Genomic DNA, 72,089 nt, shown 5'->3' with positions numbered 1-72,089 from the left:
GGTATCTGATAAACATTTTGAATGCAGTTTACCTTAGTAGTCAGCAATGTAACGTAAATTGCATGCAAGTTCTTGCTAGTCTAAACCTCGCTTTAATCTCGAGTTATCAACTGCTTCCCGCCGTGTAACTTATACTTAGCTACATTTTTTTGTTCTTAATTGGAAAGCTGTACCATGATCCTTCTTCTGAAAATACCTCATATTTCCACATACGCTGCTTTTAAACTGCATTTTCGTATGCGTCTGAGTGTTTTACGATTGCTGTGACACGGGGTAATAGGCGCCAGTGGCTATATCTTACACCGCAGGCCAAAAGTATGGAAACAACGTTGGTTGCTTTAATATCTCATGTTTATTATAATTATTGTATATTGGTACGGTTAAAACATCCTAATATATTTTAAAAAGGATAAAAAATTGAAAAATTAAAAAAGTTTCCGTATTAACTGTCTTTTTATAAAATGTTTAACTAGCAATTATCGTAACCAGAATTTGAGTACTTTTGAAATGTTTTATTATATTTTGTTTAAGAATTACTATGAAAATTCATCGCATGAAAATCACAGTTTTTAGGATTCCGTACCTAAAGGGTAAAAACGGGACCCTATTACTAAGACTCCGCTGTCCGTCTGTCCGTCCGTCTGTCTGTCACCAGGCTGTATCTCATGAACCGTGATAGCTAGACAGTTGAAATTTTCACAGATGATGTATTTCTGTTGCCGCTATAACAACAAATACTAAAAACAGAATAATATAAATATTTAAATGGGGCTCCCATACAACAAACGTGATTGTTTTGCTGTTTTTTTCCGTAATGGTAACCCTTCGTGCGCGAGTCCGACTCGCACTTGGCCGGTTTTTTTAATGTCATAACTAGACCTATTAAGCTTGTTTCATACTTTTAGCCTGGAATTCTAATTCTCAAGATAAGATTCTCAAACATGTAGTCAAATATTAGTGCATAGATTAATGTAACATTCATTTTGTATAGGGCACTAATCTTATTACTGAGACGGCAGTTTGTCACAGCGCCCGGAAGCCCGGAATATAATCACATCACCTTACAATTATCTGCAGATGAAATGGTGATTTGATTAAAGTGATCTATTCGACTAAGCAACTCGGATAATTATGATATAACTTCACTTATGGTAAGTTCGTTTAATCATTAATTATCCTCTTTGCTTCGTCTTCTAGATTAGAAATAAACACAATTATTAGTGGTACATATTTTAGATATAGGAAGATGATATAGATATTATTCGTGACGAACCACACGAACCACATACGAACTAGTTACTTTTTCTTTGCGATTCTGCCTAAGTATTTGGATTCAAAATTAGAGTACGGTCGGAGTAGATATATTTATTTTGTTAAGGATTTCTTAATTTATTGATATATTTGATGGTAATCAATTGTCGTCACCCATGAACTGCAACACCAGAAAGGTTGCAAGTGTGGCCTGGCTTTAAGATAGGAGTACGCTTTTTTCTTGCAGGTTTGAAGGTCGTATCGGTCCGGAATACCGCGGGCGACAGCTCATTCTACAGTTTAGGTTATATAATGATTACATTAATACTAATACCTAGCATACTTTAGATTTAAGACTATTGCTGTGCCCTACCAGGGTCCATGTGAAACCCACTATGTATGTACCACCAAATGTAAACCATGGATGCAATAAATAAATTATGAATTAAATAAATTATGAATTATGAGGCAGAACTTTTCTGGAGAAATGCACGGTTGATTATTTTAAAATAGAAAATATACAGAATAATGAAGTGTTTAATGTAAAGAAAATGGGTGCTTAGATTATGTTAGCCTATTTGCACCCAGAGTATGCATGTTCAGAAATGATAAGATTTATAATTTGCTTCAAGCTGGGTAGTCCTGTAGATTTTTAGGGCGCGAGTCCAACTCAAACTTCGCCGGTTTTTGTTGAGGTTACAGTGGAACTAAGTTAATTTGTAAGATTACTAGGTACATAATTTAAAACATAGGAAGGTAATGAACCTTACATTCACTCTTGAGTTATTTAAATATTCCTAGTTATTCCCATATTCTGTTATAACTTCCAGCTCCAACCTTACTAATTCTAACCGTCGCCCCTGGCCCAATGTTAACTCGCTGACGTTTTCAATTTCGAATCATTTACGAGTTACGACCTATTTCACGTAGAGTTTAACGGTCCGTTAATTTCTAGAAATCGTCCATTTTAAAGCGTTATTTGTCGACGGTTTAATTTTAATTTTATGTTTGGCTCTCGGCTGTTACAGGAATTGGACAAAGAGCTAGTTAGATCGATGATATTAATACATTGCTCTTATCAATAAATTTGTCATCAATATGATTTTCGAAACAGTAATATAATGAGCTTGTATGTATGTATGTATGTATGTAAATACTTTATTGCACATAAGACAGGTTAAGATATACAATTAAACAGAAAGTATACAATGTACAAAGGCGAACTTATCCCTGTAGAAGCTTATGCTTGTAGCTGTTGCTTGTAGAAGTATTGCCAGGGCTCTTGAGTAATAGGTTGCAATTCTTTAATGAAATGTCACATTTTTATTGCCAAACTCGTGGTTTTTTTTGTTCTTGCATAAATAAAAATAAAACCGGGCAAATCATAAGTCACAAAAAATTTGAATTTTGTGTCCGCACATACAGTTTGGGAAAAAATAATGGGCCCTGCAGGGAAAGTGCCTTAAAACCTTAAGTTAGCTCATTTTACTTAAAGGACAGTGTACGTTCGAATAGGACCGTCTGCAGGTTAAGGCCCTAGTGTCCTACATTCCAGCCTACTCCTGAATCCTTGCCAAAGTCAGTAAAGAAGCAAACAGCCCCACTTGAGCTGCTCTCCATTAACTAATTCAAAAGCTTTCTGCGTCGTATAACCGTTAATCGGTTCTTCTAGTCTGTTGTGCGGCCTACTGCAAGCGGGGCACAACGTAAGTTTCGTTCGAGTCATAATTTGCGAAAAAAAACCCGAATTTTGCAATGTGACTACACTGCAAAATTCGGGCTTTGGCCCGCAGTACACGCCGCGCCCTCGACCAGTGAAGACGTGTCGTGTCTCCGTGAAGACGGTCCTCGTAAATTGGACCGAAACATGTCGAGCTATTCGACTTAATAATACGTGAGTGACCCGGTTTAAAATAATCTAATATGTTTGAGTCTCACGGGAGTTTTATAGTTAAAAGTGACTACACTGACTATAAATCTGGATCCACTATCCACCCCTTTTATCATGAAACATCTCCCGGTTGAATCGTCATATCAGTCTAGAGAAAAGTACACCGCTGCGCTGGATAGGTTACCCGAAGTACGATGGCTGAAATAAGTCTCAACTCGTTACTGTTTGTAAAAACCGGTCTACAAACCACAAGATGTAAGTTCTAAGTGCTCTGCTAACCAGAAAACGTGACATTCCAACCAACGCGCAACTTTAAGGTCACGTTCGGAATCAGACTTCAGATTACTGTTGCAGTATTGCAGCGTAAGTAGCGTGAATAGCGTGATACTACTGCCGTCTGCATCGCTGCCGCAAATATCAAAGATCCGGGCAGAAATATTTTGCAGCAACAATGTGACGCTACATTACTGCAGATTACTGCTGTGTCGTTTGAATCTGAACCAATGAAATATTACCAATCCTGCCAAGACATTAAAAAACTTAACAGCTTTTCATCGCTGACAGTGGCGCCCCGCGCATTGGGGCCATAAAATAAATCAAGCGAGTTTATGGCCCAACTATTCCGCTATTAAAATATGGCGAAACGCTTACCCCCTGTTTACGATTCTAGTGAAAAAAAGACATTTCTCACGCTTTGAAATATGATTTATACGAATTTATAGTGTTTTGGAAATGCCACGTTGAAATTATTACATCCCATCAAAACATCACAAGTAGGTAATATGTTTTTTGTCAAATAATTTTTTTGATATCAGCTTTTCTTTCAACAGGCAATTTTCTCATTGAGACAATTCTAAGAAACTCAAACACAATTAGGTTGCGTTGCTGTATCAGAGTTCCTATGGCCACCGTCTTTGTCCATCATCAGATCAGCTCAATGGTACCCAACAGTGGAACGTATATACTCGTAGGCCTATATTATATGACCTGATGATGATCTGATTGGCGTCTGATCATGACCCCGCATATGCAATCGCCCAAACCCAAGGGCTTGTGACCCGTAACTCCGTAAGGTTACCTCAAGGTATCGTTCGGATTCAGACTTTACCAGCATTACTGCCCGTCATTACTGCCGACTGCATTGCTGCCGCAAATGACGCAATTAGTGTTGCTGCCCAGATTTGATATTTTCAGCAGTAATACAGTCATTACTGCAGCAGTAATGCTGATATGTGTACTCTACATGCGAACAATAACTTAAGACGACTAGAGGTCACCAGTTACCACTCATTGACGCTCCGACACTGATGCGGCTGATGATGATGATGATGATGATATTATTATTTTATTCTTAGACTACGAATATTATGTTCAGTTCATTTATGTTGTATCTTGTACTTAAGTAACATACAATAATAATTAAGTTGTAGATATACATGGTTGAAGTCTTAATGGGGTTCAATTGAGTGATGCGACTTCTGGCGTAGTATTTTGCAAAATATAAACCATTTTGTAGTAAATTCTAAGTCTTTGTGAACGCTTTACAAAGCGGAAACTGCCAGTATTAGTCTACATTTGCATAAAATGTCCTTCCTATTTGACTCAAAAGCCTCAAATGGCGCCATTCAAGAAGCAATTCATATCCCCAGCCTAGAGTTTTACAAACAATTTAACTTTTATTCGCATTGGCATCGGCTCAAGCCGTTTAGCCTAATAATTCAGCGTAAACATGATAATGGTTTAGATCAACAGGCAAATAAAAAAGGAGATGGAGTGCATATAATAGGGGACCATTGGGGGGGATAGTTGAGACCTATTACTACTTAGGTATGCCTACCAGAGACCATTAGAAAAATCAGCATAAAACTGTGTCGCCAAACTGACTTAGCTTTTAAGATTACTATTGTTGTGCGTAATGTTAGTACCCTTAAAGTACATGATATTTGATTTAGCTGTACGAGTACCTACTTATTTCTTCTAAAATCTAAAAGGACCACGCTAAAATATCGATTATGGGTAGTACGGTCTAGTGAGAAATGGTATAATATTAGGAAAGTTGTATTAAAAGTAAACGTACTAAGCAGGTTTTACCAACTATATACCTAATATAAAACAAATCTGTAAAATCTGTGTGTGTAGGTTGCCAGAGCTCGAGGGAGAGGAGTGTGGTTCGGCAACGCGCATGTAACTCCTCTGGAGTAGCGGGCGTACATAGGCTGCGGAGACTGCTTAACATCAGGCCTCATGCTTGTTTGCCACCGACGTAGTATAAAAAATTTTTAATGGGGTTAAATTACTGTCAATTTCTTACTATACATAGATCCACTGCTTCTGTCCGGAAATTCAGAGATGGGAACAAAAGTGTCCTTAAACCAGGATATTGGGTAGAATCTTGATGTTTCTTAGAAACTCATTCTATTATATTATAAATTCATCTAAATTCGGACGCTCATAATTCAGAACCCTTGATAACAATATCTAACAATAATTAATAATTACGACCATTACAAGAACAACAGCACATTATTGTACGACAGACTTGTGCATACAAATCTTGACCCCAGTTGGTACCCTGTCGATATCACACTCGTGTAAGGTTATTAGGTTATCTGCATGATTGATTGATTTATCATTAGCACAGAATAAGTACCTAAAAAGGTGACATTCGGATGTCAATTGCAGCTGCAATTAATAAATAAATAATTGGGGACAACCTTACGTGGCGTACTACGTAGGCGAACAAGACGCGAACGCGAAACGAAGCGATGCGTCGTGGGGTGAATCAATCCTTTCATACCTATAGAAGTGTCCTACGTGGGCGATCTCGTTGCGAACGCCTGGGCCTGCCACGCCGCGCCGCTTCGCTTCGCGTTCGCGAGTTGTTCGCTTACGTAAGACGCAGCGTTAGAGGCACAGATTTAATATGTACGCTAGATGACGCAAATATCACGATTTGTATTGAAATCAAGCGTGCCGACTTTTTCATACAACATTTACGCATAATAAATTTTAAAGTTACCTGTGATAGGAAATATGTTTTTGCCTTTGGGTGCTCGCAATTTTTGGGTTGTTGCAGTTAATTATCACGCAACGAGGCATTTTTTAAGTTTTTACGGACGTCCGGCTGCAACAACTGACGCGCGTGGACTGTCAAGGGCGACAGTCAACCCCGAGGATTTCTCGGGGTTCGGACACGCGAAGTACATGCATTTTCCTTATCTATGGTATATTTATATCCGTGGTTAGAGGTTTCGTATGTCAAACTTTTACACGCTCTAATATCTTCGTATTACAATTTCTAGCAACGATAAACAGTACCAGACATAGACATAATTATGTCATGTTCATGTCAAATTTTAAGACATTTCAGAATGTCGTTTAAAAATGAGAGCGTAACTCCAATTGTATGGCGGCGGCTTTCGTGTGACTTAAATGTCCTTCGGTCAGAAACACCCGGTAGACATAATCTTATTAAACGTCTTATTTTATTATCAGTTTACAAATACGTACGACCACACATGACACATCATGACACACACCTACTTAGTACTGCAATGGCGATAACAAATAATTTATTATTAAATGCAATTATAATTGCTACTACAAGCGATGACCTATACAGCTGCGTTAAATATCTGAATAATCTAGATGCGTATAAAATTATAAACCTATAAAGAAATAAACAAGAACAAAGTCAAACAAAAATGAACCTTAACACGCTGTAAAAGAGTTTAAATTCAAGCGTCTCTTAGGGCTCATACGCTCTTCCGATTTCTGAATAGGATAGTATAGTACATGGAGTAATAATTTTAAGTAGCTCCTATATTACGTCGTAGCGCTTTTGTAAGTTATACTTCAAGTAGATTGTTTTAAAGTTGATTTTTGAATGCATTAAAAATACAAGTACGATTTTTAATTTTTATACTTTTGAAACTGCTAATAGTTGATGCGTAGTGAAAATAAAACATGTCAACACTTGTTCGATGATAAGGAACTCGTAAATATTGTTGTGACTGTTAAATGAGATAATAAAGTTAGTATCGATAATAAAGAAACGGCCAAGTGCGAGTCGGACTCGCCCACCTAGGGTTCCGTACTTTTTAGTATTTGTTGTTATAGCGGCAACATAAATACATAATCTGTGAAAATTTCAACTATCTAGCTATCAGTTCATGAGATACAGCCTAATGACAGACAGACGGACAGAGGAGTCTTAGTAATAGGGTCCCGTTTTTACCCTTCGGGTACGGAACCCTAAAATTATAGTGCGCAAAACAATTTTACGAGCGAAATTAGCGGTTGTTGTGTCTGAGGTCCCAGGTTCAATGCCCGCGGCATCTTCAGTTGCTGTCATTTCATGAAAACATGGCAATTAAAATACATAGTTATAATCACTAATTAGTTTACAAAAACAAAGGGCTTCTTATACCTAGTGACAGTTATTTTCCGCGGTGGAAATAATTCTGTTTTAGCACAGAATAAATAACAGTAGGTACTAGGTACAGAAGGTAGGTGCGACGCATTCTAGGGATTTACTGGCCACGAACCATCTCAAACGTCAGACTATGGCAGATGACTGAGCAGAAACCCATAGGACGTTAAATCCTTGAAAGGAAGTGGCGTTGGATCGGACACGTACTCCGTAGGCCGGACAGCCATCTGGCCAAGCAGGGTCTCCGCTGGAATTCGGCTGGCAGTAGACGGTTGGGGAGGCCGTGTACTACATGGAGGCGATCAGTTGAGAAAGAGGCTGGCTCAACTGGACTCAACTGGAAAGAGCTGGAAGTAGCCGGTCAAGATCGTGACAAATGGAGGATTCTTCTGCGAGCCCTATGTCCCTAATGAGGGATAACAGGAATACATCATCATCATCACTAGGTACAGAAGGTTCAGTCTCTAACGAAACGCATATATGACCACAGATATGACCGCAAGGTCCGTTCCGGCAACTAATTTGGCTAGACACCAAAATTGATGTGGGTCGCATGTACTTGTAGCGAAGCGACGAAATCGCGGAGTGAGCCATGCCTGGTATTAGTAAAAGACAGTAATACATCATCTGTGAAAATTTCAACTATCTAGCTATCACGGTTTATGAGATACAGACTGGTGACAAACAGACGGACAGACGGACAGCGGAGTCTTAGTAATAGGGTCCCGTTTTTACCCTTTGGGTACGGAACCCTAAAAAGGTGAAGTGTTATTTTCAGAGAAAATGTACTTTATTGAATTAAGGCGCTTAAAACGAAAAGTGTCATTTATGTGTTGAAACTTCGTTAATAATTACGTAAGTGCTTGACAAAATAAGGTGCCTTTTTTCTGAGAGTGACACATGTAAACTAGAGGTACGACGTTTTAGAAAGAAAAAAAAATGACAGTTTACTACTATCCAGAGGCCGTGAGTTCAAGTCTCATCCAAGGCAGTAATTTTTCCACTTTTAAATTTATTCTAAGCTTAATAGCATCGATCGCAGACGTTTCTGTTTGTAAAAATTTATTTAGTTTACTACTAAACGATATTCCACTATTCTAATCATTAATTAAGTTTTATAGTAATTAAAAGTGAAACAGATAAGGCGTGCGTGTTAGCCATTGGTCGTTGTTATGCAATAATGTGTAATTACTGGTAATAATAATAATGTAAAACGTTACAGGGTATTATTTAAATTTATTATTGTGCGACACAATTTTATATGGTGCACTTGGGTATTTCCGATAATGAATTTACATGATAAACGATTTTGTAATTTAAGGGTTGTTATCGTTATTTCACATATTAGAGAGCCGAAATAGTTCAAATTATTTCTTGCATGTATTCGGCAATAGTACTTTTCAATGTAAAACTGTATTTTAATGTTTTTATGGTTCCGTATCCAAAGGGTAAAAACGGGACCCTATTACTAAGACTCCGCTGTCTGGCTGTCTGTTCGTCTGTCTCATAAACCGTGATAGCTAGACAGTTGAAATTTTCACAGATGATGTATTTCTGTTGCCGCTATAACAACAAATACTAAAAACAGAATAAAATAAATATTTAAGTGGGACTCCCATACAAGAAACGTGATTTTTTTGCCGTTTTACACGTAATGGGACGGGAATCTTAGTGCTCGAGTCCGTCTCTCGCACTTGGCCGATTTATTTTTATTTTTATGCCCTCGTGTAAGAATAATATAATAAGAATAAAGGTTTCAAGAGGCACATTCGGGCAATATGAGCTTACTTATCCATATGTGCCTTAAACAGGTAATTGCAAGAAGGGCTTGTCCACTCGCGCCGGGAAAAAGTGCAAAATTTTGGAAGATCGGCAAACCGGTGATAATGCTTGGTTAAAATATCTGACTTACACGTGGATATAAAGACAAAACCAAGAAATGATTTGAAATGATTAGTTATCACCTTATATTATTAAACTATGTTCTTGCATTAAAATTATTGATTGATTGTATAATACAGTTCCTAATTTTACTTAACGATATTCATTGTACTCATGGCAGGCATTGCATCACTCAAATAAAAAAGTATTTAAATCATTTTACAAGAAATAAAAGGCCTCTGAATATTTCACTTCCTAACAACACCATCCATAAATGTCGGTCACACGTTGCATGACGCGGTCCTGTGCTCCTGTCAGTCGATAACCGAGCTGCTGCGTAGTACGATAAGCTTGACCTGTTTTAAAACGGAAATGATTTAGGTTAGATAGGGCATAAACTTTATACCTACTAGGGAATGCAAAACCGATTTTTATTTGTATGAAAATTCGGTGAATATTCGGTTATTAATCGATTTTTCCATGCAATTAAAGTTCGGATTTGCATTCCCTACTTTGTTTTATTATGATACTTACTGTGCTAATCAAAATAAACATTGTAAAACTGAAACAAATAATATTACGCGAAACTGCGTAGGGGGCGCCAGGGTGCCACTACCACAATCTGAGGGTCTATCGTGAAACAAGAAAATTTATTTATCTAACATCTCTGTCACTTGCATATTCGAGCGATGAGGAGGTCCTCTTTAAGCAAACCGCCTTGATGCATCAATGTCATATTTTATTATCTCTGAAAACTTGTCAAAAACCTGTTAAAGGTACAGTATGTATAAGTTACTCTATGGTTTACTAAAAAGGCTAGTCCTGCACTCTGGTGGCAAAACATTGCAGTAATATTCCCTATTATCTACTCGGTACTTTATCACAGAATAAGTAATAGTATTATCATACAGAACGGCCACGCACTGCCCCGCCCCGATCCGGATTACCTCGCCCCGCGACAGCAGATTGACGACCTTTTGCCGACCGCTCAGTAGTTTTGAAGCAACTTGCTCACACAATGACGCATGCTGCGTGTACAGACTTGCTGTTCACACATAGAAACGCAAGTGATTTTTGATGTATAGCGTGTCCGCCCTGTGACTTTATTCTGTATCGATCTCAAGCTAAATTGTAAACTGGAATAGACGTCATATACTAAATAAATAGTGACAAAACTCTCGACTGGTTGAGGCCGGATTCGAACCGGAGTCTTCGGCTTATGTGGCTAGCGCCCTGGGGGCCTAGCTAAGACAACAATCGTTGATAGAAATCGCCAATCGAAATTTAAATAACGTAAGGAAATAGTGACGTGCTTCTGTCAGCCCGATACATTTTTCTCTTTTGTTAGGCATTTGTCGATGTACAACTGTCTGCTGGCTAGGCCCAAGTGCCTGACACTCTTTGATAGAGAAAGATAGTCTTATTGCGATTCCTATAAGAGGAAAGAGAAAATAGTGCCATGCTTTGTCCTTATCAGCGACAGGGTGGCATCATAGGTAGGAGGCCATGACGAAATACCGAAATTTATAAGAGTGAAAGAGAAAAGTCCTATGCTGCCCAAGTTTTATATGAATATTCTTTCTCTTACCCCCGTTCGCTCGGTGGCGCGTCTATAACTAATTGTATATACTATGTCTATGGCTAGGCCCCCCAGTAGCTAATAATACTTCATTATGACGTCAGCGACGTCATTATGATGTAATAATGCCGTCATTATGACGTCGCTGACGTCATTTTGCTACCTGGGCCCTTGGACCCCGTCACCAATTTCTCGAGTACATGCAATCTTAGAAAGACTAGGCGTTTTTGACCAACTCTAAGGTACGTATTTGCATCCCCTATAGGGATTACGATATAGCGAGATGTTCTAGTCATCTGTACAACTTTTGGGAAACAATTTAATACAAACTGGAAATATGGAATGTCTGACGCACCCTAAACTAAGCTGTAAATGTAACTAGAAACACTGGACACTACGTTAGTTTATTTTATTAAATATATAAATTACGTTAGTTTATTTAATTAGACATTAATTTTCAAGCGCATAACCACTGAACAAAATGTCAAGTCGTCGTCGTCTTTGTGTTTGTTACCTATTTATAAACTTAAAACAACTTACCTTTTGTTATTAAAATTTATAAACTTTATAATTATATTTTTTGTTAAGTATATTGTAGATAGGTTTTTTCAGTGGTCATCGATGATTTTCCTTATTAAGTTTTTTTTTTTTATACTACGTCGGTGGCAAACAAGAATACGGCCCGCCTGATATTAAGCAGTCTCCATAGCCTATGTACGCCTGCAACTCCAGAGGAGTTACATGCGCGTTGCCACCCTAACACTCCTCTCCCTCGAGCTCTGGCAACCTTACTCACCGGCAGGAACACAACACTATTAGTAGGGTCTAGTGTTATTTGGCTGCGGTTTTATGTAAGGTGGAGGTACCTCCCCAGTTGGGCTCTGCTCTAGATCTGGAATGACACACGCTGTCCTGTGCCCTACCACACAAAGCGAGATGTCATTCACAGTGCCCATACCTCTCTTTTGGACGTAGTTTAAGGACATACCCGGGTCCTTTTAAAATATAATATTTCAACATGTCATTTTTGTAATGAATAGTAGGTACTATTATTAAGGAAAGTGTACCACTACTTACGTTATAAACACACATAAATAAACAAACAACTGGCAAAAAATGCAAGGATAAAAATTATTAATTATTATATTTCCGTCTCAGCTGTCACTCTGTATAGTCAACACCATAAAAACAACTATATCATTAAATCAGTTATTTCCAACAAGTGTCATTTTACATTAATAAAAAAATTATAATTTTATTTCCCACTTCAAATCACACGTAAAACCTAATTCGCTTCCTCGACTATTTTGGATCGGTTTATGCGGAATGTGCCAATCGTACATTTTTTCCCATACATCATAGGGCATATAAGGGCATATCTCCACAGACGGCGAGGCGGCCGTGACTGGTTTTTTATGGTATAATGTGTATGAGGAAATGCATGTGGGAACATAGCTTAAGCATGACTTTGAAGTGTATTAGGCATTTGTATTGCACGTTGGCATATTGTGCATCTATTATGGGAATTTTTTGAATAGTTTATATTCCTATGTTAGAGTTAATTTATTTTAACAGTACCTCCTGACGACCAGCGTCCTACACGTAGTACATAGGCCCCAAGCAAGTTGTGACTTTTTTTGTCAACGAAATGAAATGAAATGAAAATGTATTAATAACACATCTTTATAAGTCAGCACGACTTAACTTGACAAAGTTGAATTTAGACTAGCAAATTTCAAACCAACTTGCACCAACTTGAACAGAACAAAGTGAGGTGGTGTCATTATAATATACCACACTTGTCATTGCAAATGCTAAGTTATTAACTTGGTCCGAATTTACCTTATTATTTGATAATTATTATGTGTTTGCTTCATTCATTCAGTCAAGTCAGGGCTGATATTTATTAAATCATTTTTGTAATAGTTACTAGGTAGGTACTTACTTACATTCCTGCTTTTTAGGGTTTAAAAACGGGACCCTAAGACTCATCTGTCCGTCTGTCTGTCACCAGGCTGTATCTCATGAACCGTGATAGACAGTTGAAATTTTCACAGATGATGTATTTGCCGCTATAACAACAAATACTAAAAATACGGAACCCTCGGTGGGGGAGTCCGACTCGCACTTGTCCGGTTTTTTTTCCTAAAATGTATAGTACTCTATTGTTATTCTAGTTAAATTGTGTTTTGATTTTAAGGGTTCCGTACCTCAAAAGGATAAAACGGAACCCTTATAGGATCACTCGTGCGTCTGTCTGTCTATCTGTCCGTCTGTCACAGCCTATTTTCTCTGAAACTACTGGACCAATTAAGTTGAAATTTGGTACACATATGTATGTTTATGACCCAAAGACGGACATGTAACGTAAACAAATAATTTTAAACATGGGGCCACTTTTGGGGGGTAAATGAGAAAATTAAAAGAAATAGTTTTTCAAACTATATCGTGTTACATATCAAATGAAAGAGCTCATTGTGAGAATCTCAAGTATATTTTTTTATAATTTTAGGATAAACAGTTTAGAAGTTATTCAAGAAAATAGGCAAAAAATTACCATTCCCCCCCCTTTACCTCCGTAACTACTGGGTCTAAAATTTTGAAAAAAATACATAAAATAGATCTTTACCTATAAATTACAGGAAAATTGGGTTTAAACTGTCAAATGTGTGGAATCCTGTGATTTGTTTGTGTAAAAAACCAGTGATATCCGAATCAAACACGCGTAGTGACACCGTGAGTGTAGTGTGTTTGGACAGACCAACGAGTGTGAACGCGACCGGACCAACAAGTGTGAATGCGACCGTTGGTAACGTTGAAAGTGAACGCAGCCGACGCGCAAGAATGAGGGTAGACAGAGCGCTGTCTACACAACTTTGACACCCACCCGCTATCTTCAGTCACCCGTGAACATGATGCATGTAACTGCGTCGAAATATCGGGAGCTCACAAATAATACAAAAGGTAATCACGGTCTATATCCCGGTCAATATAAGTCTAGTGAAACTAACCGTGAATCATTCAAAACTCTTACAGGAAAACCTTTTAGAAATGTGCAGTCAAGCGTGAGTCGGACTTAATTACCTAGTTTTTGATCCAACCCCTACGGGTTTTTGAAAGACATTTCTTTCACGTTTCACATAGAAAATACATTGTTTAAATTACGGAACCCTTGGAACGCGAGTCCGACTTGCACTTGGCCTGTTTTTTTACAGTTTCTCTTTTAAATGAGCACGTTTATCATAAATACATAAGGGTGAAAATCGCTTGAGCGTCAATAATGACTAAGCAGGGGGTTTAGTCATGGTGTTTTTAAGCACCATAATTAATTTCGCATTACGAGACAAGTGTTGGGTTCTAGATATGTGATCTGCTTGTTGGCATGATGGCAAAAGGCAGTAAGTCGGGTTTTTTATTTTTTAAATTCGCATTTTTCTATAAACCATAGATGGCGTAGTAATGTATATCAGGTTGTATTAAAAATGCACAAATACAAATACGAGTAAGTAATATATATTCTTTTTCTGGGACAGCATTTGAATATTACATTTGATCTTATTTTGACATCACAAAAAGTGCACTTTGCTCGTAATTTTATATTGAAGCGTGTCAAGTGTGCTTTAAATATAATATCTAAATGAGATTAAATCGGTGTAAATGAAAAATAACAGCACATTAAAATTTATAAATGCAGAATAAAATTTTAATTACGCATAAAGAACAAAAAACTATGCAATTTTTGGGTAATTTTAAAGCTACATTTACAGGATTTTTTGTTTTTATTTGATTGCAAAATTTATTTCAAAAGCATCTATTTATCTTTGTATAGCATACTGCTATACAGCATATGCAGTTTAGTTTATGCTTTATGAATGGTGATATGGTATTATATTAGTTTTAATGGTCGGCTGCCCGCTAATACGTCCCGACGTTAACCCAAATTATAAACTCGTAACTTTCAAAACCATACTTATGTCACTCTACCCTAAAAGCGTAATATTAAAGAAATTATCGCGCTACACACCCGTGAAGTGATAACCATCGCGCTCTAACGACGGGTAGCTCGGAATTTATGATTTGAGGGTTACCTGCTTTTGCCTTTCGGTGTTAGTTTACGAGTCGGTCTTTGTTTTAAAAATGTAATTAGAAGTAATAAAGGATGATAAAATGAAGTCATCAAGCTTATTGGCGAATGGTTTTTCTAATCTAGACATATAAATCAAATTTAAACACTTGACTGCTTTACTAATATGGACAGCAATAATTTTTTTTTTTCATTATCGCCAAAAGCACTTGATTTTGAGTGGAAATGGAAATCTAGAAAAATGGGTTTTGGCATTTCGACATCATATTAAAACATACATAGTCAAACCAACTAAAGTCTGCAGAGATATGGTTATAGTTGTTATTTTAAACGTCAAACTTCTATTAAATTATGACGTATAAATAATTCTGGCACTGCGTGTGCTATCAATATCTGCAGACTTTTCTTGGTCTAACTCTATTTATATTGTATTTACTTAGCAGTTACGCTTTGGTGAAGGAACCAATCATAAGCAAACTTGCGTACGTACATTTGCGGACAAAATCAGATAAAGGTGATACCTATTTGAACAAGTTTGGGAACAAATCAAATTATTTTATTAAATATTTTGATTTGTATTTTTAAGTAGTCACACTAATAATATAAATTAAAAACTGTAATAGATGTCTTAAAGAAAAAGTGACGAAGCCTTCCAGTGGTGAAGGCCGGATTCGAACCGGCGACTTTAGCTAACGCCATGAACCCCTAGGCCACCTCGCATACCTATTTGTTTTTTATGTTGGCTGGTGTCCCTAGTGAGTACTTGAGTAGTGAGTGTGTGATGTGTGTCCCTAATAATTGAATAAATGATGATAATAAATAATTTTGCTTTTGACCTATTCTGTAATTTTAAAACAACTCAAGCGCTCATAAACATCAAGTAGAAGTGCAATAACTGTAAAATTTCAAATTTTACGTCTGACAAAGGTTGTAAACATAACTTGATAATTAAGTTAGTTGGAAGATGCAGTGACCTTTTACCTTCATAAAACTTTTAACTAGTTTGCTAGTCCTTTGGGACTGCTCATATAAACGGGTATATTCCTTGTAGAAATAGTGCACAAGTTTTCATAATAATTGTACGTAATTTGGTTCTACATTATAACCCAACTTGCAAACTTGGTACCTAAAGTTTTTTCTGGCTTTCTAACTTACATTCTAGTTTTTAAATATTAGTATTTTAAGAGTATTCCTTATTAAATATATTAATAACGGGTCACTCACATATTTTAAGTCGAAAAATGCTCGACATCTTTCACTCCGTACCGAGGAGTGTCATCAGGAGCACGAGCGTGCGTGCGAGGTGCGTTAGGATTAGGATCGTGTAGTATTCCTTATTATTTAATTAATATACAATCGAACTAAGACAAAGGTCGCAATCTAGAACAGTCCTGAAATTTAATATGCTACCAAGAGGTCATGCTTTCATACTTGTTTGATTCAGATTTGACGTTTGCTGGTCACGAGTCATACGATTATAATTCTTCAAAGAACGAGAACCCCGTAAATTTCCAAATTTCCAATACATTTCCTTTTGACTTAACCTGTATATGTCAGTATACAGCGTTTTTATTTAGTTCTATGACAATTTCTTCGAAGAACCATAACCTCGTAAATTTCCAATACAGCCATCTGACGCATCCTGTATATTGCAGTACACAGCGTGTTTAATTTCACAGTGGCTCGGCCATTTCTGTCCGCATCGACTATTAATTAACTTTGACCAATCGCCGGCGGCGACAGATATCGATCGCACACATGTGTAGATATATATGCTGCAGTTGGTCATCAAACTTGACAACTGCACTATTAGCTCTGTGAGATAGACCATGCGAACCCCCATGGCTTCGCAATTCTGAAAAAATTACAAATGTTCATAAAATCCATAATCCATAAAAACAAAAATCTTTAGAAACTATCGAGAAATGCAGAGAAAACAATACTGTTACAATATTTTGGTATGCTCAGACTATAGTTGCCTCGTTTTGACAGTTTTCTACAGACTTAATTAAAAGAGATATCAAAAATCTGAAAAAAGGGGACGGAAGAAGAACATGAAAGGAATCATATAACACTGTAACTTGAGTTGCAGCGTTTTACCATTTAATGGCAGAGGAAGACGACGTATTTACGAAATAATTTTTGACTGAAAGTTGAGACGGAGGCACGTGACGCTCCGCTTGTGTAGTAGGTACAATCACGCTCCGCGAATGTTATGCCATTTAGGGTCCTACTAGCTAAATTGGTTGTTCAATACTTGCGCTATGGAATGTCCAAATTAGGTAGAACCCTAATTGGCTCAACAATCATGGAGAGTGACTGTACACATTGCGGATTAAAGGATGACTCACGTTAGACCGGGCCGTGTCCGGGCCTGAGCTTCCGGCGCTTACTTTTCTATGACATGACAGGTGATCACGTGATACTTTCCATAGAAAACGAAGCGCCGGAAGCTCCGGCCCAGACACGGCCCGGTCTAACGTGAGTCATCCTTAAATAGGCCAGGAAATGAATGCTCGAAAAAAGTTATAAATTGAAATGCTTGGAACACAATTTTTGACTTCGTAGCTTTGTTTGGTGAGACCATAAATTAATTGGGCACTCGATGTGTACGAAAACGATGCCAAACAAGGCCTAGTAGCTTCATTGATGTAGATAACAAGATAAATTTTAGAGCCCCAAATAAATTTTCAATAGAGATATCTCGAAAACTATTCAAGATATCGAAAAATTTGACTGAATTAAACTTGTAGCAAATATAATCAGCTTTCATTTTGTATAAGTGGCCAAGTCGCTCAGAAGTAGGTGGCCTTTTGGTGATCCAATCTTGGATGTAGGCCTCTTCCCTCCTCTTCCACTCCCGTCGATCTTGTGCCTGATTCATCCAGTCCCGAACTCCGTGTCGTCGGATGTCGACCACCCTGCGCTGGGGTGGTCTACCGCTCCCTCAGGTGTCCGCTCTGGGTCTCCATTCAAGGACTCGTTTTGTCCAGCGGCTCTTGTCTATTCTCGCAATGTGCCCCGCCCATGTCCTCTTTCTCTCTATGACGGCCATGATGACATGCCATTTGTTACTATGCATGCATTGTTATTTATGCAAGACATTTATTTTGATGTTAGTCTTTTTTTCAACAGAATTCGATATTGGGTAAATGAATAGCTCATCAAACTTACCATCAAAACCTGCTATGATGCTACAAAATTAGGTACCTACGAGTATATAGGTAAATTGTACTAATTACTTTACAAACAACACTGACGCATCCATCCGATTACAGTTTTCTTGATTTAAGCGTGCTTGTAATGTAATTAAAAATGCTAAATGCTAATTAAATGCATGTCTTGATCAAAATTTGTTCATGAGGTTCCGCGAACAACGGGCCAAATCGAACGTACGCTGACATCAGAATGACGTCTAAACGATGTCATTCAGTTTCGTGCATTTCCCTCATACTTATCCGTACATGTATTGGCGTGGGCGAGACGCACCGTAAATGATCCTTAACGTTAAAATATCATTACGATGTAAGTTTACGTTCAAATAGGCCTGTGAGGTGGTTCCGCGAATAAGTCTTTGTTTTATTTGATTTGAATTAAATTTTAATTGTTTTGCTGGTGATGTAAATGTCAGTCAAGTTGGACTTGGTTACATGTGCAGTCAAATGCGATTATATCTTAACAGGCAAAGGCTTTAAAATGTCAAGTGTGAGTCGGCCTAAAAATAAGTATTGGTCAAAAAAAAACTTAGTCTTGAGAAAAAAACGAATCAAAATATTTAGATCAGTACGGTTTCACTCACTATCTTACTGAGGAAGGATTCCCAAAGAATCCGAAACATGTCGCCAAAAGCGACTAAAAATAATAGTGAGTGAAACCGTACTGATCTAAATATTTTGAAATATGTCTCACGATAGTTTAAATTCGAAAAAACGAATCCTTCCAAAAATGTATCTAATAATTTTTAAGAATACTTTATTTGTGTAATAAACCCTAAATACCCCAATTCATCTGACCCAAAAATGGCCTCAATTAATATAGTATTAAACATGAAATAGCAAATAATAAACAACAATGAATAAACATGTCAATAGAATGCTCGCAAATATGGTACATAAATTAACCTAATGCAGTTAATGGAATATTGGCAATGCAATATTTTATGTGACAATACAACTGCTTTAATTAATGTTAATATATACTAGCTTTTGCCCGCGATTTTACCTGCGTCGAAGTTGTTAAGCTTCAACCTGCTTAGGCATGCAAATTAGGTATAGAGATAGTTTAAGTCTTGAAAGACTTAATGAGAGTTTCCATCCCGAAAATCATCCTTTAAGAGGGTGAAAAGCGGGGTTGAAGTGAGAAAATTTTTGTACCGCCTGATAATTGATGTGAGCTCCAATTGAATGATGCCTTCATTTGGTCCTAAATGCGTGTAATTCGAGTTTGCTCAATTCCAGCAGGTGTGAATAAATTTTTGCTCTTTTTCAGTTATTTCCTTGTAGATCGAAAACGGTACGTCTCATGGAAAATTTATTTTAATCATAATAAAAATTGACAGTCAAACCAAGAAAAGTCAGCAGAGATTTTGACAGCACACGCAGTGCAGGTGTTATTTTAAACGTCAAACTTCTATGAAATTATGACGTATAAATAACACTGGCACTGCGTGTGCTATCAAAATCTCTGCAGACTTTTCTTGGTCTAACTCTATCCAAATGGATGCCAGAAGAGGGGCGCGGACCCGGCAGGCCCAGACGGAGATGGCGGGACGACCTAAGAGACACCTTTCTCAACAACTGGCCGGAGGAGGCACTATATCGGGAGTCGTGGAAGACAAGGGGAGAGGCCTTTGCCCAGCAGTGGGACACCATAATGGGCTAGTAAAAAAAAAAACAACTCTATCTGAGGATCCGAAAGGTACCTTATTATGAATTCATACCTAGTCAAAGTTTGTAAAAAATGGCCGCCACTTTGAATTTCCTATTTTTTGTTATTAACATGTTAAAAATCCGAAAACGCCTTTTTCTTTTTACGAGTATTCAATTGATGGCTGGTTCCTTGTACCTACATCGAGTGGTTTGGAAATGCAAATAAAAAAAAAATCTCCTAAGGCTCCCAAAATTTATGCACACGTCCTGGGATGGAGCAAACTCGGATTACATGCATTTAGGATCAAATGAAAGTATTAAAACGATTTCCAGCTTGCTGGAAATTATTTACCCAAAACGCTATTTTTGGATCTAATTTGATTGGCCTGTATGGTCTCAAAGACTATAAAATAAAGTAAGTACGAACGTAAAAAAAAATCTTTTCACCTCAGCAGCTCGAACAAGCCTACTTTCGTCACTCTTTTTTTTTTTATGTTTCTCTGTATTATTCTGTGTAATTCTAAATACATTTTAACCTTTAATATGTTCTCACTACGGAGGTGAAAAATTATGTGTGCAACACGAGAGCAAAGTTATTTTACATCTCGTGTTTTTGAGTACTCAAAATAAACACTCGCAAGAAAAACCAACTTTCCTCTCTTGTTGCACTATTCCTTTCAAATCTAATTAGTAATTATACCTAACGCCAAATGTTACTGTGTACGTAGCATTTTTCTATAGCAGCAGATAACTGCAAGATTTATAAAAAAAAAAAAAATTAAAGAAAAAAAATATGGTTGTCTGTAAAGTCGGTTTACTACGGACGATAATTTTGCGTGATAATGTCATAAGAAAACATTGATAAAAGGCCGTAACGTTACCATGGAGATTTGTCCACAACGTTACCATGGAGATATGTCCACAACGTGGCACTTTTTCGTGCATGCTACCGGTGTTCATCGATTTATAAATTATAAGACGCTATCACGTCAAAAAATAAAAAAAATACTGCTTCGGGCAACCCAAGAATTCTTTTCCCAAGCAGTGGATTGTTAAATTTTACCTTTAGTTCATAAAATATATTAATATTATTTTGTTTCAAAAGTGACACAGCAGAAGATCTGAGTCCAATGTTAAAACAAACCAAACAACTGTCAATTTTGTAAACTATTTAGTTCTCAACCCCGTCACTGGCGTAAATTGCCTTTATTTTCTTCACAAAGCTTTATGAAAACTCTTTCTACAATTTAATAAAGGTCTGGGAGGTACACGTAATTAAATTTCTTTTGTCACGGAAATTCTATTTCTTTACTTACAAGGGTTGATATTGTCATAGCTTACAGATAACTTGCTTCAAATTTCCTATAATTATTACAATTCCCAACTAAGTATAATAGTCAGTTGGACTCGGGTGCCCCTTACTAAATTTTAAATATTTTGAACTAGCTTTTGCCCGCGACTTCGTCTGTATGGTGTAATTTGGGAAGCTTATTTTTTATCCAATCTGCCTTTTATCGCTTGCACATACATTACAAACTTCCATATCTCTTTTCACACCCTTAAATGATGATTTCTGGGATAAAAACTACCCTATGTCCTTCCTTATAGGACCGAATATTGTATAGAAAATGTAAGACTTCTATTATTCCATCTATATACATCTTAAAATCAATTTTTTAACATGCAGATACTGAGAGCGATACTCCAAATTTTATATTAAAGGAAAAAATGGAAAAAGTTACACATCTACACATCTTCCAAAACTTCCTTTTTCCTTTTTCTTCTTTTGTGGTTATATACATCTTCTAAAACAAAGTCCCCGCCGCGTCTGTCTGTTTGTATGTTCGCGATAAACTCAAAAACTGCTGAACGGATTTTCATGCGGTTTTCACCTATCAATGGTGATTCTTGAGGAAGGTTTAGGTGAAGGTCGCTAGTATAAAATTAAAATAAGTACATTGTTATGAAGATAAGAGTTCAATCAGAAAATTAAGGTTTATTATAATAGCCCTTAATTTGCGGATCAGAATTGATACTAATTCAATTCAATTCAATTTAAAAACTAATAGATACTAATTCAATTCAATTCAATTTAAAAACTGTAGAAATATTTAATAAAATAATTTGATTTGTTCCCAAACTTGTTCAATTCAATTTATTTATTTCGCTTGAACATACATTGAATGTATATAAATATGTATATATATATATATATATATATATATATTTATGTATGTCATTGGGATGAATTGTTGTGTATTACCGATTAAAGATTTCTTACGGAGATTAATGCAGGATATTTTGATGTGAGTCGTGTGGATTAGGAGGAGGAGGAGGTTATATTTGTTAAGGTTAAGTGTTTTTAGGGTTCCGTACCCAAAGGGTAAAAACGGGACCCTATTACTAAAACTCCGCTGTCCGTCTGCCTGTCACCAGGCTGTATCTCATGAACCATGATGTATTTCTGTTGCCGCTAAAACAGCATATACTAATAATAGAATAAAATAAATATTTAAGTGGATCTCCTATACAACAAACGTGATTTTTTTGCCGTTTTTTTCGTAATGGTACGGAACCCTTCGTACGCGAGTCCTACACGCACTTGGCCGGTTTTTTATAGCCTCATCTCTAAGTGGCCCATTGTAAAAACTTTCAGTGCAACCTGTATATCTCGCCATAACACTTTAGGCCAAGCAATAAGAAGGTATAGAGGGAAATGCTAGGAACACAATTTTTAACTTCGTAGGTTTGTTTGGACTAGTTAGGAGATGAACATATCAAAAGTCCCCGGCCGTAACCCTGGTGCTGGGGGGAGAGGGGGGTTTGAAGGTTCCATTTTTCGGTTTTTCGATTATATCTCGGAAACTATGCGTCTGAGCGACTTGGCCACTTATACAAAATGAAAAGAGATTTAATTTGTTACAAGTTTTAATCAGTCAAGTTTTTCGATAACTTGTATAGTTTTTGAGATATCCGCTCTTGAAGGTTTATTTAGGGCTCTCATTTTTATCTTGATTATCTACATCAGTAAAGCTGCTAGGCCGGGTTTGGTAACGTTTTCGTATAAATCGGGGGTGCTGAATTCATTTATGGTATCACGAGATATAGTGTTATGGCCGGGGACTTTTGATATGTTCACCTCCTAAATAGTCCAAACAAAGCTACGAAGTCAAAAATTGTGTTCCAAGCATTTCCCTCTATACCTTTTTTTGGGCATTTATTTCCTGGCCTACTTATTTTGCTGAAGACGATTATTCGCTAAGTTATATGAATTCAATCCCGTTTACATTTTTCTTTACTCGACCAAGGTTTGTTAAGTATGGCTTTCTTTGAACATGATAATTAAATAAACTTGTATTTTATACAGGCGTATCATTTTATGAAAAATATTTTAGAAATTTTCTATAACAAACTTGATTTTTGCGAAAATCAGTTGGAAATCATCATCATCATGTTAGCCTATAGTTACATGGTGTTTTGGTGTTCTGGGTTAATCTTTACTATATTTGTGCCATTTTCAACCAAAAGGGTACTTATTGTCGCTTGTCAGTAAGGCGCTATTTCCATATAGCTTCAATAAGAAATCAACCTTATCGACAAGCGACAATGTGGTACCTTTTGATTGAAAACGTCACATTTTACGAAGCGATTAGGTATGATAATTAACAACTTTTTCTTTGAGACTAACACGAAATTCGCAAAAAAACCGTTTAATGTTTGTTTTAAGCTCTATCTGCAATATTAAGGTTTTGTTACACTAAACCGTCTGTCACCGTTAAAAGGTTTATTTCAAGTATTTTACGTAGTACAAAAAACTTTATTATAAGTATGGGAAGTTTCATAATTCACACTGTGTTAATTAAATTAAAAATTAAAATTAAAAATTAAATTAAATTATCGTTTATTCCGAGCTCATGGCTCATAAAATGTTAGTACTTACAATAAAACTTAAAAAACTATGTTAGTGACAGTAATAATTTCTTAACTAAATTTACAGTTACATACACTGTTACTGGGCTTGTGAAGCCCACAACAGTGCATCATGTACGGACAATCCATTCTATCCGCAATCATAGACAGGATGGTATTGGGGCTGGCGCGCACGCGCCGTACTAGCGATGCGGCTCGCAGGCGCATAATGCGTAAACTGTGGTCGGCAACTGGCTGATTGGTAAACATAAAAAGTACAATTTAGTACCTACAATTAATTCGCTCGACGTATATTTTGACTGGAATTCATTTGTGTTACCGCAAAGTGTTTTTTTTACTCATTATATCCTATCTTATCAAATCTCAGCACCAAATTAACAACTTTCCAGTCAATAAAGCCATCGTTTTGCATTTAACGCGTCGTAGTCCAGTCAACGAGGACTATTACATAAACTGAAAGACGTCCATTGCTGCATAACACAAAGGCTTTTCCCAATGTTTGATTTGTTAAGATAGGTATTTTTCTAAATCGTAAAAAATGTCATGTGACAGGAAATAATTCGTGGCTGGCTACGTCTAATGTACCAGTAGGGACACAATGTACTTAACAAACTTGTGGGTATTTAATAAGTAGGTATTCACATTTAGAAATTAGTATTAGTTGAATACGTTGTAAAATTTTAGTGCTAACCACCAATTATGTGTTAACTTGTTGCTATTGGTGGGAACCTATAATTGGCTTTTTGTTATTTACTTATATAACTATTGTATAATTGATAGCTGTTGGTTCTCCGAAAAATAAATAAATAAATAAATAAATAAGAATGCTGACAACGCATTCTAAATGCGAGCCGCGAGGCGCGGGCCTCGCTAGCAGCTGTCCCTCGCCTTGCGACCTGCCCGGTAGTTCCCAAACGTGTAAACGTACTTGTAGATTATTTCATCAGTTTTAGGGCATTTAGTGCCAGTTGCACCATCCGCACTTGACAGACTGATCAACGTCACCGGGCGCGCCGCGGCGCTTTACTATGAAACTTCTCATACAATAAAATTTAGCGAACTCTTTAACGATGACAAACAGTTGGTGCAACTGACCCTTACTAATATAATTGACCTTTAATGTTAACCTTGGGTTGATTTAACTATTGTTGAACTCTAATTATTATTAATTCATTTATTCATATAAAACAATTTTATTACACAGTTACATATATACTATAAATGCGCCAAACCGGAGTAACCAGTTTTTTGGCGCGCCGCACTCAACTCTTAAAATAAAATAAAATAAAATAAACACTTACCTAATACTTGCTAATTTATACCTAAGATGGACTAAACCTACCTTTATAACTAAGAACAGCTGTAAAAAGTAATGAAATAAATTCATATGTATTTGTATTCTATGCACGAAGTATAGGTTAGGTCGCGGGAATTCGGTGGTTGCGAGCGGCACAGGATCGGTCGGAGTGGCGAGCCTTGGGGGAGGCCTATGTCCAGCAGTGGACGTCTATCGGCTGACATGATGATGATGATGATGAGTATAGGTTAATCAATCAAAAAGGCCTATACCCCACAAACTAACATAATATGTAATTGTAACATGCTTTTTGTATTTTTGACCATTAAATTTTAGTATATAAACAATAATAAAATTTTAAATTCTAAAAAAATCATTTTCGTGACGCAGTTTTCTGTTGTTGTTATAATGACGTTGACGTCTTCGTTGCCTGGACTAAGTCACTGCTCGGTTCCACACGCGTTATCACTTGTAATGAACTCTGGTTTTAATTTTCTCCAGACACAAACGCGGTTGTAAAAACCTAATTGGTCATTAAATGGCAAATTAAATGTTATCGAGAATCATTTGAATGGGAATGTAACATTTTAGGTACATTGTTAGTGTAAAGCCACTGAAGCAAGTGTCTTAGCTGAACATAATGTAGATTAGACTAGTCGTTTTCTGTCTATAAAGCTAGACATTTTGAACTCAAACCCTATAGGGCATTTAGTGCCAGTTGCACCATCCGCACTTGACAGACTGATCAACGTCACCGGGCGCGCCGCGGCGCTTTACTATGAAACCAATACTTATTATATATTTTTAATGCAAACATACTTATCTACTCCTTTGGCTCAGTGATAGGAAGAGCTTTTGAGATGTGGTGCTGGCGTCTAATGGCAAAGATCAGTTGGACTGAAAATAAAACCAACGAAGAGGTTTTATGTATAGGTAGTAGGAAAGAAGAGGAGTTTGTTAAAAACTAGAGATATAGAAGAGGAAAGATGCTAACCTAATACGACACGACGAATTTATCAAAAACATCATAGAAGGGAAAGTTGAAGCAAAGATGAAGAAGGGAAGACCATGGAGAGCGTACATGCATCAAATAAAGAAAAAACTCAACGTCGTTTCGTATCAGGCTGTCAAAGAGAAGTCAGAGGACCGCCAAACATTGAAATTGCTCCACCGACAAGTTTTACTCTTAAATATATGATGATGATGATGGCTCAGTGATCCAAAATAAGACTTGAACCTTCGAGACAAGACATCGCCACGTCTTTTCTCTGTCCTGTGCTACTTCTCTCCAATTGTTATCTCGGAGTTCGCGCAAATCCGCCTATACCATGTCGCTCCAGCGATATCTGGGGCGTCCGACAGGACGTCCTTCTGTACTCCTTGTGTAAATTTCATTCGATAGCGTGACGTGACCTACGCGTTTGCGTTAAGTGTAATTTTGTTTGGGACTTTGAGTTTCCAAAACGTCCGAACGCTGTTCAAAATCCTATACAAAAATAGACATAACGCAAATGCGAATGCACGTCACCCTATCGAATGAAATTTGCACTAGGGTTCCTGTTAAGCGTGCCTGCTCTTTTTACATTCCAGAATAAACAATGCAATCAATGCTTTGTTTTAAACCGCTTGAAAATATTAAGAAATTGGCTTTAAGAGAGGCTTGGTACCGGTTCAAACCCCGGTTGGTACCAATGAGTTTTTCGGAACGAAATATCATTTGATATTTACCAGTTGCTTTTCGGTCAAGGAAAACATTGTGAGGAAACCGGACTAATCCCAATAAGACCTAGTTTCCTCTCTGGTTTGGAAGGACAAATGGCTGTCGCTTTCGTAAAAACTAGTGCCTACGCAATTCTTGGGATTAGTTGTCAAATCGGACCCCAGGCTTCCATGAGCCGTGGAAAAAATGCCGGGATAAGATAACGCGATGAAGAAGAAGAAGATCTATCATTACTTTTTTTTGCTAGGAGAACTCTGATACTGTAAGACTGATCAAACGGGCCTCCACAACCAGTTATTTACGTGTAGATTTTTATAGCCACCTTCAAAATCCAGTGACCCTTGTACCCTTGTTGTGTTGTAATCGCGCCCTCTATCGGTGAAACTTCGCCCGTTATGCACTCTGAATGCGCGGCCACGCGTGCAGATTTTTGGGAATCTTCGAATTGTTAGGCTGTGTGCATGTTTGTACATGTACTTAAATAACATTTTGCAATATGATCTTAAAACTGGTACTTAAATAAAGAAAATGTCTCTGAAAGAAAGGCGAAAATGCAAAATATAAAACAGTTTAGTTAAAACTGATAATTATTTTAAATTTCGCAAGAGAAACACCTCAGAAGGTAGCTCATTACACAACTTGCACTTAGTCTAATTCTACTGGTCAAAGTTCTTATAAATATTGTGTTGTTTTCCCTACTAATGTTAATTTCTTTTTAATCATCATCATCATCAGCCTTCAGTCGCCTACTGCTGAGCATCTCTCTTCGTGAACGCCACTTATCCCGGTCCTGGGCTAGTCTCATCCAAAAGTGTCCCGCGATTTTTCGAACGTCATCCACCCAACGAGCCAACGGACGCCAAGTGCTTCTTTCATCCGAAAGCGGCCACCAATCCTTCAACATTTTGGTAAACCTGCCATCACTCTGCCTGGCAACTTGTTCTTTTTAATTTAATGTATTGGTATTTTACAACGAATTATTATAACTTAAACTTAACATAAACATATTCAAAGTAAACACACCTTAACTCTCACGAACAATGCAGGCGATGCAATAAAAAGTGAAAAAGGCACATTTGAACAAAAAGGGATACCAACCGTGACCCGTCGGCCCATGTAAATTACACAGTCCACTCCACGCGTTCACTTCGGTGCGCGAGCGCAAGTCAATGTCATTTTCATGTAAAATGTGTAACAAAAATAGTGTGGTATCCGTTAAAGGTTTAAGGGCATATTTAGTATCATGTGTTGATTAGGTAAAACTAGAAAAAAATGTGTTATTGACAAAAATTGCATTAAATATACTAATAACGGGTCACTCACGTGTTTTAAGTCGAAAACGCTCGACATGTTTCACTCCGTACCGTGGAGCGTCATCAGGAGCTGGCGTCGACGGTGACGGTTATTAATATATTTAATATGTCTGTGTCTCACGGAAGTTTTGTTATTAAAAATTGCATTGTTTTTTTTTTCGCGTCTAAATTTTTTTTCTTCTAATATAACCTGATCAGAACACGATACTGTACATGCCCTTAAAAGGATCTCCACTATTCTTTTTACACTTTGTATGAGACCAAATAGTACCGATTCATTCAAGATATTTTAACTACCTACGTTATTAACTGGCAAACTACTTTAAAGTAACCTACATCCCGATTCACATTTAACAATTGTTATGGTTTTAAACTAGTTTTGATACGACGATCGTAGTAATTCGTGGATTTTACGCACGATTTTTACTATTGCATGCACCATTCAGCGCGTGAGGGTTTCAGGTCGTATCAAAACCTTCTAGTGATTTGTCAAAACCACGCTTAGTTAAAAAAAACTGACATTGGCATTGCGAACCACGTGGTGAGGAATAATCGCTATAGGCGTACACTTTTTACATAATTTAGATATCATTTTGATGACAAAACGTAAGTTTGAATTGACCTCCAGAGTCCTCAACTCGCGCTTAAAAAACAGACGATTGTAACAAAAATCCACATAATTGACGACACCGCAGATCTCTGATAACATGCATCAAATCGCTCTCCAAAACAATAAAGGTCTATCTTCTATAACCTCTTTGGCGCTTACACCCATCTTCCATACAGATTGAAATTTTGAGAATCAAAGTTGATGAGGGGTTTGTGTAATTTTAGTTGTAAAGTGCAATTTAGATTTATTGACCTGTGATGGGCTTTGCACTAATTCGGGGGAATCATTTTGGGTCTTAAACAATTTCTGTTTTTTTTTTTTCAGAAATTTATTCGATTTTATGCCTTTAGATTTAGTATTGTTCATTTTGGTCTTGAAATACGTTCCCAGTAAATAACTAAATACCCACAACATTCATAATTATGTGAACATAATAATAATAATACCCCGATAGTCGGGACTGTCGAGAGTGAGCCTGGCGAGCCTGACTACATAAGCCAACCATGGATTCGAATCCCGGTAAAGGCTTTTTGTTCGTGAAAATTTTTCTTCCTAGTTTTCTATGATTATTTTTACTTTTTGAAATTAAGTAGTGTAAGATTACCTGTCTCATTTACTTAGTTAAATATTTATTTAATTTGTATTCAAATGCAACATGCATGCTTTTACTTCCGAATATTAATATATTTTTTTCGAACTTTTCTGGATTTGTATCGGCTACGGAGAGCTGGGCGGCCCGCAGTCTGCGTCGGTCCGCCAACGCGTGCTCCTGTTGAAGCTTCTCGTTATAGAGCACGTCATGTTTTGGCACATGTCGGGCAATCTGACTTAAAAAGTGAGTAAACCGTTTTGATATTAAATATATTAATAACGGGTCACTCACGTGTTTTAAGTCGAAAACGCTCGACATGTTTCACTCCGTACCGAGGAGCGTCATCAGGAGCTTGCGTCGACGGTGACGGACCGGCGCAGATTGCGGGCCGCAGCCCTCCGCGGGAGGCTATCGAAATTGGTCGTCATCCGAATTTTAACCGTGATTGTGGTTGGTCAGTGCCTCCGAGCTGGAAAACTGTTTTGGGTACTACGTCGGTGGACAGTGTGGACGAACCATTAGCGAATGACGTAGTGAGTGTTGTGTGCAACCCATCATTTGACAATAATGCCGTAAACGAGGGTAGTTTCTCGCCCCCCCTGCCGCCACCGGCGCCCGCGCCGAGTCATCGGGCGCGGAGGGCTGCGGCCCGCAATCTGCGCCGGTCCGTCACCGTCGACGCAAGCTCCTGATGATGCTCCTCGGTACGGAGTGAAACATGTCGAGCGTTTTCGACTTAAAACACGTGAGTGACCCGTTATTAATATACCTATATTTAATATGTCTATGTTCTTCTCACGGAAGTTTTGTTATTAAAACCGTGTTGATTTATATTTAATATAAATAAATAAATATTATAAGACATTATTTACACAAATTGACCAAGTCCCACGGTAAGCTCAATAAAGCTTGTATTGTGGGTACTTAGACAATGATGTATATAATATATTGAGAATGAGAGAGAATGAGAATGAGAAATTTATTGATAAAATTATGAATAATTTTACACGTCACACAGCATACACATCATACACATTAATATTTAAATACATAGAAAACACCCATGACTCAGGAACAAATATTCATCACTGAATGCCCTTACCAGGATTTGAACCCAGGACCAGTCACAGGCAGGGTCACTACCCACTAGGCCAGACAGGTCGTCCATTATAGCTTGGGCAAAGTTCAAAGTTCAAAGCGGGTGTCAGTGATCCGTATTCCGCACCGTCAACCTTGGCGACGATGAGGGAAGCCTGTGGTTTTGCATGCGTCTGCGCATGTTAGGCGTGTACAAAATATGGACGCGGCATTTGTACTTACATGTGGACAAGGGCATAGTACCGATTAAATAATAACCCAGACGACGGTTTTAGTGGTGTTAACCAATTAATCATAAGGATTTTTCAAAGCTTAGTACTAGGTAGTCGAATCTCAACCGACTTATAATGTTTAGATTTTTGGAAAGAGGTTGAAACCATGTAAAACTACTTACAGTTCTGGGGGCCTAGTCAAGATGACAAATGAACCGCTGAACTTCAAACTCGTATAAATCCAACTGTCAGATTTACCGATGTTGGTATTAAGAAAAGGTAATAGGGCAGATATTTCCTAAGAGGGTCGAATGGATTTATCCGAGTTTGAAGTTAATTTTAATTTATAATTTCTTTATTAAGATAACTAGGATCCATTGGGGTTAGGTAAGCGACACAAAAGTTGACAGAAAATGCCACTCACACTTAAAGACAGTACAAATATAAAACAACTTAGGTAAGAAATACACTTCCTAACCTAAAAAGAAAATCAACCTTCCAAAACATTTCAGGGCAAAAATACCTACCACATCCAATATCTTACTCGAAGTTATGAAGTGTTGTCAATATCATCAAGCATCAATAGTTTGGCCGGCTGCCAATACATTTGCGATTTTATTAGCATTTTGTATGCGAGACAGAGCTAAACGTGCAAAACAAACTAATGGCCTTATGCATTTTTATTAGACGACCATGGGTTTATATACAGACCTAATAGGAAATGGTTGGCATCTAAATGGTTAATGTTAACTAGGAAATCAAAATATTTTTTTTATTTTTAGTGTTCCGTACCTCAAAAGGAAAAAACGGAACCCTTATAGGATCACTCGTGCGTCTGTCTGTCTGTCCGTCTGTGACAGTCTATTTTCTCCGAAACTACTGGACCAATTAAGTTGAAATTTGGTATACATATGTAAGTTTGCGAAATTGTGACCCAAAGATGGACAAATGAATGAATTTTAAATACGGGGGCCACTTTTGGGGGATAAATGAGAAAATTAAAAAATAAAGTTTTTCTAACTATATCGTGTTACATATCAAATGAAAGAGCTCATTGTGAGAATCTTAAATATATATTTTTATAATTTTAGTATAAACATTTTAGAAGTTATTCAAGAAAATAGACAAAAAATTACCATTCCCCCCTTTATCTCCGAAACTACTGGGTCAAAAATTTTGAAAAAAATACACAAAATAGATCTTTACGTATATTATATATCTTAGGATAACCTATTAGAAATGTGCATTAAGCGTGAGTCGGACTTAATAACTTAGTTTTTGATCCGGCCCCCACGCGTTTTTTAAAGACATTTCACATAAAAAATACATTGTTTAAATTGTCTAAAGAACGGAACCCTTCGCGCGCGAGCCGGACTCGCACTTGGCCGGTTTTTTGTGTTCATCTCTCTCACTATACCAATAACAAAGGGATTTGGATCGAAGATGCAAGCGTGTACTGCTCGCGCTGGTCAAAGGCGCATAGCCGCCTTTTCATGCAAACGTAGTCCTCATTTTCCTCTCTGTATATTAACGTTATTGAAAATATTTTGACACAATTTATTGTATATTAACATTATCAAACACACCTATGCCCCTCAGTTCGATTTTTTTTCGAATTTTTAATTGGTATAGTTATTAGGTTTTTTTTTTATTTGACACCTAATATGACCTAATATGCTGCGCTCCATAGCTCTCTGGCAAACCTCGAGTTTGGATTTCTGAACTTCCGTCTAAGACCAGGTCTGAGCATCGTAGGTGAGAACTGGAAAATATTTTTACTCTGTTATGTCTATTTTGGGTAAACTTGTTTATGTGCAAAAAGTGACATACATATTTTGATTTATTTTTTCATTGCCTGCAACGCTGCTTCTTCTTCTTATCGTGTGAAGGGATCATAACTAAATAATATTTTGCCAATATCATGCCACCTCTAACCCCCGGGGGGTAGCTCTTATGAGGTCTTCTGTAGTGCGTCATTCGTGTAATTGATGGAAAGCCGGTGGACCATCCGGCACAACAGTTGTTTAGGAAACACAAGATCCCCCTACCCTGTGTACACATACTGGCCGCGTGTATGTACGTTAGGCAAAACATACAGAACTATAAACGTTCTAGTAGTGAGCGACGTCCCCGGCTACTTGCCCCGAGGCGCCGACTCGCCAAATCACGACGGTCACTCAGCGTCATGGGACCAACTATTTACAATTCATTACCCTCAGATATACTTAACTTAAATAGTAACCAAGTATTTAAATCTAAACTTAAACTGCTGCTTATAGAAAAAGCATTCTACAGCATTGACGAATTTATAAATACTCGATGAGGTCGTTGACTTCTGCATGGTAATTAAAAAAAAAAAATTCATGTTAACTATATTTAAATCTAATAATGTATTTTAAGTTTAAAAATGTTATGAAATATGTAATTCATTATATTACATATATATTTTTTTTTTTTATAAATGTAAAATGTGACCTGTAAAATTTGCTTTTACCAATAAAGTTCTGTATTCTGTATTCTGTAGTGCACGTAAGTTGGACACAGGGAACACTGCATCATATGTTGCGTTGTTTGTAGGTCGCCACATTCGCATAGTACATCACTTTGTCCCGGGTTGATTCCCCATTTCAGAAGGTTGTCTTTGGATCGGCCCACTCCTGATCTTAATCTATTTAAATACTTCCAGGTCACCCATTTTTCTCTTGCGCCGGGGAGTAAGTGCTCTTTAGGTGTTGTTTATAAAGTCTTCACTGAGCTGCGATTTCCATGCTACAAGAGGGCCTCTTGCAACGCTGCTACGCTGTAGCGTCTCCTATGCAGAAGACGCTCGTTCAATCCCAGCCCTGAATCCTGGAGGCCTTGTTTAATTTTCTTTCGTAAATAACATCTATTTCAGTTTACACCTATGTCTTGCCGTCATTAAGCTCCGTTTTCCTTGGATAGCGGTGCCGTCATATTATATAGCGGCCGTCTCCATACAAAATAATACAGCTAAATATGGATGAGCAGCATGGTATAATAATATACTCCGCCTGGTACTCTCTTCCGAGACTACGTCATCGTGAACCTGTGAACAGTATGATGTATGTATGAGTAAGGAGGCTTGTGTCAGTCACGTAGATCGCGAGTCTCGGAAGAGAGTACCTTTAATATTATTATACCATGGATGAGCAGTATTTTGTATGTATTATAAAGGCATTGCTATCCTGGGCAAACCAGAGCTTTACCGATAAGTACATATCAATATCTTAACTTTATTGTAAAGAAAATGGAAGTAAAATTGCAACAACAATTTTCAAATCCATGGACAATTCGACGAGCACAGCCAGGCTAACTTATAACTCGGTGACTTGTGCTAGCTAACTTAGGTGCCCTAGAGAGCTCCTCTTTGAGAGGACTCACAGACCTCCCGGGGGGCTAGATATGAAACAAAGGATTCTGTGTCGAATAAAGAATGGTTTGAAAGTTTATTTATATCTACGATATTTGCTGTGATATTTCAGTTGGTCTAAGATGCGTTTCAATAAATGTAAGTAGTAGGTACCAATTGGTTAGTTTAAAGTGGTCTTGTAGTAATAATAATCTCCATTCAGGTAGCTCGCCTTTGGAATAGTTTCACTGTTAAAATTAGACAGTGCCCGAATTTTGCATTTAAGAAATCCTTGAGTACCTACTTTGCTGTAAATTCTTAGCGTTTCTTGCTTTTTAGGGTTCCGTACCCAAAGGGTAAAAACGGGACCCTATTACTAAGACTCCTCTGTCCGTCTGTCCGTCTGTCTGTCTGTCTGTCTGTCTGTCTGTCTGTCTGTCACCAGGCTGTATCTCAAGAACCGTGATAGCTAGACAGTTGAAATTTTCACAGATGATGTATTTCTGTTGCCGCTATACTCATACTCATACTCATACTCATTTATTAATAATATTGTTACATATTACAAGTCAAAAATTTAATTTAATTACATGAGATAGATTACATTATTTTAATTACATTTAATTACATGAAATAGATTACATTGTTTTAAGGTTTTGGGTTGTGTAGGTACAAATATGTCAATAACAACAAATACTAAAAAGTACGGAACACTTGGCCGGTTTTTACTTTACTTTTTGTATCTTATAAATCTTATTTACCTATATGTGTATGTAATGTATAATATAACCCTATGTACTATTTATATTACTTGTATATGTTTAGTTGTATAAAAATTACGACATGATGTTGCACCGCATATAAGTTATACCTTATAGCATTAAGTACGCCTTTTGTACGATTGGATTTTCTTTTGTTCAATAAAGAAATAAATAAATTATAAGTTATACATTATTGCAAACGCCGGTAAATAAGGCATTGCTGGCGTAGAAGCTACATAGCCTAAATGACAACATTGTATGTAATTTCATTTCCAGCTTGGAGACGTTTCGCAGCCTATTTTATCCGAGCGTAAAATGACTAATTATTTTTACGAATGCTGGAGAAGTTTATTATGTAGGTACTTAATTATTGAACCAATATTATTTGTTTTGTTTATCTGATCAGGCCCCGTAGACAACATGCCAATCGCTAACGCTCCGTAGCGAACGAAACGCAACTGTCTGTCACACTAATATGGAAGAGTGAGAGACACAAAGAGATTCGATGGCGAAGCGATAGCGATTGTCACCTCGGCTAGGCCACCTGGCCCCGTAGACAACATGCCAATCGCTAGCGCTACGTAGCGAACGATAAGCAACTGTCACTGTCACACTAATATGGAAGAGTGATAGAGAGACACAAAGCGATTCGATGGCGAAGCGATAGCGATTGTCACCTTGGCTACGCCGCCAGGTGGCCTAGCCGAGGTGACAATCGTTATTCGCCATCGAATCGCTTTGTGTCTCTATCACTCTTCTATATTAGTATGACAGAGAGTTGCGTTTCGTTCGCTACGGAGCGTTAGCGATTGGCATGTTGTCTACGCCGCCAGGTGGCCTAGCCGAGGTGACAATCGCTATCGCTTAGCCATCGAATTTCTTTGTGTCTCTCACTCTTCCATATTAGTGTGACATACAGTTGCGTTTCATTCGCTACGGAGCGTTAGCGATTGGCATGTTGTCTACGGGGCCAGGTGGCCTAGCCGAGGTGACAGTCGCTATCGCTTCGCCATCGAATCTCTTTGTGTCTCTCACTCTTCCATATTAGTGTGACAGTGACAGTGGCGTTTCGTTCGCTACGGAGCGTTAGCGATTGGCATGTTGTCTACGGGGACTGGTGTCTAACTAAATATACAGCTGCATAGAGCGAAAGTTGGGTATGGCAGAAGAGGCATCAGAGCCAAGTGAATGCAGTGGAAATGAGAGCGTTGAGAAGTGTGATTGTGGTGTGAGATTACAAGATAGAATTAGGAACAGTGTGATAAGGGAAAAGTGTGGACTGAACGAAGATGTAGTGACAAAAATTGAGAAAGGTATGTTGAGATGGTTTGGACACGTGGAAAGAATGAGTGAAAGAAGGCTAACAAAGAGAGTGTATAAGGAAAAGGTAGAAACGTGAGGTGGAAGGGGCAGACCTCGGCCGACTTTCTCTGATCAGATCGGGGAAATCCTGACAAGAGCACCCTAAACCGGCGAGCGTGTATGAGGAATGTTATGAAAGTGAAGGAAGCGAAAGAGGTATGTCAGGATAGTAGCAAGTGGAAATCCGTGGTCTCTGCCTACCCCTCCGGGAAATAGGCGTGATTATATGTATGTATGTATGTATGTGTATGTACAGCTACATAGCTGTAGGTATACATGAAATATGTGTGTACGAAAACCCATATTTTCGCGGCACATCGTCTAAGAGGACAATACGTAAGGAGTGCAGTTTACGAAGGGTCGGACGCCACCTGCGTCCGGTTTATGTTCCATCAATGCCGACGATGACACGACGGCGGACGGTAGAGGATAGCTAAAGTCGTCGTCAATAGAACTTGAAAACAATGTAAACAAACCGTTTTACCTTCATTACTTCGTAATCTCGCTCTTTAAAAGGACAACCATTATTATAAATTTTTAGTTAAATTTAATGTTATTTATTAATATTTCAGCGAAAATAACCTTCGTAAATATGTCAGGTTATGTGACAGACGCTAACAAAATCTGTCATATTCGTTTACAGTGTTTGCAAGTTCTATTGACGACGACTTTAGGTAGTAATATTTGGGCATTTTCATATAAGTGTACCATTTACTTTTTTTTCGAATATTCATCAACTTTTGGGTTATTTCTACTCAGAATCACGAGGACTATCTATATAAAAAGAATAAAAATGACAGTTTTGTAACGCATTTTCACATACATTTTGTGTGGACCGTTACAAAACTGACACCCAAAATTTGTATGAAAAACTGGGGACCCTTTTTTTTTGTCTCATTCAATAGTACTCGTGATTCAGAGTCCAAAAAACCCAAAAGTTGATGATTTTTTTGAAAAAGTAAATGGTACCATTTTTGCTGAAAATCCCCATTTAAGATATTTTGATCAAAAACCATCGGGAAAACCGGCGTCTTTTCTCAGTGATTTGGATTACATTTTTTGAAGTAAAATTTCTTTAGGCGCGACTAGAGATTAACTGAGATTTTTTTCTGACGAAAGTAACGCTCAGTAGTGACACACGCACAATAGGATACACGTCAAAATGCCAACATAGCGATAAATGTCATCGTCAAAGAAGTTTTACTTCAATCGCGCGTAAAGAAAAGATTACACGCACACACTTTTTTTAAGACATTTTTAAGAAATATAGGTACCTACTTAAATCGCGCACAGTGGAGAAAAGCAAGAAGCCAAGCGAAAAAAAGATAGGTAATGTTTTAATCTGCCTATTATATAGGGATAAAGAAATTAGGCTTTAGATTCTGTTTGTTTTATGACGTTCACAGAAAAATCGCATAACCTTAACTCATACTAAAAAGTTTGAAACTGAATCGACAGAAAAGTTATATTTAATAATCGAACCTGCTCACAAATTTTCACGAAAATCGGTTCAGAATTGCGAGAGATCATCCGGACATAGGTACGAAAGCATTTTTGCCCAAGCTGAATTGGAGACCTTCGCTAACGCTCGGTCAATAAAAGTGATGATTTTATCTTGACTTGGCTAGAGTCGGACCAAGATAAGTCTGCAGTGAATTTGATAGCACAGTGTGTAGAGGGGTTTCAGGGGTTATCTTAAACGTCAAATGTCTATGAAATTATGACGTTTAAAATAACACTTCAACGCTCTGGGCTATCAAACTCGCTGCAGACTTATCTTGGTCCGACTACTCTTAGTGCCTTACTATCCGCAAAAAACGAATATTTTTTTTCATATTTATCCCAATCCATATAGCGTAAACACCCCAATATTCGACACCTTGCTGTCAACTTTATTGCTATAATATTATGATTGAAAATGTCGATAATTGGAGCTGCGTCGAGCACTGGAACCTCTATACTATACCTATAAAAATCGTTACCTATGAAAAATAATGTTATATTTAATAAAGCTAGCAATCCTATTGCCCATATCTTTGTAGGCGGGCCGCAAGTGTTGCCGTCGTAAAAATTATAGCGCTTTGAATTTGAGCGACGCGGAAAATCGATAGCTGGCAACACCTCAAGTTATGGCTCTTCGTTATGGAGGGAGTATAGCGCCGCTATACTTACTTAACCTCGTATCGACGACACTCATTTGATGATAAAAACACCCGTATTCCGAATGAAAGAAAAGCGACATTTCCATCAAATGATTCTTGCAGATATAAGGTTGAGTAAATATAGCGACGATAGTTGTATTCGCTTGTAATTTTGAGTGCTTGCATGAGGTGCATTTAAATGTTTTTTTTTATTAAATTAAATAGCAAACTTGATTTATAGCTGCCATAATAGGTACTAATTAAAAACCGGACAAGTGCGAGTCGCGCGGACTCGCCCACTAAGGGTTCCGTACTTTTTAGTATTTGCTGTTATAGCGGCCACAGAAATACATCATCTGTGATAATTTCAACTGTCTAGCTATCACGGTTCATACAGCTTGGTGACAGACAGACAGACAGAGGGACAGACAGACGGACAGACATACGGACAGCGGAGTCTTAGTAGTAGCGGGACCCCTTTGGGTACGGAATCCTAAAACGAGTAGTGCAAGTGTTCATGTATTTGTTAACTATAATTACAGTCACCCAACAAACAAACAGGCAAACATATTTGTATATGCTCACTCAAAGGTGATCCACCCCTCAAGGACATCCATCTCGTTTACAAATATACTCAATGAATGTTCACAGAACATCATACTAACGTAAATAATAAATGTCATTTAAGCAGTCACCCAAAGAAAACATATTACAGGAGACGGATTCAAACTTTCAAAATCTTCTTTTGATTTAATAATCAATTAATTACTTCTAATTTATCTTACTTCTAACTTTTATCTTACTTTATTTATTTTCGCCCTCATTTCTAAATTTATTGACTTTCCTCTAGTCTATTGTACGCAGTGCTATATTTGTCTACCGTTCTTCATCAATTCTCATCTACTCAAAGGTTAACTGGAAGAAATCCCTTAAAGGGATAAGTTCGCCTTTGTACTGCCTATTTCTGTGCCATATTTGTGTTCTGTGTTTTGTACAATAAAGAGTTTATACATACATACATAAAATTGACATTAATTGTATTTACTGTATTATATTTTCGAGCTAGATCCACTGGAAGTAATGTACAATCAGCTACAGAGATAATGGACCCCCATGCATATAATTTGCAAGGGGGGTCAACTATCTCTGCAGCTGACTGTACGTACATTATTAGGTATTATTATAGGTTAGATAAGCGCTGGTGGCCTAGCGGTAAGAGCGTGCGACTTGCAATCCGGAGGTCGCGGGTTGAAAACCCCGGCTCGTACCAATGAGTTTTTCGGAACTTAATTTATGTTCGAAATATCATTTCATTTTTACCAGTCGCTTTTCGGTGAAGGAAAACATCGTGAGGGAACCGGACTAAACCCAATAAGGACCAGTTTACCCTCTGGGTTGGAAGGTCAGATGAGTCGCTTTCGTAAAAACTAGTGCCCTCGCGAATTCCTGGGATTAGTTGCAAAACGGACCTCAGACTTCCATGAGCCGTGGCAAAAATGCCGGGAAAACGCAAGGAAGATGATTATAGGTTAGGTAACCATAACCTTAAGTCAAGTTGAGATTTAAAAAATTCGATTGCATTTCCAGGAAGCAAATAAAACCTACGTCGTAACTACAAGATATTAATATCAAGATGGTTCAATTGAAAAACAACGCTGGCGAATAATCATACAAGAATTTTATAATCTCATTATACACGTGCATCCACTGATAAACAGCTGCCAGATAACGGGACTAAGAAATAAAAAATGGTAAGTATAGCAAACTAAAGACTGTTTGTATGTCCGTTGTTTTCACCGGACAATAGGGATGTTGACGTTTTTTTTAGAACTGTTTTCATTTTATAGATAGACGTAATTATTGCAACAAAAAATCATTAATTAAAAAAAAAACGATTTTAATTAGTTTATAATTAATTTTGGTGTTCCGTGCCTCCTGGAACCACCAGGGCTGTCTCGAACAGACGGCAAACGTCCCGACGGGCTGACGCTGGTTCCCTGGCAGAGAGGGCGGTGTCTTATATGGGATGCAACCTGTGTGAGTACATTATTTGCTGCATCCCATGTAGGACACACTGCTAAGTCGGCAGGCTCAGCGGCAGAGACAGAGACTGCCGCCAAAAGCAAGCGACTCAAATACTCTGCTTTGGAAGCCACCTATGACTCCGTGCCCGTCGCCGTCGAGACAGCCGGGCCCTGGGGGCGGGAGGCGCGTGAGCTCTTCCGAGAGCTTGGCAAGCGCCTCAGAGAGAAAGGGAGTGACCCCCGTTCTGAGTCATGGCTGGTCCAACAGGTCTCCATCGCCATACAGCGGGGTAACGCTGCTCATGGGCATGGCTCCGAATGGTTTTAGTTTCAAATTTTTTGTATTTCTTGTATTATAAAATAAGATTCCTTAAAATATGTAACTATTACGAGTATTTCACATTTCAATTAGTTTAGTGTTTAAATTTCACGCAAAAATTCTCCAAGCTGTCACGTGATCTGGATGACGTAACGATGTGATAAACAAACTGCTGTCAGTGCCAGAGGACCACCAGGTTTGACAACTTGTCTGTGCGTATTTCTCACACCGTGACGTATCGCGCTCCGATTTGCGTTTGTAGTCACGTGATGCTGGGCATTATTTTATAGTACATTATTGTCGAGGCTCGGAAGTAGCTACTTGCTGGCTGAGGATTCGTTTTAATCGGAAGACCTTGGGAGTCCGTTTAATTGAATCGCAAGTAGCCTTCTAGCCGAGTCATATATAGGGCTTTTCTCAAAAATGGCGCAATAAATGCAAATATAATAGAAATATTTTACAGAAGCAACGTTCTTATGTATATATTTTGACAGAAAAAAGTAAAAAGATTTGCTTTGCCGCCGTTTTTTTTTATTAAAAATGGAAGTGTATTTTTCTGCTGAAAATACGCCAACCTATTTGAGACACCTAAATAGTCGCGGTACCAACATTATAATAATAAGTACTGATCATCTGTTTGGCTGTTTAATGGACCTATGCCTTCATTTGATATGGTCACTTCAACTTTTAAAAAGTTTGCAACTCGACAAATCAGAATTTTTATGCAACATTGCAGTCCCGAAATCGAGACTGCAATGTTTATAACTTTTTAATTTTTGACTGACCATAAACTACGCACTTCGCGACCTACTTTTTAACCGGCAACGTCGACTTTGCCGTCCATTTTTGAGAAAAATACTTTTAATTATTTTTAATTTATTTATTACGCATATTCACACTTGAATATGATTTTCAGCATTCTAATATTCCCTGCTACTTATGGTAAAAACATAACATTTTATATATTCGCGATTCATATCAACATCCCTATTGTCCGTATTAGGATGGTGTTAGGAGACGAGGTCTTGTTTTCTTGGATGTAGCAGAGGGTAGCCACATACAAAACTGTTGTACGTCACGTAACACGGTCCGAAGTTTTCTGAGTTTTTTTGCCGCTTTTTGTGTAATTTTTAACAGTGTCCCCACTGTTCAATTACGCTGTACAGAAGTCAGTCACAGCGTTTATAAATACGAACAGCACTCTCACCTTCAGTTGTTGTCCAAAATTATAACGTCTCCGCGTGTGGGGCAAGTCCCGGGCTGGTAGCGGGCAGACGAGGTTATTTAAAATAAGTTTTTGCCAAAAAAATCAGTTTTGATGCAAACTTTTATAGTGCAACATAAAATAGTAAAAAACTGGTTAAAATAATAAACGTTTTTTATTCAACCTTAAAAACTAAGTTCATAAAGATTGTAAGTATACCTAAGTATTTTGGGTCGGCGTATTAAAAAGTTTTTATTATATATTTAGGTTTTATTTTTCAAATGTATATAGGACCAACTCCGAGGTATAACCTATCCAATAAAAAAGATTTATCAAAATCGGAGTAGTCTGTAATAAGTTATGCATGGTCATACATTACAATCAGTGAGTCAGCAATCAACCATCCCCTGTTTTTATGGAACCAATTTCGTGGTATACCCTTTCAAATAAATAAAAAAAAATATCAAAATCGGACTACTCTGTTAAAAATTATGCGTGGTCACTCATAAAAAAAAAAAATACGCGTCGACTTGAGAACCTCCTCCGTTTTTTCGTCGGTTAAAAAGCTGTTAAATATTTAGATTGTGCAAAATATATACATTTTACTTTTTGCGAAAAAAATGATTTTGATATTTATATAAAAACTATCGCATGGCAGTGCAACACGCTGTGTTCACGACCCTGACTCTGCGGACGCTCCCTCTTCCGCTATCCCGCTCCCGCTCCCGCTTGTGTTCTAAGCCGCGGTGGGAGTGCAACACACTGCGTGCACGACCCTGTCTCTGCGGACGCTCCCTCTTCCGCTATTGTACCCGCTTGCGCTCCCGCTTGTATTTTAAGCCGCGGTGGGAGTGCAACACACTGCGTGCACGACCCTGACTCTGCGGACGCTCCCTCTTCCGCTCCCGCTTGTATTCTAAGCCGCGGTGGGAGTGCAACACACTGCGTGCACGACCCTGACTCTGCGGCCGCTCGCCTTAGGCCTTCAACAGACGGGAAATATTATTTACAACACAAACTCATTATGCTCTAGTTTAAGTTTTTTTTTTAATCTAACAAACATGTTTACGAGTAAGAGATGGGGGTCAACATTCTTTTCGTTGTCTTGTTTTTTGTCCCCAAAAAATGTGACGGAGTGGAGCTTTTTGTATCAGATGAAATTTAATTTATAAAATAAAACTATAAAAATACAACAAATTTTCAAGTAAATATATATATATATACGCGATAAAAACTACGCCGGCTCCAACCCTACACCTCGTAAGCTCGTAGTTGTAGTGTATAACTAGCCTTATGAACCGATTTTGCATGTACAACCAGCCTTAAAGTTTATAGTCTATGATGGTTCATTATTTTTAGTATGTGGGTATTTTTGCACTTTGTAGTTTTTCCTCAGTCACCCGTTGACCACGAACGCGATAAAGGATTTGAAACGTCGGGATGTGTTATAAATTCAATATACGCGATATAATCCGTTTTTATAGCTTTATTTCATGAGTAACTATCGCGGTAACCGTAGACAATATTAATTTAATTTATAATTTTTCTCAAGGGAATTAAACTCTACAGCTAGAAAGACATGCACTCAACTTTTTTTATTTATTTGTTAAAAAGATAAAAATAGAAGCGTGACAGAGTGGTTTTAACAAGGCAACGAAAATAATTTTGACCCACGTTCGCTCTTTTCTTCAGAGCGAAAAAAAATCTCACACGGAACCTTTTTCTACCAATTTAGAGTACCTAACGGTGTGACTGATCCTTTAAGAGTGAGTGTCCTATGCTAAGTGGGATCGCCTGTTTCCTCATCTACATAATCTGGGCCGGATATGTGGAGAAAATTCCATACGAATGCATTCAAGTGGCATTTCATTCATGACCGTTCTCAACTCTGTCGCTTTTTAGATTTTATTTGCTTTTTTTAGTTTTTATTCGACCTGTCTAACCTAGCCGGTAGCCGGACCTCCCGTTTCATAGACAAGGTCAGGTACCCTGGTAAGGGCATTTATTTGTACCTTCATCACATATAGGTATTTGTTATGGATGTTTTCTATGTATTTAAGTGTTTATCTTTATCTATTATATATACCTACACACACTGTCCATCTGTCCGTGTGTACTATATAGGATGCACACGGACAGATGGGCCAATATAGTGACCGAATGAGCACCACAGAACATCCGAGGCAGAGGCAGGCCAAAAAGGAGATGGCGAGACGACCAACTCTTTTTGTGGCGACTGGAGGGAGCATGCACAAGGCCGTGACGTGGCGAAAGACAGGGGGCGCCTTTGCCCAGCAGTGGGACACAATATAGGCTATTAAAAAATGTGTATATATATATATATATATATATATATATATATATATATATATATATATATATATATATATATATATACCGAATATCATCTATCATCATCAAATAACACAAACCTTATTGAGATTACTGTGGGGCTACGCGTCACTTGCACCATTCCACTAGCATGTGGTTAACCGGTTAAACGGAGTTACCATGGTTACCAATACAATTTGATACTAGGTTAACGGTTTAACCGCTTAAACCCGGGTTAGTGGGATGGTGCAAGTGGGCCTAAGTCGATTGTTGTAAGATTGCCACATAATATTTATATTAACGCATATGACGAGAAAGGTATTACGAATGAATGTGGAGGGAAGTATCGGGAGAGGAAAACCGAGGAAAAGGTGGATGGACTGTGTGAGAGATGATATGAAAGGAATGCGAGTGAGTGATGAGATGACGGGCGAGAGAGACGTATGGAAGAAAAAGACATGCTGCGCCGACCCCAAATGAATGGGATAAGGGCAAGCGAATGATGATTAAAATTAGAATACGCCTCCCGTTTGCCTTTACTGGCGTTAAGTTTATCGGCTGAGTGAAGGGCTCGGATGCCCTGTTGGTTATACTGAAAACACTAATGAAGAGCACTGCATCTCGCTTGCACCAATGTCAGTACGAGGGTGATGCGTGCAGTTAGTTTACGCAGTCGCTAGCGAATTATGTCAGTGTCAAACTTGTAAGGATACTGTGTGCTCTGCTGTCAGTGGCATCAATTATGGCGGCCGCGATATTACATTACTACCGACTGCATTACTACCGAAAATCTCAAAATCTATGTTGCTGTCCAGATTGACATTTGCGGCAGCAATGCAGTCGACAGTCGACAGTAATGTCGTGCTGTAAAACTACAGCAGTAATGCCGGTGCAGTCTGAATCCGAAAGTTACCTTTAAGTTTATCGGCTGAGTGAAGGGCGAGCGATGCTGCTGGTTAAACTGAAAATGCTAATGAAGCTGCCTTGCCTTTTTATTGTGATGACTACCTCATTATGCCTGTAGGCGTCCTACTCTTTTAGGCGTATATAGTTACTCGTACAAGAAGAAAATAAAACGATAGAAAAATAAGTTTTTGGCAAAAATTACATTTTTGGTACAAGCTTTTATCGCTGACTGTAATTTTCTTTCCACAGACAACTAATACTTATCGAGATAATTCTAAAAACCTCAAACACAATTAGGTTGAGTTGTTTTATCACAGAGTTCCTATTACCACCTCCTGTCTCCATCATCAGATCAGCTCGATGGTACCATAATATTGCATTGTCCCCCGACTTACATATGTATGCAAATTTTCAGCTTCATCCGAAACCGGGAAGTGGGTCAAATTTAACTTGCAAGATTTGACCCTTACAAACATATTACATACATATTACATACATACTTACATAGGTACATTGCAAGTTAAATAAAAGCTTGTAAAAAACGCTGGTGGCCTAGCAGTAAGAGCGTGCGACTTTCAATCCGGAGGCTCCCGGACCCCGGCTCGTACCAGTCGCTTTTAGGTGAAAGAAAACATCGTGAGGAAACCGGACTAATTCTAACAAAGCCTAGTTGCCCCTGGGTTGGAAGGTCAGATGGCAGTTGCTTTCGTAAAAACTAGTGCCTACGTCAATTCTTAGGGTTAGTTGTCAAGCGGACCCCAGGCTCCCATGAGCCGTGGCAAAATGCCGGGATAACGCGAGGAAGATGATGAAGAAATAACGATAATTGTTTCCTATACCTAGATAAATTGTTTAAAAGTGGGAATTTTTCCTACGAAACAAAACCAATACTAAACATTCAATTTTTATTATAAAATTACAATTCAGCGCACATTTTGATGCCTGGCAGTAAATATTTGATATTTAAGCAATAAACAGAAAATATTTTATAGATATTGGTAAATTTAATGTTAGTGGTACAATTTAATCAACCCGCCGACAAAATCGTACCGATTAGAGTAGTTGTAATGTTTGACAGCTAAATCATTCTATATTTTGGTTCCTTTCGTCACAGAGAAAAAACTGGACCTTAAGTAGGTATCGAATTCCTTGATACCTAAATTTATAACAACTGGATCATAACTATAACAACATAACTTTAAATAGACGTCTTTAACTTAAGAAGCTAAAAATAATAAACTGAAATAGATGTCATATATTAAAGAAAAAGTGACGAAGCCCTCCAGTGGTGAAGGCCGGATTCGAACCGGCGTCTTTAGCAATCCGGGCTAACGCCTTGAACCCCTTGGCCACGTCGCCACGGCGGAACCGGTCCCAATTTCTCGACTATATAATTATGCCATCTTACTAAGACTAGGCGTCTTTGACCAACATGGGCGAGCAGTATACGCTTGCACCTCCTATACGAATTCCTTACGGAATTACGATATCACGAGAGAGGCTGGTGATGCCATCTATACACAACATCAACTTCAAGCTAAAAATAGCAATATATTTGTTAGCAGACCCGTTCATTTCACAGCTACTACTGAAAAAGATCTTAATATGTCGTAACAGTAAAAATGAAGTTTCTTAATCTTTTTCTACTGACAACTCAGATTTCTCTAGTGCTTTTGAATTGCATTTAGATCGCCTAGGATTGTGGACTTTAGCCCTTGCTTTCGGGCTAAAAAGTAAAACAGTCTCTTTAATTGTGGCTTTAGTGTGATAATACAATAGGCACTGAATATACCGTAAAATGGTCTTACTTTGCTCCCTGGTGGGTAACTATGCTCCAGTTCAAAAAAAAGACAACGTCTAATATTTTCAAACAATATTTTTATGTTATTATTTATATACTCAGATAAACTAAATTGTATGTAAATTGCTACATTAGTCATAAAATTAATCTATTTTTTTTGGCGGGGCCTATTATTTTGGCGCACAATGGGGTAACTTTGCACCCCTAAGTAAACTATTGGTAGGAGTAAAAATACCCAAAACAATGTGTATTTTGTGCTCCTTATTCAAAGCTTCGTTTTGTATAAAACAATATTTCATAAAGTTGATTTACCGATAAAATATAAATATTTAATAATGAACAGTTTAAAAAGTTATTCAAAATTTCCTTAAAAATGGAGCAAAAATTGGTGCAAAGTAGGACCGTTTTACGGTACTAAAAGACAAAAAATATCTACAGTTTTCCGTGACTTCTAGGGTTGAAAATGATTAGTAATTTTATCCCTTAAATTGACAACGTCCAAAATACTGAAAATAACCTTTGATTGCTTCTATTAATGAGGTTTAATCTCGCGACCTTCCGTGTATTTTGTCGATATAAAGTTTATTTGGAACCGTTTTTTGATGAAGAAAAATAATGGGAGGGAAACGGATTAATCCTAAATGTATTTACCCATTCTACGACTCAAATTATTTTCTGATTCTCGAACATAAAATGAACATTCGATTGGTAATTCCATGGCTACTCGGGCTTGGAACTACCGGGTGACAGTAAAAATGCACTTTACGATGGGTCCTTTTATTTGACTTTATACATGATTTAGCCTCAATAAAGGAAACGTAGTTTGACATAAAAGTAGGAGCTGAGTGGTAGGAGTGTGCCTTTTAAATCAGAGCAAGTCTTGTACTAATCAACGTGTTTTTTTTTCTTAATTAGAAGATTCACCATTTCGCACTTACATTATAACGTCACAATAGATAAAACGGTAAATAGAAAGTCCATGCATCAATGTGTTATTTGGAATTTGTACGAAACCATATAAATTTGAGAGCCGAAACACAAATTAACGATACGACGCAAATTATACATTGATTCACGACTAATAGGTACTATCTTCTTCTTCTTTTCCTGTTACCCCCTGCTGGGGTGTAGGGCTCGAATCTTGTTTTTCCATTGACTACGGTCTTGAGCAGCTTGGGTAACCTCCTCCCACCCCATCCCCAATACACCCAGCTCTTGCTCCACAGAACGACGCCAAGTGGATTTAGGGCGACCATGTTTCCGCTTGCCGGGCATCTTCCAGGTCAGGGCCACTTTGGATAGGTGGGTGTCAGGTTTCCTGAGGATATGTCCAATCCAATGCCATTTCCGCGTCTGTATCTCCTTGTGTACGGGTGTTTGTCCGGTTATTCTCCATAAGTGAGCGTTTGTGATCCAGTTAGGCCAAAAGATGCGAAGGATTTGCCTTAAGCATTTGTTCACAAACACTTGGAGCTTCGTCATTAGATCTTTGCGGACAAACCAGGTTTCGCACCCGTACAGCAGCACGGCCTTTACATTGGAATTGAAGATCCTCACTTTGGTTCTTCTCGTCAGGGTAGAGGAGTTCCACACAGGTTTAAGCTGGCCGAATGCGGCTCGGGCTTTGTTTATTCGTGCTTCAATGTCTGCTTCCAAATAGGTACTATAAAAAAAGTTTATTCGCGAGTCGTGCTTACATCTAATTACAATAATTCTGCTAAACCACAATGTGGTTTGTTAGCAGACGAGGCTCCTATATGTAAGCTAGGTAGTTTATACCTAATTTAAACTTATCTACTTCACCGCATACGCAACCATATATGGCTGTTATAATCTTCAACTCTATTGATAAATATTAAAGTTCATTCTCAAACAAATTATTGTTTATGAACCCCTTGGTTAACTTGATAATGTGAGCGATATATTAAATATTATTATTATATTATAGGACATTACATTCTTACACAGATTGAATAAGTCCCACGGTAAGCCCAAGGAGGCTTGTGTAATGGGTACTTAGACAACGATGTATATATATATATATATTATTATATACTTGTATTTCACCTTTTCTTACGGCACGTACAGCCTCACTGAGTACAGTGAATAGGCTGAAAACCGTAGAAACTTTTTTTACACTACGTAGTCTCTGTTAGCTGTACAATATTAATAAATATTCTTAATTGCACCAAAAAGGAAACTTAAAAACAAATACTGATGTGCCGTCGGAAAGTTTCCGAATTACGAAATTTGCACATAGAAACATTTCTGAAACTGGCCATATAGGTATGGTATGGGAATCGAAATTTTAGATTTACAAAATGAATGTTTATCTGGTTTCTAATGAAATTTTCCTGAAATTTCTGAGAACTTTTCCAACTTTTTGGAAACATTCCGCAACTTGCACATATTTTGTTGTTGTGCACTCCACGAACTCCCAGCTCCGCCACTTAGAAAATAAGGTAACTGAATTAAATCGACAAAAAATATGCCTATAATTATGGAGCTAGCTCACGAAATTTCACGAAAATCGGTTAGAGTCAAACCAAGAAAAGTGCAGAAATTTTGAAAGCACACGCAGTGCAGGTGTTATTTTAAACGTCAAATTTCTATGAAATTATGACGTATACATAACAGCGGCACTGCGTGAGCTATCAAAATCTCTGCAGACTTTTCTTGGTCTAACTCTAATAACGGACCAGTAGAGAACAGCCGGACAGACATACGAAAGTTTTCCCAAGCTGAAACGGAGATACTTTGCTCGCGCCTCTCGCTCACTGAGTTAATAACGCATTGTATGAACAGTTACATTTCATATCACTTAATTTTCATATCAGGTGAAGTATACGAATAACGCGCGACAGAGACAGCGCGGATTATGTCACGTGTCCGCTGATATGCACATATCATGTGAAGCTGCACATTCCGACACAGTGCCGGGTAGAACAGTAGAGACACACGGTTTGTTATATATATAAAAAACATGAAGAGAGATATAAATAGAAAAAAATAATTACTCAATCGGACCACGGGTCTCGGAATAATAAAAAATATATATTTCAAGCTGCAAGGCTCATCAATCGCGCAAATATCGTACGTACAAAAAAAAAATGCCACAACCTAATACAAAACCTTCTTGTTCTGGGTAAAGAAGTCGGTTAAAAAGGGAGGGCGACCGGCAGAGCAATTGAAAATAAAGTATTTAAATATTTTTGTTTTTGAGACACTAATTTGTGTAACATGAAGGGACGACTACAAAGATGGATGCTTTGGATCGTCATCACGTGACAACTTTTATTGAGCATCCATATGTTTTCGTGAATTAAATCATTCATAATGTGTCCATGCAATTTTGCAGCTGGGTCTAGGTCAATTTACATTAAAAGTGACTGCAAAAGGGCATAAGTACTCACTTTTATGAATGGAATTTATTTAAAGTGGGTATGCACTTTTGCAGCTCGCTGTACAATGCTCTTCTAGCGTTAAAAGTTAATTTGTAGATTCCAATCGTAATCTGACCATCAGTTGACATGTATAATGTTAGTGTATTTTTCAATTTTCAAATCTGGACTTACAGGTCCCTAATTTACCTATTTTTTAGGTTTAACAGTACTTTTTTTTTACTTGAGGGTTGATACTAATAACTTTTTGAAAAAATAAATAAACAGATAACATTAAAATTATAATCCATGGTACTTACTTAACCGTTAAAGCGAGAGCGAGGCGTCTTTATTTTAGACCGAGTGAGTGGAAGCGGTAGCGAAGCAGAAGCGAAGTAAATATACGCGAAGCGTCTCCATTGTAGTTAAGGCAAAATAAAACACGACCGGTCTGGCCTAGTGGGTAGTGACCCTGCCTGTGAAGCCGATGGTCCTGGGTTCGAATCCCGGTAAGGCCATTTATTTGTGTGATGAACACAGATATTTGTTCCTGAGTCTTAAGTGTTTTCTATGTATTTATGTATTTGTATATTATATATATCGTTATCTGAGTACCCATAACACAAGCCTTCTTGAGCTTACTGTTGTAGGACTTGATCAATCTGAGTGTATTAATATTATAAGAATGTCTTATAATATTGAATATAATATAAAAAAAAACAATCTTCCCCTACTGTTCCATAGATATAGTAACTGTGTGCAGGTGCACGAAACAATTTGCGTATGCTAATGCGGCGATGACCCGGCTGCTCAGTATTGATTTACGAGACGTATCGTACGTATACGTACGTTACGTGTACGTATGGACTGTGTTTAATGGCCGGTTTGTAATGTCTGGTCCAAATTTTACATGAAAGTTAATTAGTAAATTGTTAACCAAGGGATGAAAGGCACACATTACTGCCGAGGTACGCTCGAACGCAGTGAAAGCGCCAATAGTCCAAGGCTGAAATGATGCCTTTCACCCGAGTCACTACTTTTCATTTCAAATACGAGGAAAGTAAAATTAATGTTTTTTTTTTTTATATGACTAAGTATACATTTTTTTTAGACAAAAGTATCGTTCTTATGGAATGGAGAGTCAAATATCAGAATGGAAATTGTATAACAAATCCATTTAAACTTAAATTTCAATTTCTTATCGTAAAAAAAAATCTAAAATCGTACTTCGAACGTAAAATGCTCTAGTGCAGACACGTACCATTTTCTGCGCACCTCTTAGAACAACAATGACCCTCTTTCAGAGCATGAGAAATGAAATAGTAATTTGTTGAGTAGCGTAGAGACCTATGTGTGGGAGTGAAGAAACATGACGAAGTGTGGCAGGACAAATTTAAACATCGAAAACCAGTACTTACCTACCAAATAAAATCAGTTTTCACCCCTAAAAACTTCAGATACAATTTTAATCTTCCATTATATGTGATGTTTTCAATCAAAAGGTACCACATTGTCGCTTGCCATAAGGATGAGAATTGCCTGTATCTTTTTACGAACATTTACAAGTCCTTATGGCAAGCGACAATGTGGTACCTTTTGGTTGAAACCAACACATATTAAGTGCCTATTTTTAAAATAATACTATATTCTGACTTCGCTAACTTGGAAGTAAGAATGCATAATTATTATTATTCAAATAAAAGTAAAACTAAAAGTAACTAAGAATAACAACTTATGAACAAAAAAAAATTAAAAAACAAAACTACTCTTAATTAAAAAACATCTAAATAAGGCCCCCGCGGCATTGTGCCAAAGATGCTGGCAGCATTCCCTCGCTGAATGGCAATACTTATGCGCTGCGAGAGAAAGCCGCCAGCTCTCTGGTCACCGGTTGCGTCGACGAGCTTTTTGCTAAGTTCTTTAAAAAGAACTTTTGCGCTTGGACCCCACGGCCCCAGTGTCTCGACACCAAATGCCACAAAGTGGTATTGTGGGCCGAGACCTCGGTACTTTAATACATAATTCTCATAGTATACCAAATAATCTCCATACTTTACGCAGCACTTGGCATAAAAACTTAGCGTGGTCCGACTTTAAAGTCATGATTAAAGACTGTTTAACTTTTTTAGCCTAAAAAAAGGGCTAAAGTCCACAACCTAGGCGATCTATATGCAAATCAAACCGCACTCGAGAAATCTAAGTTGCCAGTAGAAAAAGATTAAACTTCATTTATTACATATACTGTTAAGGTTTTTATTTTCAGCCTTTTAATACTTATCATTAGGTATATATCATGGAGTTAAAAAATACTAGTTATGTAGTGCACGAGTTCAATAGTAGTTGTATGGGAAAAAAAATGTTAGATATAGGTACTTGTTTTTTGTATGTTTATATATTTAATTTTCTGCTACATTATCGCATTGGGTTCATCCTGTAATGATAATTGTATGTGTGAAAAAAATAACTGAATGCCTAGAGCCCGATACAGATGTAAAAACAGGTTACGGTTTTGACCTTATTTTGTACGACCTTTGAAGATTTCTTACCCTAATTGGTGCATGCGAAATGAAGAAAAACTCGTGCGTGAGATGCCCACCATACGCAAAGACGGCGTATTTAATTCCCATCTGTGCCCGCCCCACGTGACCACCTCCATACAAGAGGCGGGCACAAATAGGAATGATTTGTATGTAGCGCTTATTCCCATCTGTGCCCGGCGGGGACTGATAGGAATAGGTGCACGATCGTCAAAGGTCGTGTCAAAACCCGTTCAAAGTCATATCAGAATCGACTTCACAGTTTTCTCTCTGGGTCAAAAGGAACAAAAAAATAGAATAAATTAGCTGTCAGAACAATACAACCTAATTTATACACCCAAGTTTTATAACAGTAGAAGTAACATGCCGAAATTTGGAGTAAATAGGTAAGTCTTATTCTATTTCGTTAGATGCTTTATGTTTTTCATTAAAAAATATTTAATAAAATTAATAATAGCATCTTAGGTATGGCAATATTTAATAAATTCCAGACAATATTAAAGTACTTGACATTATAAGACTATATATTAATCATTTTTTTCCATTGAAATTTTATAACTTGTTAGTGAAATTTGTAGTAGTATTTATATTAATCACTAGGTATGTTTTCAGGTAGGTTAGACATAAGCATGCGTTTATTTGATAACCGCACGAGACAATTTTGTATAACTGCATAGTGGGTAAAACATAGATATCAAACGTATATTTATGTAACCATCTTTCATGTAACCTATGTTTAACAAAATAAACGAAATGAATTGAATGAAAATCACAAAATATTATTTTCTTTATCTACTTACGCAGCGTACTACGTAGGTGAATAACACGCAAACGATATTGATAGGTATCGAAGGATTGATTCACGCCCCGCCGCATCGCGTCTCTTCGCGTTCGCGTGTTGTTCGCCTACGTAGTACGTAGTACGCTGCGTAACGCTGCGTCTTACGTAGGCGAACACTCACGAACGCGAAGCGAAAAGGCGCGGCGCGGCGCGACCGGCCCAAGGCGTTCGCAACGAGATCGCCCACGTAGGAAACTTCTATAGGTATCAAAGGATTGATTCACCCCGCTCCGCGCCGCGCCGCTTCGCGTTCACGTGTTGTTCGCCTACGTAGTACGCTGCGTAAGACGCAGCGTTAGCGTTGTGCTGGTACGTTGTCACAGCTTACAAACTCAATAATGTCTAATAATAAAAAGTCTACCTAAAACTTATCCATATGAAAAATCGTTAGATATAAACATTTCTGTATAAAACTGCAGTATTATAAAATTCTAAAATCATTTATCAAACGATATTCACATCAAAGGAAACTCGACAATTCTCTGAAACATCCATATTTGTTTAGCGAACCGCCTTCAAGTTGTTTAACGGGCACTTACACGACATGAGACTTACCATGACAATAAACGGTAAAAACAGCGGAAGCTACAACACTAGTGGCTAGTGATGTGATAGTTTAGCCGACGAAATATTTCGCAGTGTGTTTGGCCGAAAGTATTAAAAGCCACACGAACTCGCTGCCAAAAAGCAAAGCACGCTCCCAGTTCAAAATGACAATTATAATTTGTATGAAAATTTTATATTTACTTTTCGATTAGCATTGACAGGTCTTCAATCTAAGATAGCTACACATAGTTATTTGAGGTATTTCATAAAAAAATAATTTATTAAAAACAAGTGCTTGTATTTTTTTAAATACAAGTGAGTGAAACCGTTCTCATCTATAAATATTTTGAAATAAATTTATATTAACAGAAGTTTTCATGATTAAGTACCTAAGACCTTAAATCAAAAATATACGGCCAAATTCGAATATATCGGTTTGCGCGAGAATTTGGCCGAATAAAATTGACATATGAACAAATCCACATTCGAGAATTTCTGTTTTGCCCTATGGTTGAATGGTAGAGAATGCCTTGAGGCAATAAGTCCGCCATTTATACTTGTTTTTAATTGTGAAATAAAGTTTAAAATACATAAATAAACAAGTTCCAGTCCCTCCGTGTTATACATTTTTAATAAAACAACAGTTAGTAGGAATGTTAGTAGACTACATATATAAATAAATAAAAAACTTAGTATTTTTATTCTAGATTTCCAATTTTTAACATCGAAGTTCGGCTTTAACCATATAACGACTTTTAACCGCTTTGGACGAGCATTTGGCCGAACAGAATTGGCAATATACGAGCCAGTTCCTGTCCACCGCGCCGTCCACACCGCGCAAACATTCTGTGCGAAACATTCATTTTTATTGCCTGCATTGTATTGGATTATGGGCTTTGGTTCCAGAGAAACAAGTTAATTCCCTTGAAATGATTTATTTAACTTAAGACCGATGCACTTACAAGAAATACAAGTTCGCTCACACACACCAAACGCATAGTAAGTGGCGCCCTCTATTGGTGGCAATATTGAAACTTAAGACTAAGTATTTGAGTGGCCAGTGTTCAATTTTCTAATTTATTCAACACTCCCACTAAAATTTAACACTAAAACAACAATAAGACCCGTTTCAACACACTTTAAAAGGGCCATAAAAAACTTAATTAAACAAAATTTGATCTCTTAAGTAGGTGAAAGTTTGAGTGGGCAAAGCTTTTGTTAAAATATCTGCTAATTGACTTTTACTTGGTATATAATTAATTTTAATCAGGCCCAACTCCACTTTTTCCCTTATGAAGTTATATTTAATATCTATATGTTTTGTTCTCTTATGAAAAACAGGATTATTAATAAGCTTAATTGCCGACTGATTATCAACATATAGTATAATATGATCAAATTTTTCACCTAATTCTGACAAAAGAAGCTTTAGCCACAGAATTTCTTTTGCGGCTTCACAAGCCGAGACAAATTCTGCCTCGGTCGTGGAGAGAGAAATGGTCTTTTGTTTCTGACTGGACCATGTTATTGGACCATTATTCATTTTAAAAATATATCCCGTAGTTGACTTACGTGTATCTACGTCACTTGCAAAATCAGAATCTGAAAAGCCAACAAGATCATTACTTTCTCCATACTTTATACACAAATCCTGCGTATTAATTAGGTATCTAATTATGCGCTTAACAGCGTTTACATGCTGTTGACTTGGATTATTTACATATCTGCTCAGTACATTCACAGCATATGAAATGTCAGGCCGCGAGACTGTACACAAAAACAATAAGGAGCCTATAGCTTCCCTATACGGAAAATCCACAGTATTTTCATCTATATTTTTAGTTATGATTACATTAACATCTGCAGGGGTACTGACCGGATTTGCAGAACTCATACAAAACTTATCAATGATTTGCCTAATATACTCTTTTTGGTGAATACATATATAGTCATCAGTTCTTTCAATTTCCATGCCAACAAAGTATTTCAAATTTAATTCTTTAATTTTGAAAGCTTGTTTTAAATAGTTTATTATTTCTTGAATAATCTTTTTGTTGGAGGAAATTACAAGCGCATCATCAACGTAAATGATTAGAAACACTTTAGTGTCATTAAAAACTCCTATATATATACAATTATCTGCCTGCGATTGTACAAATCCATATTTAGTCAAGAAATGGGTAAACCTTTTGTTCCAGCAACGAGAGGCCTGCTTCAGACCATACAGAGATTTATTTAATTTTAATACAAATTTTTTATTTAATGGAACACCATCAGGAATTTCTATGAAAATATCTTCATCAAGGCACCCATTGAGGAAAGCAGTTTTTACATCAAATTGCTGAATTTCTAATTTATATTTTGCTGCAATAGACAGAAGTATTCTAATAGAGTCATACCTTGTTGTCGGAGAGAATATTTCCTGATAGTCAACATCTTTGATCTGGTTAAATCCTCGAGCACACAAGCGAGCCTTATAACGTGTTTGATCATTTTCAGTTTTCTTTATAGCAAAAACCCATTTAGTGGTGAGGGTTCGTTGACCAGATCTTTCAACTGGACTCCATGTATTATTTTCTTTGTGTGCTGACAATTCTTCTTTAATGGCTTCTGACCATTCTTTTCTTTGAGGACTCTGCAAGGCTTCAGCATATGTTTGAGGCAATGACAGCTCGACGAGATTGGCTTCCAAGTTTCTGTTTTTCCGTGGTCTCAGAAGTATATCTCTACGTTGCGTAATTTCTATGTCTTCAGACGGCTCAAATGGTGGATCATCACTGTTACAGCTTAGTATGCTGTCTGACCCTGTTGTAGAAGCTTCTACCAGTGTGTCATCCACTAGACTTACTCCCTCTTCAGTCTCTTCACAGTTCTTATCTTCACTATTGTCCTCAAGACACATTTGCACTATATTTCTTCTTATTTCTGGTACTTGATTCTCATCAAAGATGACATTTCTGGATATTTTTATTGTCTTAGAATTTATGTCATACATTCTGTAGTTGGTGTTATCATAACCAACTAGTATCATTTTCTCATTCTTCTTTTCCAGCTTTGTTCTTAACTGATCGGGAATATGGACATAGCCGACACTACCAAATACCTTCACATGGCCTAGCTGAGGTTTGGTGCCATTCCACAGCTCAAATGGTGTTTTCATTGGAGTCTGGCTGGAGGATGTTCTATTTAATATATACACAGCACAGTTGACCGCTTCTGCCCACAGATTTAGTGGCACATCTCTTGCGTACAGCATAGAACGAGCAGCTTGAACAATCGTACGTAGCTCTCGTTCGGCCCGACCATTCTGTTGTGATGTGTAGGGGGCAGTGCGCTCATGAATTATCCCCTCCTTGTCCATATAATCTTGAAAAACTTTATTTACATATTCTCCCCCGTTATCAGTATGCAAATATCTAACACTGTGCATGTATTTATTTTTCACAATATTATTATACTTCTTGAAAATTTCTATGACATCACTTTTGTTTTTAATAAAATATACATGCCTGTAACTTGTAGCTGCATCTTTGAATAACACAAAGTACCTCATGCCTTGGACTGAAGTGTGGCTCATGGGTCCACAGACATCGCTGTATACTACATCACCAGGCTGTAGTTCTCCTCTTACAGATTTGTGAAATGGAAACTTGCATTGTTTCCCATATGCACATGCCTCACAAACAAAGTCAGTTTTTTCATTGTCTTTTATTTTCAGACCTTCTACAACGCTATTTGCACACATTGTTTTAATTTCTTTTAGATTAATATGACATAAGCGTTCATGCCACTTTTTAATGTCATTTTGGTCTTTTAGCACTAAATTACAAGTCTCTGGAACCACTGTTTTTATATTTAACTCGTACAAATTGTTTTCTGTGAGTTTAGCACTCATAACTACTTGATTGTCTTTGTAAATTAAAGCACTCGAGTTTTTCTTTATGATAGTGCAAGATTTTCTTATTACCACACCCTCAGAAAATAAGTTTCTATGAAAACTTGGTACATATAGCACACCTTGCAGTTCACTATTCTCCCACTGTCCATTGACAAGTCTTTTTATTAACACTTTGCCAATACCGCACACTTCAACAGTTTGTTTGTTTCCTAACGTCAATGATTTCTGGTCGCACTCATAAAGTTCAGAGAAGTAGTCCTTCCTATAACTAATGTGAGCTGATGACCCACTGTCTAAGATCCAAATGTTTTCTTCAACATGAAAAGAGCTATCTTCTATATTAAATGCCAACATGTCTGTAGCTTCCTTCTGTGATTTCCCATTCTTGGATTTTCTTTGAAAGCGACATTCTTTTGAAAAATGACCCCGCTTTCCACAGTTGTAACATTCAAAACGATGTTTTGTGTTTCTATTTTGGTTTGTACCACTCCCCGATGCTTGTGGTTGATTCTGTGATGGTACATCTCGATTCTGTTTAGGTTGATTCTTCCAGGTCTTCCCAGCTACTAGAAGAGCTGTCTCTTGTTCTTCTACAGATGCCAAGCTTGCTTCTTCATCTAATAGACGAGCGGTTAAGTTATTAAGAGTTTGTTTATCAGAAGATAATGACATCCAGGCTTGACGCAGCGATCTATATTTAAGAGGCAATGTCCCAAGTATTTTAGTGATTATTGCCATATCGCTAACAGTTTCGCCACTTTCTTTCAATTGTTTTGCTAAGGTCTCCACTTTTGAAATGTGTTGTGCCACACTGTCACCCGGTGACATTTTATACTGATAAAACTTCTCGTGGATTAACATTTTGCACAGTTCACTCTTTTGTTCATAAATTGATTCAAGTTTTGACATAATTTCTGAAGCAGTTTCACAGTTTTCTATGAGTGTAATTTGCTTGAAGTCCATCGAAGACGTAATTATATACATGGCCATGCCATCATTTTTTAACCACTCCTTCAATTCTTTGGCTTCTGTAGTTGGTTTTGGAGTTGAAATGTCGATTCCCTTCGCCTTTAATGCGCATTTGACTTGAAATCTCCATTGTCTAAAGTTATTCCCGTCAAATTTTTCCAAATTCATTGAGCGCGTGGGATCCATTTTGAGGTTATATCGCCGATAATGAATAACACTTTTTGGAACTTTTCTTTGCAGTTTTCTTCGGTATTTCTATTTTCAGAGTTTCCTGGGCCCATAACCTATTGGATTATGGGCTTTGGTTCCAGAGAAACAAGTTAATTCCCTTGAAATGATTTATTTAACTTAAGACCGATGCACTTACAAGAAATACAAGTTCGCTCACACACACCAAACGCATAGTAAGTGGCGCCCTCTATTGGTGGCAATATTGAAACTTAAGACTAAGTATTTGAGTGGCCAGTGTTCAATTTTCTAATTTATTCAACACATTGTTCGGATAATTTAAAGTTTGACCGCCGTTGGCGAAAACTTCGTTTACTTTATTATCAACTGGAAAATGTCGTTGTGAAATTTTAGAATTTTTGAAATTTTAGAATTTTTCAAGCGTAAGCGTCTCCGTTTCAGCTATACTTTCTGAATTAGTCCATCGTCTCACTTTCAACTATCACCGTAAAGAAGCAAAGCTTATTCCCATTTCTTAAGGGGCCCACTGACTATCAGTCCGCCTGACGGTATCGGTCTGTCATTTGTTCGGAACTGTCAAATTTTTGTTCTAACTGACAGGCCGATATCGTCCGGCGGACTGATAGTCAGTGGGCCCCTTTAGATAAGTACATGACACACCAAGAATAAGTGAGCATCTCAGGAGGCTAGCCAATATGACAATCGTTCGCTCCGTAGTGATATGTACTATCTATCGTACTAGAGAGACAGATAGCGTTTCGTTCGCTACAGCGCTATTGTCATCAGAATGACAATAAAACGATTGTCATTTTGGCTAGACCCCCAAAACGTGCAGAATATCGTCACTATACTTACTCAACCTCAAATCTGCAACAGTCATTTGATGGAAATGTCGCTTTTCTTTCGTTCGGAATACGGGTGTTTTTGTCATCAAATGAGTGTTGCAGATACGAGGTTGAGTAAGTATAGTGGCGATATGGGATGAGGTAGCTCCTGCGCTACGACATAGGGTCTTCAAGAAGCGGGTATTCATGGTTCTCATCAAGAATCGGAAACGCATATCTAAGTGGCTCCTCTGATGTTGCTTACGTCTGTCCACCCAATGTCCAGTGCCCTGTTTATCAAAAGCATGTAGCTTGTAATACAAGCGGAACTCACTTTTTGACAGCTTTTGTTTGAAAGGGACTTCCACTTGTATTACAAGCTACAAGCTTTTGATAAACAGGGCCCAGTACCCCTAGTGTGAATTTCATTCGATAGCGTGACGTGACGTACACGATTGCGTTAAGTGTCATTTTGTATGGGATGTTGAGTTTCCAAAACGTCCCGCTTGGCGCGCTGTTCAAAATCTCATACAAAAATAGAGATAACGCAACCGCGAACGCACGTCACGATATCGAATCAAATTCACACTTGTTCCGTGTCAAATGTGCCCTCGGAAACTATATAAAATTATGACACTTGAAATTTTTTTGGTAAATTTTCCATTGCCAAAATAAAAAGTTTCCTTTGTTTCCTGGGAAATTTCTATATTTCTTTTCCAGTTTTTTTGGAAATTTATTGCAACTTTCACATCTGTATTGTAAGTTCAAGCTATCGCAACATTTTTTTTTTAAGAACCATGCTACATTTTATACTAAAAAGGAAACTTTTCTCAAAGAATTTCACCTCACAACGAGCTTCGACTTTTTAAATTTCCTTTCCTTTCCTTACTTTTAAACTACTGCGAAACATCATCCTTAAGTTATGTTAAAAAAATCCATCAAATTACAAAGTCGAACAACGGAAAATCTGGTAGTATGTTATCAATTTCAAGGAAAGTTTCCTCGGACGTGCCAGTTCATGCTAATAACTTTAGTCAGGACTTAGAAAAAGGACTTATAATACTAGTAAAGAAGTGTTACATATGCCTTTCTTTACATAGAGTGGAGACGCTCTGTCTTAACAGAAAAAGGGCGTATAGTACTAGTAAATTAGTGTTACATACGCTTTTGCAAAGAGTGGAGCTCCATCTTAACCCCGCTTAAGTAAAACAAAGTGCATTTGACTTCGCTCCGAGTTGGCAAGTTAAAAAGGGTGCGGTTAATTATAAGAATTTAGAATATTGATTGGAATTTCGTCAGTTTGCTTAAGCTTTTAAGATTTTATGTTGGGAAGATTCAATAGCTGTTTTAAGGGTTACGCACTCATTCGCTGAGTGCTAACTGGAATGCTAATTGCTCAAAGATGCGTGTCGTGGCTTTCAACCTCCTTGATGACTTGACACAGACCGACTGACTGACTGGCTGACTTACATACATTATTTGAAACGACCGACATTTAAATTCAAAATTCGACATGACAATCGCAAGACTAAATCTGACCAGGGGCCCGTTTCTCAAAAGCTTGTAACTTGTAATACAAGTGGAAGAGAAATTAAATTGCCCGTAGCTATTAAGTACCTATTATGTTATTGAATGTATTGATTATAGATATATAATAATAGTTTTAGTTATACTAGAAAGTACTTATATTTGCATGTCTTTGTTGACAAAGCATGTGAAACTCTCTTCTGTTGTAAATATCTTTGTAACCATGTTTTAAGCAAATAAAATTTCTGATTTCTGAAGTCCCTTTCTAACAAAAGCTGTCAAAAAGTGGCATCCGCTTGTATTAAAAGCTACAAGCTTTTGAGAAACGGGCCCCAGTTTACTTCAGATAACCGAACAAGGCAGATGACGACAGATCGTTTAATGTGTGTAAGTAAAGTTCTCAACCTTTAGAGCGATAATGTAGATAGTCCCAATACCTCTCGTAATCTTATACACTCATGAAACCCTATACGACTACCATCAGGGTCCCGTTTCTCAAAAGCTTGTAACTTGTAATACAAGTGGAAGTCAAAAAGTGACATCCGCTTGTCAATCAATCAATGAATCAAATATTTATTTGCTATAAGCACAGTTGCATGCATGCAAATACAGTTCAATTCACTTAAATTACAAAATGTATTACAAGTTACAAGCTTTTGAGAAACGAGCCCCAGTTTGGCACTGACATAATATATATAAACGTCATCGAGAACGTAATTTACTTTCTACGCATCTCGCTCGCACTAATATGCGAATACGAGCGAGATGCATATAAATTTAATTACGTTCTCGATGGCGATTATGTCAGTGTCAAAATGATGGTAGCCGTATACGTATTTATAAATTTCATTCGATAACGTTACGTGCGTTTGCGTTTGCGTTATATGGCCGCTATACTTACTCAACCTCGTATCTGCAACACTCATTTGAAGACAAAAACACCCGTATTCCGAATGAAAGAAAAGCGACATTTCCATCAAATGATTGTTGCAGATATGAGGTTGAGTAAGTATAGCGACGATATCTATTATTGTATGGACGCGCGCCAAGTGGGACGTTTTGGAAACTCAATATCCCATACAAAATGACTTAACGCAAACGAAACTTTACTTTTACTTCAGACAAAATTCGATCAATTTGTCAAAGTTTTGTAAAGTCAAGACCCCCGGGAAGTAAGTAATGAAGCTCATCTAAGACCCTGAAATTGAACAGTAATGGTAGGGAAATCTGCTGCGCATCAATCAATCAATCAATTAATCATAATAATCGACAATGGAAGGTAGAAGTCCGCGAGCTCGCTCAAGTACTTATATTTCATTTTTAGGTTTCCGTACCCAAAGGGTAAAAACGGGACCCTATTACTAAGACTCCGCTGTCCGTCTGTCCGTCTGTCTGTCACCAGGCTGTATCTCACGAACCGTGATAGCTAGACAGTTGAAATTTTCACAGATGATGTATTTCTGTTGCCGCTATAACAACAAATACTAAAAGCAGAATAAAATAAATATTTAAGTGGGCCTCCCATATAACAAACGTGATTTTTTGCCGTTTTTTTTTTGTATAAGGATAGTCAGTGGGCCCCTTTAAGCCAATTCCAATAGAAGCAAGGTATCTTTTACACATTAGCATACCGAGCACTGGGACGTTTACCTTGTATTAATAATTGACTATTCAACAAAGTCACACATCTTTGGTACTCACACCACCATCAGGAACGCCTTATCCATGTTTGCGCCACAATTTAAAAACGCTCAATCCAAACAAGAGACTTAACAAGTGTTCCTTGCAAACTTCGTTTATTAAATCCTCATCATCGGCAAGCTAATTTGTATTTTATCATAATCCGACAAGCCATTAAATGCACTTTAGGTATGATATCCTTTGTGTTCGATTTAACAGTCTCAGACGCATTAGCGAGCTTGTAGCAATCAAGTATTATTAATGAGCTTTTGTTAACTTAAAAACGTGTTGAGAGCCAGACAGAATAATACGCTCGCTGATCTAAAAAACGCGCATTTTTCGTCCACAATGAAAGAACGACTATTCTATCTCAACGTTCGATTGAAAAGCACCGTGGCGATCAAAATGCCAGTTATTGTCTTGAGCTCAACGATAAAGTCGTTATATTTATTTCTTTTTTTCATCGCAGTTATTTTTTTAGGTACAACTATATCAAAAGTCTGATTTAAAATTAGGCCTGCGTGTATACTTGATAATATAGTATATATAATATAATATAATTTGATGTATACTACAATTTTTTAAGGTGTTTTTAAGTATGTACCTACTTAAAGGATGACTCACGCTAGACCGGGCCGGGCCCGGGCCGAGACGTCCGACATGTCATTTTCTATGACGGCTGATCGATGATCACGTGGTGCTTTCCATAGAAAACGAAGCGCCGGAAGCTCAGGCCCGGCCCCGGCCCGGTCTAGCGTGAGTCATCCTTTAGTCTATATTTTTAGCCTATATTCTGTTCGTCTGATGGGAAAGATTTCTTCTGTCATCCGCCACTCTTCACGGCTTTCTACATGCTGCAAGTGCTGCAATGCAACTAGTCGCCACAAAACGAGTCCTGCTTGTCGTCTCGCTATTTCCTTTTCGGACATTTATAAAACATCGTATTGAATATTAATAGGTTGGTACAGCAAAGACTAACAGGCCAATTAGAACATACACTGACATCAGATCTGAATGATGTAATTTAGTTATCGTGCGTTTCGCTCTATACACATATTCAGATGTCATTCTGATGTCAGTGTACGTTCGAATTGGCCTATGTGGTTACTTTAATAAACTCCCGCTTTTCCAAGACTCTCGCCAAAAAACTGCGCGTTTCTATCTTAACAAAAAGGCTGTCCATTACAAGTAGTTTTTAATTAACCGCCGGAAACCGGCCACGTACGATTGTTTCCGAACAAAGATGGCAAACACTAATTTATGTGAGTTGCTCCCAATTTGACTTTTAACTCACGTATCTGCAGTAAAGATAATGATTATCTTTACTGCAGATTATTAAGGGTTTTTAATGTGTTGCCAGAATGAAGTGGCAGCAATTAAAAAAAAACTTAAAATCAATGACCGTTGCAAAGACCGACAGTAAGTTTTTGTGTGACCACCCAAAATGCAGTAAAGGTGTTGGGCCGTAAAGCGGCGCGCCGTACAAGATGGTATTACAAAAACCGGCCAAGTGCGAGTCGGACTCGCGCACGAAGGATTCCGTACCATTACGCAAAAAACGGTAAAAAAATCACGTTTGTTGTATGGGAGCCCCACTTAAATATTTATTTTATTCTGTTTTTAGTATTTGTTGTTATAGTGGCAACAGAAATACATCATCTGTGAAAATTTCAACTGTCTAGCTATCACGGTTCATGGGATTACAGCCTGGTGACAGACGGACAGACGGACAAACAGACAGACACACAGACAGACGGACGCACAGCGGAGTCTTAGTAATATGGTCCCGTTATTACCCTTTGGGTACAGAATCCTAAAAAGGACCAGTTTCAAGTTTTATTTCATGAGTAACTATCGCCGCGGTAACCGAATACAATATTATGATGTGCTACTGTTCATGCAATAAATGTTTTTCTATTATATTCACAGTGCTATAAAAATAGTTTAGAGTTAAACCAAGAAAATTCTGCAGCGATTTTGATAGCACACGCAGTGCGAGTGTTATTTATACGTCATAATTTCATAGATGTTTACCGTTCAAAATAACACTTGCACTGCGTATGCTATCAAAACCGCTGCAGACTTTTTTTGGTCTAACTCCACCAGTTTTTTAATTTTATACTACTATTTTTAACACTTATTGTTCAACAACACTTTAGTCCACTCCATAGACAATTACTTTGCTTTTCTTTTAACGACCACAGACAATGCACAGTCCATCGTAAACGCTTTTAACGCCTTCTCCGCTAATTCTAGTATAGTTTTCAAAAGGTATTACGTGTATTCCTGTTTCGTCGTCTTTTAAGATATTTTCGAAAGATAGCGATTCGTTTCGTCTCACGGCTCTTTTAGATTTTATATTGATGAATAGTGCTCTTAGTACTACAGTCGCCATCAGATATATCGGAGCGGCTGAGGCGCTCATAAATATCTGAACACGCCTCTATTGTCTGGGCGTTAGAGTGCGTGTTCAGATATTGTGAACATCTTGGCCGCTCCGATATATATGTTGGCGACTGTACCTGGCAACCGTAGCAACGCTCTTAACTGTCCATCGGTGTACCTTACGACTTTTGTAATAAGGTTTACGACAAGGGCCTGACACTCTTTGATAGAGAAAGATAGTCTTATTGCGATTCCTATAAGAGGAAAGAGAAAATAGTGCCATGCTTTGTCCTTATCATCGACCGGGTTTTTTTTTTCATGGTCGGGTTATGGCAGCATAGGTAGGAGGCGATGGCGAAATACCGAAATTTGTAAGAGTGAAAGAGAAAAAGGATTATGCTGCCATACATGAATATGTCTTTCTCTTACCCCTGGTCGCTAGGTGTCATGTCTATAACTACTATACTATGTCTATGGTTTTCGAACTGGCAGTTGGCTATGGTATTGGCACCATGCGAAGCGCATGGTGGGGGTAAGTAAAGCGATCGCAGCGCATAAATGGTGGTAAAAATCTAAAAACCGGCCAAGTGCGAGTGGGACTCACGTTCCAAGGGTTCCGTACATTACACAATTTAAACAATGTATTTTTATGTGAAATGTCTTTAAAAAATCCGTAGGTATCGGATCAAAAACTAAGTAATTAAGTCCGACTCACGCTTGACTGCACATTTCTAATAGGTTTCCGGTGATCTATAGGTAAAGATCTATTTTTATATTTTCTTCAACATTTTTGACCCAGTAGTTTCGGAGATAAAGGGGGGGGGGATGGTCATGTTTTGCCTATTTTCTTGAATAACTTCTAAACTATTTATCATAAAATTATAAAAGAAATATATTTGAGATTCTAACAATGAGCTATTTCATTTGATATGTAACACGATATAGTTTGACAAACTTTATTTTTTAATTTTCTCATTTACCCCCCAAAAGTGGCCCCCGTGGGTAAAATTAATTTGTTTACGTTACATGTCCATCTTTGGGTCACAATCTTACATATGAGTACCAAATTTCAACTTAATTGGTCCAGTAGTTTCGGAGAAAATAGGCTGTGACAGACGGACAGACAGACAGACAGACGCACGAGTGATCCTAAAAAATTGGCAACTAACGGATGTTAGCGTCTTTAACATTTCTAACAAGTTATATGGCTCGAAATGGAACTTTAAGTTACGATTACTCCTGAGATATTCATTTAAATTGTATGGTGTAAGGGACTATTGTAATCTGTATGAAATGCTTAATATAACTAATATATTTAATTTGATAATTATTAATACTGTATCCGTGTAAATAGCTTTTCAAAGAACTCATACTAATCTTTTTGTAGAAGGTAGAAGATAAGAATGGGTATAGTAAGTTATCCTTAAAAGATAGACATACACCATCGCGGACTTTTTTGTAGACCAAAGAATGAAAGATCTTTCCACCATATATTGTGTTGTTATATCTCAAACGGGTTGGGCAGCATTTTCGATTAAAGCTCATAGCCAACGTGATTTTTTTCTGACTTCATTAACAAATATCGTCATATTTGAACCAATTTACACAAAACATTAAGAAATAATACGCTTTAACCTTCCTCAAGAATCACTCTATTTATAGGTGAAAACTGCATAAAAATCCGTTCAGTAGTTTTCACTGAAATTATTACGATTTACTTACTTCTCGCTTAATAGATTTGACAACATACAAGCCTATAATTGCAACCGCTGTGTGGCGCTGTCTTCGTGGTGTTTACACTTTAACTTACTCCTTTGCAATAATGCGAAAAATGTAAACATATCTTTGACGTCAATCGAATTTAAACTATCGTGAGACATATTAACTTAACTAACTTAGCGACACGAGTGACTAAAAACACGTGAGTGAAACCGCTAAGTTAGTTAAGATATCTTTGACGTCTTTTCTACAAGCCCTATATATACATACTAGCTCTACCCGCGACTTTGTATCCGTCGAATAATTACTTGCATATCCCACTTTTATAGAAAATATCCCCCTCTCTCACTTTTATACCCTTAAAAGAGAAGTATACCGTATCGTACTCGTTCATACAAAAAGAGAAAATATTTTCTGACCTAAATATTTTCCATTCTCCATGTTTTTTGACACAATGAACATTTTTTGTGTAAAATATTTTCCATAATGTCAATATCCAGGGAGGAAAATGAGGACTGCGTTTGTATGGCGAATCGATCGTCCGCTATCCTCTTAATAGCGCTGCCAGAGCAAATTATATTTAAATTAAATCAGAGCAAAGTCATGGTCACAGCATATAGTCTTTTATGGTAACTGGTTAGTCCTATAATACTATAAAGACAAGCGCTATGTTACAGAGAGTCCACTGATCTTACTATACACCGTGTATTTTTGATACGATCGCGTATTCTAACTATTCTAAGAGTCGAATTTAAACTGTTGTGAGACATACTAACATTAAATAATTTTACGGTTTAGACTCACTTGTTTTGCTTTGTTTTGCTTGCGTTGCGGGCGACGTGGCGCGCGGCAGTACGCAATACACGGTCGTCGTGAACGCTGCTCGCACTATTAGTGCTTGAGAAAGGAGACCTAGGCTCTCCGAAACATGTCGCGCGAGTGACTAAAACAAGTGAGCCTAAACCGTGAAATTATTTAATATTCTAAGGGTATAGATCTTCGGTTACCGCGATAGTTACTCATGAAATTAAACTATGAAAACGGATTATATCGCGTATATTGAATTTATAATACATCCCGACGGTTCCAACCCTTTACAGCGTTCGAGGTCAACGGGTGACTGAGGACAAACTACAACTTACAAAACTACCCACATACAAAAATAATGAACCATAATGCAAAATCGGTTCATAAGGCTAGTTATACAATATAACTATTTTCAAGTTAAGATATACGCGATAAAGCTACGCCGACTCTAACCCTACACCTCTGACCCGAAAAGATTTAATTCCCTCCTAAATTGTAGGAGGGTATATCAATATGGGACCGGCGAGAAACTCGGCGGGACACATCTTTTCAAAACATATTAGGTACGCAACACAAAGCCGCTTGAGAAAAAAAAAAACAAGGAATAAAAGCGCTCTTTTAGTTAAGACCATATTAAAAATTCTTTTCAGGAGTATTTCATATGACTGAATTCTACGTGTTGTTTAAATTTGCGTTTATATCACGCAATGCAGTAACAATTTCGAAACGTCGGAGTGTATTTTAAATTCGTTACACGCGGTATAATCCGGTCCCATAGTTTTATTTTAGTGGCAAAGCTGTTCTAATCTACACACAGTACAGTATTAGGGTTCCGTAAGCCCTAAAATGGTGTCTCGTTACGTACAGGGTGTGCCGATTGTATAATCGATGTGTTTTTTAAGCGTGGGTAAATCGTTTTTGCTATCGCGGATCGCCTATGTAACTGTACCTTCAGTACGAACTGTAGGTAGTATATATACGTACCGTAGTACAACCACCCAACTTCCAGTAAGTACAAGAACTAACAAACTCAACTCGTATCAGGCGTGGCTCACTCCGCGAATTCGTCGCGTCGCTACAAGTACATATGGCCTACACCAATTTTGGTGTCTAGCCATATTAATTGCCACGCACCGCTACGGAACGGACGCGTGCTCGCGCTTGCGCTTGTATCTCTATAGACGCGTTTTGTAAAGGGGCCCACTGACTATCAGTCCGCCGGACGATATCGGCCTGTCAGTTGTTCGGAACTGTCAAATTTTTGTTCTAACTGACAGGCCAATATCGTCCGGCGGACTGATAGTCAGTGGGCTCCTTTAGAGAGTAAACCTTCTGTACCTAGAACTATTATTTATTTTGTGCTCGTACTAAAGTATCAATACGAATGTTTTTTTTTTTTGTTTTAGCTGTTGTTTCTTTTTTTTACTAGCCTATAAGTGTCCCACTGCTGGGCAAAGGCTTCCCCTCTTTTCCGCCAATTGGTCCTAACCAATGCACAATCCCGCCTCTTCTCCCAAAATGATGTATCAAGGTCGTCCTGCCGCCATTCTGGTCTTCCTTTGCCCCTAGATCCATCCTTGTGGGATCCAGTCTGTGGCTAGTTTAATCCAACGCTGCAGTGCATTTGACGTTTTCAATCAAAAGGTACCACTCTCGCTTACGATAAAGACGAAATTTGTTTGTGTCTTTATACGAATAACCTATAAGAGCGTCCTTATGGCAAGCGACAATGTACCTTTTACTTGAGAACGACACATCTACTTATTTATTGTATACATAACATAAACGGTTGTTTCGCTAAAGTCGGGTAAAACAATCATCAAATAATTTGATAGAATCAATCACGTTTTCTATTTAAATTTACCACTTTTAAAATCAATTCGAACTGAAATTGTTCCACGTCTATCGATTCTCCGTGCATGCTAGTGAATCCAGCATGGCCGTCGCACGTCAAATTAGTGTCATCGCCGCGCTCGTGCTGCGCTGGCACTGGCGGGGCATAATCAACTACCATCCACCAGTAGTATTACTTTTTAGGGTTCCATACCCAAAGGGTAAATACGGGACCTTATTACTAAGACCTCTGTCCGTCTGTCTGTCCGTCTGTCTGTCCGTCTGTCTATCCGTCTGTCTGTCCGCCTGTCTGTCCGTCTGTCTGCCCGTCTGTCTGTCCGTCTGTCTGTGCGTCTGTCTGTCTGACACCAGGCTGTAACTTATGAGCCGTGATAGCTAGAGAGTTGAAATTATCACAGATAATTCTGTTGCCGCTATAACAAAAATACTAAAAAGTACGGAACCCTCGGTTAGTGAGTCCGACTCGCACTTTTCCGGTTTTTTTTATTTACGAGGGAAATAAGCAGATGAATCGTCTGATACAGATGACTGACACCAAAGGATTGCAAGTTCGTTACTGGTGTTTAAGATGGGATTACACTCTTTTCCTTATGGTTTAAAGGTCGTAGTGGGTCAGAAATACCGCAGGAGACAGTTTTTTCCACAGTTTAGCTGTTTAATAATTAAATTGGACTGGCTGTACAGATAAATAGTCTGTGACTGAGCTGCTGCGTTCAGAAACTAGAATGTGAAAAGAGATATATATACTTTGTATTTTATAACAAAAATCTCAAACATATTTTCTTGGATAATCAATAATCATATTCTGAATAACACAATATCACACAATAGACAGTTAAACTTAATACAACAAATATGACAGAGAGAAAAACTAAAATGCCATATTATTATCGATTCTGCCAAATAAAATTAAGAAGAGATACGGCGCGATTCGGGAAATGAGTTATAGATTCACTAGATATGAAATAGTGAATATATGTGACGTCCCACGGGTAAAGGAACCTTATGGCGTTTGGAGCTTACGCTATTATTAACGCCGCTCTAATTAATATTGGATGGCGCTTACGTCGCATAGCGCCGCAATAATTTGCGACGCTATACGGCCAGCCGCCATAAGGTACCTTTTGCCGTGAAATGTCACATATCTTTACTATATCATATCTAGTGAATCTCTAATTCTCGAATCGCACCGATTGAGTGCTCACTCCATACATTTTTTTTGTGTCATCGGTTTTGTTACCAAAAAGACTATTATTTTCGTAGTCTACATCCAGCGTCAAGTAGCGGAAATAGGAAACATTATAGCATAGAGTAACTTATACTAGAGCGGTACTGTTATAGTAAATTTTGTAACCCCAGTAAATTCACTGCCATCTGTCAACACACTTTAAAACTATGATACATGATTTTAACCCATGTTCTTTCACTGATATGCGTTAAAATTGTTAAATAACAACCGAAACCGTCAACGCCATCTATTCGACTGTAGGCCAAAACTAGTAGCGCCCTCTGAACGAGAATCAAATTTTCTTGATTTTCGAGGCACGTTTTTTCCTTAGACTGTATCTATCTATTACGGAGTTATATCTATCTTTGATTATAGGTAAGCTTATCCTGAGTAACAATTTAATTGCGATATCAAATCAGTCCGACTCAGCAAAAAAGTCGGTCACGATCCAAGCGAAGTCATGGAAAAAACCTAAACGTTTATACATACATAATGTCTGTACTTACATTTACTGTCGACAACAGATATATCGGAGCGGCCAAGGTGCTCACAAATATATGAACACGCCTCTATTGTCAGTGAGCTAGTGTGCGTGTTAAGATATTTTTGACCACCACCGCCGCTCGGATATATCTGATGGCGAGTGTACACGCAGACAGTATGACGCCTATCCTTATCCGAACCACGTGTAAATATATCTTATTTTTAAAACATCCTATATACAACCG

This window comes from Cydia strobilella, chromosome 18, assembly GCF_947568885.1.
Source record: "Cydia strobilella chromosome 18, ilCydStro3.1, whole genome shotgun sequence".
In the NCBI taxonomy this organism is placed as follows: domain Eukaryota; kingdom Metazoa; phylum Arthropoda; class Insecta; order Lepidoptera; family Tortricidae; genus Cydia; species Cydia strobilella.
This window is presented reverse-complemented; position numbering follows the sequence as displayed.